The following is a 72089-nucleotide window of genomic DNA, read 5'->3' on the forward strand; positions in this document are numbered from 1 at the left end:
TGCCGACAAGGGCGCCGCCTCCTGGTGGTAAGTGATAGCAGGGCGCTTGTGGGTCACAACGCCACCCGGTGCCGGTTCTCGGAGCACCCGGATGGCTCTGTCCTTGAACTGTGCAAAGCCCAGATGGGGATCCTGTAAGGCCATTGCCCGCAACTGGGTTCGGTGGGTATTACAATACAGTCCCTCTATAAACTGTTCGGTCAACAGCCTGTCCTCGTTTCCCACTCCATCAGGGTCGGTCTGCTTAATGGCCCTCAGGGCCTCTTGTAGGTTTAGTGCATAGTCCCTTATACTCTCATGCGCTCGCTGCTTGCACCCGTAGAATCTAAGCTTAATCTCGGCTGAGGTGCGGGTATCAAAGGTGTCCTTCAGCCGGGTTAGTATCCCTGCGACAGTCTTCCTCCCAGGTGGCCAGGATTTTACTTCCCTTTTGGCTGCCCCGGTTAGTTGGGCCACCAGGATGCTCACTTTTTGCTCTTCTGTGAGGGGGTACACCTGGAAGAGGCTATCCAGCTTTTCTCTAAAGTCATGCAGGGTATGTGACTCCCCTGAGTACTGGGGTAGCCAAGCTGCTCCCGGGATATAGGGCATGGTGAAGGGCATAACTGCAGCAGCGGTAACGCTGGCGGGGGTTGAGGCAGTGAAGCTCTCCTCCGTATCCGACATCTTCCTCCCCCCTAGTGGACCGTGGCCTACCTTGCGATGATCCTGTTCCGTAGGCCACGGCTCCGCAGTGGATCGTCAGGGTTGAGGACCTTCCGTCGCGCTCCTGTGACGTCGGCGTCTGCTGGGCTCCTTCCAGGACCTTACGCAACGTCCGGACGTGAGGCGGGGCTTCAGTTCTCGCGCGCTTTCGGAGTCCACGCCCCTCTTCTTCCCGCGCGGCGTCCTCAAGATGGCGTCCAATGGCGGGAAAACTCCACGGATGGCGGGAAGAAGGCAGAAGATGGCGCCGGATGGCGGGAAACTTCACCGATGGCGGGAAGAAGGCTGAAGATGGCGCCGGATGGCGGGAATCTTCACCACAGGTAAGTTTGAAAAGTCTCTTTTTCAGGCACGCAGTACCCGGTGGTTGCGGGCACGAAATCCTGCCGACTACGCCAAAGTTGACGCGCCCCTGGGCCTGTGTCGCGCTGCGTTGCGCACGCGGGAGCTTACCCGGAGCCGGATCTCTTGAGGGTTGTAGTCTCGTGGCGGTGACCCGGTCCGTGCCCAGGGAGTCAAACTGAGCGGCGATGTAACAGCGGTAGATGTAGGACGACTACGCCACCCGTTGAATGCAGCTATGGAGCTGCCGCTGCAGGACAGTCCGCTGAGGCCGGTGGATGGATGGTGCAGCGTAGATGGTATAACCCCCAACGGGAGGGGTATGGCCTCAGGGCAGCAGATGTGGATGATGGGGGTAGCAGGAACCACTCAGAGACGGTGCGGTGTAATTCAGGGTCTTTACTGGTAACAACGATAGACCCTCCCGGAGTACTTGCTAGTGAACGGGGCCTGGTCAGTCCTTGAGCAGATGGGATCTCCCCTGGCCAGGCGGAGTTGTAGGCCTCCCAAACTGACTGTACTCTTCTGGCTACCTTGCTAGAAGCGGATATGAGTAGCCCACGTCCCTGAGTGTACCGTGTGGTGCTCACCCGTATGGCCGGTGACTCGGGGCCTTCTAATGGCTTCCGCTCCACGATGGCGGTGCTGGTCCCACGCGTGTGACCGTGCCTTCGGGTTTCTGGGCCTGAGGACCTGAAATCCCCTGCCGGTCGGCTTCTGCTGCTGGGTAAGAGTTAGTCCCCACAGCCTCGGACGCCGTGTCCGGTAAGAAAGCTTCTCAGTCAGGGCGAGCTCTGCAGCTGCCAGCCCCTGACTCGTAGTAGTATTGCTTCTGCTGTTTCTTGTCTCTACTCTCCTTGACTGACTAACCCTGCCTCAGCCCAGGGTTTATACAGGGGAAGTTCTTCCCCTCCCAAGACTGGGCAGGAGGTGTGGCATGCACAGGATCCCTGACCAAAGGACCTCCCACCTGCTCTCAGACATATCATTACATTACTGTGGAAAACCAGACCCCTGGGGTGCCACATATGCGCCAAAACGGTTACCACCTCACGCCTAGCCGCTACTACATACATGCGCTTGCATTCCAAGAAAACAAAGCAGACGCTAACTTCTATCATCATCATGCTCCTCACCTTGGCACTCCAGAGGAATCTGGTTCTCTGGTGGGCTCGTCCAATACTGCCCTAAAGCAGGCCGGGCTAAGAAAAGTGTGGGGGAACTTCCAAGGAGAAATAGGGGTGGCTGGGGTCCATTTATGGACACGTGACCGCCCCCAGGCAGCTGGGGACCGTGTGTGGACACCCGGCCGCCCCCTGGCGGCTGGGGATCGAGCGTTGACACCCGGCTGCCGAGCGGCTGGGGACTGAGTATGGATACCTCGCTGCCTAAGCAGCCATGAGGTAGTGGCCAGCTTCGGCCTCCTCCAAACTAAAAGGCCCATTTCAACTGCAAGCTAGCAGTATGGTATTGCAGCCTGGGGGTGGGTGGGTGGCAGGTTGCACACATACGCTTGCATTCCAAGAAAACAAAGCAGATGCTAACTTCTATCATCATCATGCTCCTCACCTTGGCACTTTCAACTCCCCTGATGTAGAAGCCAGGGCCCACCGGAGGAGTCTGGTTCTCTGGTGGGCTCGTCCAATGCTGCCCTAAAGCAGGTCGGGCTAAGAAAAGTGTGGGGGAACTTCCAAGGAGAAATAGGGGCGGCTCGGGACCGTTTATGGACACCCGGCCGCCCCCAGGTGGCTGGGGACCATGTGTGGACACCCGGCCACGGGGTGGCTGGGGACCATGTGTGGACACCCGGCCGCCCCCTGGGGGCTGGGGATCGAGCGTGGATACCCGGCCGCTGAGCGGCTGGGGACTGAGTATGGATACCTCGCTGCCAAAGCAGCCATGAGGTAGTGGCCAGCTTCGGCCTCCTCCAAACTAAAAGGACCATTTCAACTGCAAGCTAGCAGCATGGTATTGCAGCCTGGGGGTGGGTGGGTGGCAGGTTGCACTTTTTCGCTTGCATTCCAAGAAAACAAAGCAGATGCTAACTTCTATCATCATCATCATGCTCCTCACCTTGGCACTCTCAACTCCCCTGATGGAGAAGCCAGGGCCCACCGGAGGAGTCTGGTTCTCTGGTGGGCTCGTCCAATGCTGCCCTAAAGCAGGCCGGGCTAAGAAAATTGTAGGGGGAACTACCAAGGAGAAATAGGGGCAGCTTGGGACCGTTTATTAACACTCGGCCGCCCCCAGGCGGCTGTGGACCGTGTGTGGACACCCGGCCGCCCCCTGGCGGCTGAGGACTGAGCGTGGACACCCGGCCGCCTGGCAGCTAGGGACTGAGTATGGATACCTCGCTGCCAAATCAGCCATGAGGTAGTGGCCAGCTTCGGCCGCCTCCAAACTAAAAGGCCCCATTTCAAGTGCAAGCTAGCAGTATGGTATTGCAGCCTGGGTGTGGGTGGGTGGCAGGCTGCATACTTGTACTTGCATTGCAAGGAATGGGGGAGGTACAATTGAACACTGCCCTGGGACAAGGACTTGCACGGGGATAGTTGCAAGTCTGCATCTTCTGATCACTACTGATGGGCACACTTTTAGGCAGTGACCTGGGTGTCAGAGATGCTTCCAGGGGTCTTCCCCATGCTGTTCCCATGTCTTTTCAGCGCTGTATGCATGTGTCACACAGCACATTGCCAGATATGATTGTAAAATGTTAAAATGACATTTCCCGGTGAATGCATTTGTCACGGTTGAAAGCAATACAAAAGTGCAAAAACGCATAAAAAATGCTACTTGTGAACATAGCCCAAGGTGTGGAGGAGTATTTTTGTTTTTGGTTATTTATTTTACCTTATACACAAGTCTTTACCCTGGAAAGGAAGTTCCTTAACATATTTCACAGGAAAACAGTTTCAGTTTCGTTTTTGAATGTTTTATTGTGAGCCCGTGAAAGTGGCTTAATACCTCTGACCACGTTGTTGACAGCAGTGACCTGGGGGTCAGAAATGCTTCCTGAAGCGATGCCCATGCTGTCCCCATGTCTTTTGAGCACTGTCACAATCGTTTTGGGCACTTTTTAGGCTTTCTACAGACTGCCGGGGGTGCCGCCGCAAAAATGCTCGGGTCTCCCATAGACTAACATTGGGCTCGTTGCTCGGGTCGAGCATCCGAGTATCACGGTGAGCTCGGCCCGAGCTTCGAGCACCCGAGCATTTTAGTGCTTGCTCAACACTAATAATGACTGATCAATTCTGGCAGAGAAAGAAGTAGATTTCTCTGATAAGATTTCTTTCAAAGTTGCTTATTTTAATATGTACTTTAGATTTATGAAATAAAAATTAAAATGATGGTTACGCTTAAAATATTGTGAAATTGATATTTTTTTATCTGTATTTCTTAATACGGCTTTTAAAAGAAAATAAATTTCACAAATACACAATTATAATAGTAATGTATCCAAACAATGTGATTTTGTTGTTATATTTTATAAATCAAACTTTTTGACATATGCTAAACGCTGTCCATTAAAAATTATCTTAAAAGTAATTATAATTATTGGATTTTTATTAAAAGTCTGTTAGCTCAACATGTTATGTAGTATATTATTTTCATATAATAATAATAAAAATATCTCTGCTCTGCTTTGTAACTTTTTCAGATATAGGATTGGCTTTTGACAAATACTTACCAAAGGTGATGACACAGTCTTATCTCGTAAGCCATGAGCTTATCTTCAAATTCCAGAAAAGCCTACTTCAGTAATGGTGCAACAGTTTGAAGGTTGCAATAATCTTCCAAGGTCAATGTATAGAGGCACATTTCAAAGCTTCTGCTACACAAATAAGAGCACTTTATATAACCTACTTCAATCAGGGCAAGCTACTGAATAATCACAAAATGCTTCACAAGTGATTTTTAGCTGGACTTCACTGATCCAAAGGTGTGATAGAATGCAGCCAACCATGATAATTCTACTTGGAACAAGTTATTACCACTACAGATTGAAAACATGACAGTTGTCTGAAAGATGTCTAAAACGTTAAGGATTCCATATAATCTTAGGAGTAAAAAGTGCCTATCTGTTTTAGCTTTCCAGACATTTTATTTATTTGTATTAAACAGTTATGGACAAATGTGACATGAAATTGTTACTCCATTGCAAATAATAATAAAAATGACATAAAATTAATATTTTTATTACTATAGTTATTATTATCATCAATTGTTCTATACATTAAATGTGTGTTATATTGTCTTTTACCTCACATATATACAGTATAAATTAAAGTATCTTCATTTGTTGTGCAATAAGAGACATTACTTGTTTGTTTCCAAGATATCATGTGTATGATAATAGAATTAACCCTTCTGCTGCCCATCTACAAGGCAAAAATAGGTAAAGGCAAACTATTTTTATTTAAATTGTAAACCCTTCCTATATCTTGCTGTACATATATGACACTTCTGGGTTGTAGTTCCATAAATATAAGACATAAGGATATCATGAGCCCATGGCTGTGCCCACTATAGCTGCAACTTGTGTCAGCTGTACCATACAGCTGATGCCCTGCTGCATAAGCCTGTATTGGAGATCACTGTGATCGCAGCTGTTTAACTCCTTAGATACTGTAGTCAATACTAACCCTACTGAGACTAACTGATTTCACAAAGAGAAGATACTCTCAATAAACCAATCAGCACTCCTTTAATGTAAATGCTGCATCACTGTTACTGTACTCTAGCGCATCTGGTTATCCTCCTGACTGCTGCATGCTGCTTACCTAACTTTGTTACATCTCAGTTACTTACTCCTGGTTTCCTTACCACATTATTTTTCATATCTGGTACCATAGCTGTCTCTGCCAGTCTCCGTTTTGTGACTTTTTAACTACTTGACTTGTTGCCATTGTTCCCCATGTTATACTGTTTCCTGTATATTTACATAGAATTTTACTGTATTACCTATAACAACTGGCAGCAGGAGGTGAGAAATCACTGGGGTCCTGTCTGTTTGACTAATCTCCCACGTGGCTTGGTCTCCATTGACTATTAAAATATGTTTTCCTCTGAAACGCAGCAGCATATCAGAGTTAAACATCTATGGCTGAAATCATACCCGTGGATAGGGAAGCATGTATAAGTTAGCAAGTTCCCTTTAACAGTGTTTTTGTTTAATTTTTTTTGCTACTTTGTCCAATAAAGTCTATAGTGAAATATACACCATTCTATACACAATGCGTTTTAATTTAGAGGCATTTCAGTGGCATTTTTCAGAAATACTGCATAACCTTTTTTTTTTCATGTGTTTTTCCCATTGAAAAAATTCCTTCTGGGGGGTTATGCCGAAGCATAAAGTTATGTGCCCAAGGGTAGAACATGCAGTGGATTTCCCATCTGGTGGAAAATCAGTTGCGCATTAAAGTAGAAGTATTGTGTATAATATTTAAAAAAATCTTATCTGCACATTGCACAGAAAATCTACAATCAACTTGAAAACAGCAGCATTCTTAGGATGTTCCGACAGTGGATATTTAAATATGGTATGCTTTGCTATGAAAAGGTAAACTAGCTGTGTTTATAAATATCTGGTGACCATGGATTGAATTATTAAAAGAAGAATAAAAATTGCAGATTTGAACTAAAAATGGGAATACAAATTACATTGCTTTTCCCCCCTACAGCAGATAAGGCTAATAGGGAGGTTGAATTTTAAATGTATAAAATATTTATTTATATACTGTATCATTATACAGGGTGGGCCATTTCTATGGATACACCTAAATTAAATCGGAATGGTTGGTGATATCAACTTCCTGTTTGTGGCACATTAGTATATAGAAGGGGGAAAACTTTTCCACATGGGTGGTGACCATGGCGGCCATTTTGAAGTTGGCCATTTTGGATCCAACTTTATTTTTTTCAATGGGAAGAGGGTCATGTGGCACATCACATTTATTGAGAATTTCATAAGAAAGACAATGGTGTGCTTGGTTTTAGCGTAACTTTATTGTTTCATGAGTTTTGTACAAGTTTATGACCACTTATAAAATGTGTTCAAAGTGCTGCCCATTGTGTTGGATTGTCAATGCAACCCTCTTCTCCCACTCTTGACTGATAGCAACACCGCAGAAGCAATGCTAGCAAAGGCTTCCAGTATCCATTGTTTCAGATGCTGCACATCTTGTATCTTGATGGTATGGTGTGGTATATGGGGTACAAAGATAGTGGGGCCATTCTTAATCAATGGAAACCTCAATGCCACTGGATATCTGAAATTGCTACATGATGATGTGTTGCCCTCTTTATGCACTGAAGATGGCACGTTCCCTGAGTTTTTCCAACAAGATGGTGCACCACCACATTATGGGTGTCAGGTTCGAGTATTCCTACATGAACAGTTTCCTGGAAAGTGGATTGGTCATTGTGGGCCAGTTGAATGGCCACCAAGATCTCCCAATCTGACCACCTTAGACTTTTTTATCTTAGGGGTCATCTGAAGGCAATTGTCTATGCTGTGAAGATACGAGATGTGCAGCATCTGAAACAGCGGATACTGAAAGCCTGTGCTAGCATTTCTTCTGCGGTGTTGCTATCAGTGTGTCAAGAGTGGGAGAAGAGGGTTGCATTGACAATCCAACACAATGGGCAGCACAATGAACACATTTTATAAGTGGTCATAAACTTGTAAAAAACTCATGAAAGAATAAAGTTACGTTAAAACCAAGCACATCGTTGTTTTTCTTATGAAATTCTCAATAAGATTGATGTGTCACATGACCCTCTTCCCTTTGAAAAAAATAAAGTTGGATCCAAAATGGCCAACTTCAAAATCGCCGCCATGGTCACCACCCATCTGGAAAAGTTTTATCCCTCCCATATACTAATGTGCCACAAACAGGAAGTTGATATCACCAACCATTCCCATTTAATTTGAGTGTATCCATATAAATGACCTACCCTGTACATTGCAATTTCCATTTTTCTCTTCTGGATAGTATTTTTAAAAATAAAAAAATAACTTGAGACACCCTTCTGTCTATAGTTGATCTGTTAACTGACAGAATAATTTTTAGAACTAATTGGTTGCTCCAGTAATAATTTACAGAGAGCGTTTGAAAACTTTTCTTTTTCATTTAAGCTGTTTATATGTCAATAAAAGGACTGAGGAACTAATTAAAACATTTTTCCCCACTGTTTTGTTGAGAAATGTGTTTTTGAAATTGATATTTCCCAATATGCATATTTCCCCTTCCACCAAGGGAGCATTAGCAGAATTTCTTCTCTGGTAGCGGTTACTTTTTCCACTCTATGATGACACTCAAAGAAGGCAGTTAAAACAGGATTTTTTAATGTGATCTCATGAGACATGATGCATCTTACTTGACCATGCAAGAACTCCTCACTACCATTGCTTCCTGTGATTACAGAACTGGAAGAGGAGGAGCGCCATGGAAGCTCCAAAGCAGTGAAGATCACTGTGTGAGCAATTTTTTTCACATACAATGCTCTGTACCTACTACAGAAAGCAGAGAAAAAGGAAATTGATTGTATACTCTAATACTTTTTAGAAGGTTCAGAGCTTTGCATGAGATAAACACTGCTCGCACAATGTTATTCATGCTACTGCGCTACAGCTCTCCTCTCTTCCTGGCGCTGTAAAGACAGGAAGCAATTGTAGTAAGGAGTTCTTCGCATGGTCAAAAGGGACACTATGACCTCAATTCATCAAGATGGGTGTTTTTCTCAATGGTCTTAATGAGGGGGAGTGGTAAAGTCAGACAAACCTGATTTAACAATAGGTGCACGCCTCTTCATGAATCTGGACTGTCTCATGAATGACATGTGCCTTTGTGCACCACACTAGAAACCTAACTCCAATCAGATTTCTGCTGTAGGGAACTCCATAGCTTGTCATGAATTAGATGAGATTTGGTGTCACGCCCCTGTGCACCTAAATCCTGCCCCAGTTCCATACATTTTAGCTGAGCTGGGAGAGACTAGTGTGAAAATACAAACAGTTACAAGGTTTTGGTGAAACTCCAAGTTGTGACAAAATTTTGCGACGTTGCAAAGCTTTCGCACAGCTTTATTGGCTTAAAAGCTTTGATAAATCAGAGTTACTAGTTCTCACCAGATTATATGGAAAATACCTATTTTGACATTCTCTGTCCATACAGTGGAGAAAAAATAAAGTTTTAATCTGCTCTTCAGCCCATTTTTAGTGATATAAAATAAAAATAAAACAAATGTTGTTAAAGTACTTCTTTAAATACATCAAAGTACATTTAATAATAATAGTAAATATAGATGCTATGGAGATAATTTATTTTCTTTTAACCCCTTTACCACCTTGTTATGTCCAAGGTTGTCTCTCTGCACTTGATGTGGGCTCAGCGTGCCGCCTTTCACTGCACATAACAGCTGATCTGATCTGTTAACATGTGAAATGCCACTGTCAAGCTCTGACAGCAGCATTTAACTCGCGTGAGCCGCAAGCACGTCATAAGAGTCGCCCAACGGCGCCCCGTCACGTGATCTCAGGGTGCCGATCAGTTGCCATGACAGCCGGGGTCTACAGAAGACCCCCGTACCTGTCATTGTAAATATCTTTTGAATGCTGGCGCTGAAGCCCTGTTATGTCTAACACAGGCAATTGGACGATTGCAGGTTAAAGTCTACTAAGGAAACTATTGAAGCAAGTAAAAAATAGAAAAGAAAAGTAAAAAAAAAAAATAAACAATATTTCAAATTTTTTGCCCCATTCAAAATAAAACAATAAAAAAATTAAAAATATACATATTTGGTGTCCGATCTATCATAATATAAAGTAAATTAATCCTATCAGTAAACGGAGTAACAAGAAAAAGATCAAGATGCCAGAATTACAATTTTTTGGTCAAGGCAACATTGTAATAAAATGCAATAACAGGCAATCAAACATCGCATCTACCCCAAAATTATATGAATAAAAATTTCAGCTCAGCTCGCAAAAAATAAGCCCTCTCCCAGCCCCAGATTATGAAAATTGAAAATGCTATGGGTCTCGAAAAATGGCGAGATTTTTTTTTTTTTTACAAACTTTAGATTTTTTTTCACCACTTAAATAAAAAAGACACTATACATATTTATTATCTACATACTCATATTGACCTAGAGAACAATATTGGCAGGTCAGTTTTAGCATTTAGTGAACATGATAAATAAAAAATAAAAAAAAATGTGGAATTGCACTTTTTTTGCAATTTCTTCGCACTTGGAATTTGTTTCCCATTTTTCAGTACATTATATAGTAAAATCAATGCTGTCATTTAAAAGTACAACTCGTCCTGCAAAAAACAAGCCCTAGTTCGGCTACATTGATGGAAAAATAAAAAAAAGTATGCCTCTGGGAAGAAGGGGAACTAAAAACGAAAACGTAAAAACTGAAAATCGCAAGGTGGTGAAGGGGTTAAAGTCTTTATTGTTGATAAATGAAAAAATACACAAAGCAATATGAAAAAGTCCTAACAAATACTCACTCAATGGCTACATATAAGCATGATGATAATTTTAGAAAATAAAATATATGCAGATTTTTTTTATAATTTGCATAGAAGTAAAAATGAATTTGAGACAGGATTAACATCTTAAAACTTAGATAATATTAACAATTTGGTTTGGATTACATTGTAATTAGTCAAACCCGCAGATAAAGTTTATTAAACAGTTTGCACTTGGGGCTTTGTTTAGGTGTTTTACAGCTGCATGTACAAAGAGCTTTTGCTCAGCTCGCCACGTATTTCCATTGTGAGAAATTGTCTGTATGATTAGATTTTCTCCTAAGTGAAAATGAAAGTGGCAGTAAATCCTTAGATAACATTACCCGTCACAGAAAGAAGCCAAGATTTAATAGAATCAGAGGGCACAGTCAGCAAAGATGACATTTGGACTTAATGTAGAATGTAATCACTACTATCCATTCATAGACTGTCTGTCACTATGTTTGATAATATTCGATGCTGTGTTTTGCAAGTGCTACCCTGTTCTTTCCTCAAATCCTTTTTTAAATCCTAATTCAACCACCTGCAGCACTGACTCCGGGAAGAGCCTTATTTTGAAATGCTGAAGCGTGTTTTATTAGACAACATCTATATCTATTTCAGGTTTAATTTTCTACCCTTTGCTTGCTGGAAGTATTGATCTGTTTTGAAAATTCTGCTGTTTTGTGTGCCAAACCAATGTTTTCACATACATTAACCTCAATATATCTCTTTCTTTATTTGTGCCGTGCACCGTAAATTGAGTGTGGATATACTGCTCATTCTGCTCTATACTTATAAATCCTGGAAGAGATGGGAGGTGAATGTAGATGGAGACACTTTACTTTTACAATGTGAAGAAAAAACATTAGCTCAACCTTTCTGTTGCAAATAGTGAAGAATAGTGATGAGCAAGCACTAAAATGCTCGGGTACTCGTTGCTCGGGTCAAGCAAATTGGAATGCTCGAGTGCTCAGTCCGAGTAACGAGCCCAAAGTAAGTCTATGGGAAACTCGAGCATTTTTCCTGCCGCTCCCCCCGGCGGTCTGCATAGGGCCTAAAAATTGCCCAAATCGACTGGAACAGTGCTCAAATGACAAGGGAACCCTGGAAGCATTTCTGTCTCCCAGGTCACTGCTGTCAACAATGTTGTCAGAGATATTACGCCACTTTTACGGACTCACAATAATTAGTGTTGAGCGAGCACTAAATTGCTCGGGTGCTCAAAGCTCGGGCCGAGCTCATCTTGATACTCGGGTGCCCGACCCGAGCAACGAGCCCAATGTTAGTCTGTGGGAGACCCGAGCATTATTGCGGTGGCACCCCTGGCAGTCTGTAGAAAGCCTAAAAAGTGCCCAAAACGATAGTGACAGTGCTCAAATGACATGGGGACAGCATGGGGATCACCCCAGGAAGCATTTCTGACCCCCAGGTCCCTGCTGTCAACAACGTGGTCAGAGGTATTAAGCCACTTTTACGGGCTCACAATAAAACGTTCAAAAACAAAACTGAAACTGTTTTCCTGTGAAATATGAACATCCTTTCCAGGGTAAAGACTTTGTGTATAAGGTAAAATAAATAACCAAAAACAAAAATACTCCTCCACACCTTGGGCTATGTTCACAAGTAGCATTTTTTATGCGTTTTTGCACTTTTGTATTGTTTTCAACCGTGACAAATGCATTCACCGGGAAATGTAATTTTAACATTTTACAACCTTATCTGGCCATGTGCTGATTGACACATGCATACAGTGCTGAAAAGAAATGGGAACAGCATGGGGAAGACCACTGGAAGCATCTTTGACACCCAGGTCACTGCCTAAAAGTGTGCCCATCAGAAGTGATCCTTGCCGCATCAGAAGATGCAGACTTGCAACTATCCCAGGGCAGTGTTCAATTGTACCTCCCCCATTCCTTGCAATGCAAACGCAAGTATGCAGCCTGCCACCCACCCACCCTCAGGCTGCAATACCATACTGCTTGCTCGCACTTGAAATTGGGCCTTTTAGGCATGTGGAGGCGGAATCTGGCCACCACATCATGTTTGCGTCTGCGGCCTGGTATCCATACTCAGTCCCCAGCCGCCCGGCGGCCGGGTGTCCACACTTGGTCCCAAGCCGCCTGGGGGCGTCCGGGTGTCCATAAATGGTCCCCAGACGCCCCTATTTGTCCTGGTGCGCCTTATACACAAGCGCACATACCAAAACATTACCTGTGCCCTCCCCAGTGCATTTAGTGGGAAGGACAGCCTAACCACAAACAAGTGGACAAGTGAATTTGGCCAGGGATGGTCCATCTCACTGATGCCTGCACACTGGGTTAATATTGTGGAAGCCGGGACACAGTTGGACACTGGGATGCAACACGTTCTCCAGACATAGAGGATTGCGGGTCCTGGGTCAATCAGGCTTCAACACAAAGTTCAGTAGGTAGACAGCAGCAGTGGTCTGCCTCCTGCACAACGAGTAAATTATTCATGGTCATGAGGCCATCCATCTCCTTAGTTTTCTGTTCCTTTGAATGCAAGCGCATGTATGTAGTAGCGGCTAGGCCTGAGGTGGTCAGCGTTTTGGCACATATCCTACCTCCTCCGAGGATTGCTGGATGTTTTCCTGCTACTATCCCAGTTCTATGACTCCCGTTAAAACAAAGCTTCAGGTGATGAATGATGGATGAGGTGGTGGCAAAGGAGAAAGAGCATGAGGAACAGGGACCATTCACAGCAATATCTGGCCAGTCAACACACGTCTTGCAGGATATGTTTCTGTACCAACTGGAGCGGTTCGGGTACACAGTTATAGGGCATACAGTGAGTGCAATGCCTACCAAAAATTTGGAGGCACTCCAATGCCCCTTGGAAGTGACATGGAGGTCAGAGAGCCTGAACTAAACCGTTATTTCCATTTATAGCAACTGGGTCTCCTGTACACTTTTGGCCTAAGCAGTGAATGGAAGGCTTTCCAAAAATTATGAGTAACTGCAAAGCCACTTGAAACAGACGTGGATTACAGTGTACTAAAAACCTTCTACCCATTATTGGGGAGTGAGTCTTCCTTAGTGTTTGCCTATGCATTGAAAAGCGAAGGCTGACTAAAATTAGGAGGAAACGCAATGCCCGTTGGAAGAGTCGTGGAGTTCAGATTGGTTTAACAAGACAGTTTTAATGCCCCTTCGAAGAGACGTGGAGGTCACTGTGGAATAAAAAGACAATATCAATGCCCCCTGGAAGAGTGGTGGAGGTCGCAGTGGAATAAAAAGACAATATCAATGCCCCTTGGAAGAGACGTGGAGGTCACAGTAGCTTAACAAGCTGATTTTAAAGCCCCTTGAAAGAGACGTGGAGTTCAGAGTGGTTTAACAAGACGGTTTTAATGCCCCTTGGAAGAAACGTGGAGGTCCCAGGGGAATCCAAAGACAATATTAATGCCCCTTGGAAGAGTGGTGGAGGTTACAGTGGAATAAAAAGACAATATCAATGCCCTTGGAAAAGTGGTGGAGGTCCCAGTGGAATAAAAAGACAATATCAATGCCCCTTGGAAGAGTGGTGGAGGTCACAGTTAAATAAAAAGACAATATCATTGACCCTTGGAAGAGACGTGGAGGTCACAGTAGCTTAACAAGATGATTTTAATGCCCCCTGGAAGAGACGTGGAATTCAAAGTGGTTTAACAAGATGGTTTTAATGCCCCTTGGAAGAGACGTGGAGGTCACAGTAGCTTAACAAGACGGCTTTAATGCCCCCTGGAAGGCACGTGGAGTTCAGAGTGGTTTAACAAGACGGTTTTAATGCCCCTTGGAAGAGACGTGGAGGTCACAGTAGCTTAACAAGACGGTTTTAATGCCCCTTGGAAGGGACGTGGAGTTCAGAGTGGTTTAACAAGATGGTTTTAATGCCCCTTGGAAGAGACGTGGAGGTCATAGCAGCTTAACAAGACAATTTTAATGCCCCTTGGAAGAGACGTGGAGTTCAGAGTGGTTTAACAAGACAGTTTTAATGCCCCTTGGAAGAGACATGAAGGTCACAGTAGCTTAACAAGATGGTTTTAATACCCCTGGGAGGACACGTGGAGTTCAGAGTGGTTTAACAAGACGGTTTTAATGCCCCTTGGAAGAGATGTGGAGGTCCCAGTGGAATAAAAAGACAATATCAATGCCCCTTGGAAGAGTGGTTGAGGTTGCAGTGGAATAAAAAGACAATATCAATGCCCCTTGGAAGAGTGGTGGAGGTCGCAGTGGAATAAAAAGACAATATCAATGCACCTTGGAATAGTAGTGGAGGTTACAGTGGAATAAATAGACAATATCAATGACCCTTGGAAAAGACGTGGAGGTCACAGTAGCTTAACAAGATGATTTTAATGCCCCTTGGAAGAGACGTGGAGTTCAGAGTGGTTTATCAAGACGGTTTTAATGCCCCTTGGAAGAGACGTGGAGGTCACAGTAGCTTAACAAGACGATTCTAATGCCCCTTGGAAGAGACATGGAGTTCAGAGTGGTTTAACAAGACGGTTTTAATGTCCCTTTGAAGACTGGTGGAGGTCCCAATGGAATAAAAAGACAATATCAATGCCCCTTGGAAGAGTGGTGGAGGTTACAGTGGAATAAAAAGACAATATCAATGACGCTTGGAAGAGACATGGAGGTCACAGTAGCTTAACAAGATGATTTTAATGCCCCTTGGAAGTGACGTGGAGTTCAGAGTGATTTAACAAGATGGTTTTAATGCCCCTTGGAAGAGACGTGGAGTTCAGAGTGGTTTAACAAGACAGTTTTAATGCCCCTTGGAAGAGACGTGGAGGTCCCAGAGGAATAAAAAGACAATAATAATGCCCTTTGGAAGAGTGGTGGAGGTTACAGTGGAATAAAAAGACAATATCAATGCCCCTTGGAAGAGTGGTGGAGGTCGCAGTGTAATAAAAAGACAATATCAAAGACCCTTGGAAGAGACGTGAAGGTTACAGTAGCTTAACAAGACGATTTAAATGCCCTTACAAGAGCCATGCAGTACAGCATATTAAAAACATTATTCCCATTATTGGGGAGTGGGTCTCCCATAGTCTTTGCCTACGCCTTCCAAGCAAAAGCTGCCAAAAATTAGGATGGAGGAACTTGCAAAGCCCCTTAAAAGAGTCATGCAGTACAGCATATTAAAAACATTATTCCCATAATTGGGGAGTGTTACTCACATAGTCTTTTCCTATGCCTTTCAAGCAAAAACTGCCAAAAATTAGGACGGAGGAACTTGCAATGCCCATTACAAGAGCCATGCAGTACAGCATATTAAAAACATTATTCCCATTATTGGGTAGTGGGACTCCCATAGTGTTTGCCTATGCCTTCCAAGCAAAAGCGGCCAAAAATTAGGATGGAGGAACTTGCAATGCCCCTTACAAGAGCCATGCAGTACAGCATATTAAAAACATTATTCCCATTATTGGGGAGTGGGTCTTCCATAGTCTTTGACTATGCCTTCCAAGCAAAAGCTCCCAAAAATTAGGACGGAGGAACTTGCAATGCCCCTTACAAGAGCCATGCAGTACAGTATATTAAAAACATTATTCAAATTACTGGGGAGTTGGTCTCCCATAGTCTTTGCCTATGCCTTCCAAGCAAAAGCTGCCAAAAATTAGGACAGAGGAACTTGCAATGCCCCTTACAAGAGCCATGCAGTACAGCATAAAAACATTATTCCAATTATAGGGGAGTGGGTCTCCCATAGTCTTTACCTATGCCTTCCAAGCAAAAGCTGCCAAAAATTAGGACGGAGGAACTTGCAATGCTGGCAACACGGACCACGGTCACCCTGGTGGTATAGTGGTGGTGGAGGCTGAGGATAAGGAGAAGAGCAAAAAACAGCCAAAATGAGGAAGCATATACCCATGTATGGGTGTGAAGCAGTGCATGGGAATACACCTCCTGAAATAACACAGTGGATTTGACTTTATGTTACTCTGCTGTCATTTGGTGGTGATGAGAAGTCTGGCCCAATCCAGCCCTTGTTCATTTTGATAAGGGTCAGCTTGTCAGCATTGTCAGTTGACAGGTGAGTGCACTTATCGGTTATAATTCCCCCAGTGGCCTAAAAACACGCTCCGATAACACGCTAGCGGCAGGGCAGGCCAGGACCTCCAAGGCGTACAGAGCGAATACATTCCAAGTGTCCAGCTTGGATACCCAATTATTAAAAGGCTCAGAGGATTCACGGAGGAAGCTGGTACGGTCGGCAAGGTATTCCCTCACCATCTTTTGAAACTTTCCACTCCTTGTGAGAGTATCCCGCGGCTCAAGGCCTGTAAGTTGGGCGTGTCTCAGAAAACTGTCCCAGAACGTTGACAGTGTTCCCCTGCCTTTGATGGATTGGATTTGCGTCTCTCTCGCCTGTACACCTTGGTTGGTCAACGAACTGTGACCTCTGCCACTAGCGTGTTCAGACGGGAGTTTTTTTAACAGTTCTGCAGCAAGGGCCTTCTGGTACTGCCCCATTTTTGTAGACCTCTCCACCTCAGGAATAAGAGAGTGAAAGGTCTCCTTGTAGCGAGGGTTTAAAAGTGTCACCAACCAGTAATGACTGTCACCCAACATTTTGACAATGCGAGGGTCACGGTTAAGGCAGTGTAACATAAAGTCAGCCTTGCGTGCCAGACTGGTAACGGGCAAGACTTCCGTGTCCTCACCAAGATGACGACTGAACATGCTCTCCTCCTCCTCGTCCCCCCCTGTCCTCAGGCCACCCACGCTGAACCAACGGTATGACAGTTGTACAGGTACTACTGTCTATAGCGCATGATACCAGCAACTGTTCTTCCTCCTCCTCCTCATTTTCCTCATTGTCCCCCAATGCATGTTGGGATGAGATGAGGCTGGGCTGTGTGTAATCACCTGCTACGGCTTCTTGATCCATCTCATCATACTCTGGCTGCAGTGCCTCATCTTTAATTCTTTGCAGAGAGAGTTGCAAAAGACAAACAAGTGGGATGTTGACGCTAATGATGGCGTCATCGCTACTCACCATCTTGGTGGACTCCTCAAAGTTTGTCAGGATGGTACATATGTCAGACATCCAGGTCCGATCCTGAGGTCTTAAGTGTGGAGTCTGACCTGAATATCGACGGCCTTGTTGCAGCTGGTACTCCACAACTGCTCTCTTCTGCTCACAAATCCTTTGCAACATGTGGAGGGTAGAGTTCCAACGTGTGGGGACATCACACACCAGTCGGTGTGCCGGAAGCTGCAAACGCTGCTGCAACCCAGCAAGGGCGGCAAAAGCTGTAGCCGACTTCCGAATATGAGCTGACAGGCGGCGTCCTTTGACGAGCAGATCTGGCAACTCGGGGTACGATTTAAGAAACTGCTGAACCACGAGGTTAAGCACATGAGCCAGGCATGGTACGTGTGTGATCTCACCTCGCCTCAGAGCCGCCACCAGGTTTCAGCCATTGTCACACACGACCATGCCTGGATGTAGTTTCAGCTCTCTCAGCCATAGATCTGCCTGCTCTTTCACAGTTGTCCACAATTCACAAGCAGTGTGAGGTTTATCACCTAAGCTTATGAGTTTCAGCACAGCCTGATGCCGCTTGGCTGAAGCAATACTGCAGTGCTTACACCTTGTAACTGATGTGGTGATATCTGAGATGGAGGCTGAACATGAGGAGGAAGAGGAGGATGATGCACAGGAGCTGTACACTGTGGGGGCAACTCTGACTGACCTAGGGACCGCAATCCTCGGTGTGGGGAGGAAGTGTTCCATCCCAAGGTCCAACTTAGTCCCGGCTTCCATTAGGTTTACCCAGTGAGCCGTCAGGGAGATGTACCATCCCTGGGCACAAGCACTTGTCCACGTGTCCGTTATCAGGTGGACTGTCCCAGTAACTGCGTTGTTGAGGGTACGGCAGATGTTTTGGGACACACGCATGTGTAGTGCGGGGATGGCACACGGGGCAAAACAGTCTTGATTGGGACCGAGTACCAAGGGACGGCCACGGCCATAAGGTTGCGGAAGGATTCCATCTCCACCTGCCTAAAAGGCAGCATTTCCAACGCAAGCAGTCGTGAAATGTGCGAATTTAGGACTGTGGCCTGTGGGGCATTTGCAGAGAATATGCGCTTTTGTTCAAAGCTTTGGGACATGGACAATTGAACGCTGCGGTGGGACGTGGACGTGGACGTTGATGCTGTTTCTTGAGAAACTGCCATAACGAGTGAAGACTGAGAGGAGGGGGCATATTTGCATGCAGTATGGACAGGGGATTGCTTGCACGCACAACAGGGGGTTCTATTACATGCACAACAGCGGAAGAAGCAGTGGTGACACTCGCTGACACTGGTCGTGAACCCTGGGGTTTGCCCCACAAAATCGGTTGCTTTGCTGCCATGTGCCGGATCATGCTGGTGGAGGTCAGGCTAGTAGTTTTGTCACCCCTGCTGATGCTGGCCTGGCAGGTGGTACAAATGGCCATTTTGGGGTTATCAGCAGAGTCTTTAAAAAAATTCCAGACTCTGGAAGACCTACCGGTTGTACTGGCAACGTCCCTCGTGTTGGTGTTAGGGGGAACGGTTGCCCGCCTTCTGTGTGTGGCCACCACACTGCTTCTTCCTGACTGTTGTGGTACACTGCCTCCCTCCCCCTGTGTGCTGCTGGCCTCGCTCTGCGTGTCCTCTTGCCACGTGGGGTCAGTTACTAGATCATCCACCACCTTCTCCTCTTCTACTTCCGCACCACGGTCCTCCTCCTCACTTCGTGGCAATTCTGTCTCATCATCGTCCACCTCTTGTGACAAATTGCCAGCGTCGCCTTCCTGTGGCTGTGGCTGTTCAAATATTTGGCCATCGCTATATGGGATCTCCTTTTCCACCACTTCAAGCGGAGCAGGTGAGAAGCCCAAATCTGGAAAAGGACCAGTGAACAGCTCTTCAGAGTGTCCAACTGTGGGTTCAGTTGCTTTCTGACAACACTCGGCATGGTGGGAGGAAGGAGCATCAGGGTGAGGAGGAGTATGCGGTCGAGACTTATGGCTACAAACACTTGACTGTGTGGAAGACAGACCGGAGGTGGTGGTGCCCAGGTGAGTGGAAGTATCTGCTATCCAATTAATAACCTGTTCACACTGATCAGTTCGCAATAGTGGTGCTGTTGTGTGCTTCTCTCGTAATTTGGTCTAGAATTCGGAGAGAGAAGATGTGGCTGTTGGTTGTGGCACATTTTCACCTTGGCCACGGCCCCGTCCTCTGCACTCGCCATCACCAGAACGTCCATTTCCACGTCCCTTGCCACGCGCCTTGCCCATTGTAAATGAAGTAAAATAGCTTACACTAGCACTATCAATGGCAAAAGGGCAATAAAAAGGAGATTTGAACCGTGGAAGAAGAAAACCACAGTTCTATTTCTCTGGCCTACACCAGAATCTTTTAAACAGATATATTTGTGTCTGAACAGTCAGCGAGACACTAAAACTGTTTTTTTTCATGGAAAAAAGGGAAAAAAGTGGATAATACAGAGATTTGAACCGTGGAACTGCAAAACCACAGTTCTAGTTCTCTGGTCTACACCAGACTCTTTTAAACAGATATATTTGTGTCTGAACACTCACAGACACACTCAGTTTTTTTTTTGAGGGGGGAATACCAAAAGGTTAATAAGACGGGTATTTGTACAGTTTGACTGAGGGAAAAAAAAAAAGATGAAAAAAAAAGGATTTTTCCTGGTCCCTGAGACGTGGGGCTAAGTCTAGCAATTTGAAAAGCAGCACACAGGACTGTAATGCAGTGTTTGTTGGTGTAACCACTGCGTCTCCTATACAGCCTGCCTGCCTGCCTGATATCTGGGATGGATATTAGTCCTGAGAAGGACTGTTTGTTTGATTTTGCAGGCTTTAGAGACCCTACACTACCTATTTCGCATATTTCGCAATATAAATCTCTCCGTAGCTCAGCAGCACTCTCCCTACACCGTCTGATCCGGAGCGACTGTTTCCAAGATGGCGGCGCCCGGTTTTAAATACTCGAGGTGACGCTGTGCGGCCAGCCAATCGCTGTAATGCCCACAAACAACATGGCTGCGGCATTACAGGGACTGGCTGGCAATCCTGCATGTTCATTGGCTCTGTAAAGAGCGCCAAACGTGCAGGGCGGAGACACGAGCTCCCGCCCGAGTAGCCCGAAAATGCTCGGTGCTCGCCGAACATCCCGAGTAGTGAGATGGTCGGGCAAGTACCGAGCAGTGTCGAGCATGCTCACTCAACACTAACCATAAACATGCAAAAACTAAACCAAAATGGATTTTCCTGGGAAATATGTTAAAGAACATCCTTTCCAGGGTAATGAATTGTATATAAGGCAAAATAAATAACCAAAAACAAAAATGCCCTCCACACGTTGGGCTATGTTCACATGTAGTGCATTTTTGCACTTTTGCATTGCTTTCAACCAAGACAAATGCATTCACCGGGAAATGTCATTTTAACATTTTATAACCTTATCTGGCCATGTGGTGTGTGACACATCATCAGACACATCATGTTTCATTTATGATGGAGGGACTCTGAAAGTCACAAACCTATTTTTATGGGGCCATCAGGCGGCACTTACTATTCTTAAAGGGCCAGCAGTCAGCCCTCGCCAGCTATGCTTTGCTGTTCCCATTAATTATTAACGAGTGGGTATCCCATACTGTTATTGCGTATGCAGTGAAGCAAGGGCTGACAAAAATTTGGAGGAACTCCAATGCCCTTGCAAGAGATGTAGAGGTCAGAGAGCCTCCTTAAAACAATTTTCCCATTATTAGGAAGTGGGTCTCCCATAGTGTTTGCCTATGCAGTGAAGCAACATGTGGCAAAAATTTGGAGCAACTCCAATGGCCCTTGCAAGAGATGTAGATAATTGTTAATATGGTACATATGGTGGTGATATGAGGGTGGAGGATGAGGATGCAGAGAAGGAGGAGGACAAGAGCAAACAGACAAAATCAGGAAGCTTATACCCATGTCTGGGTGTGAAGACAGAGGTGCATGGGAATAGAGTTAGATCTCCCCAAAAAGACACTGTATTTGAGTATATGTTACGCTGCTATCATTCAATGGTGTTGAGAAGTCTGGCCCAATCCATTTTTATAAGAGTCAGCCTGTCAGCATTTTCAGTTGACAGGCGAAAGCGCCTATCGGTTATAATTCCACCGGCGGCACTAAAAACCCCAAACTATGCTCTCCTTGTAAGAGTACCCCCCGCCTCAGGGCCTGTGCGATGGGAGGGTCTGAGAAAGCTGTCCCAGAATTTTGACACTGTTCCCCTGCCTCTGCTGGATTGCATTTGTGGCTCTCTCGCATGTACTCCTTGGTTGTCCAACGAACTGTGACCTCTGCCGCCAGCATTTTCAGATGGGAATTTTTTCACTAATTCCGCAACAAGGGCCTTCTCGTACTGCCCCATTTTATTAGGTCTGGCCTGCAAAGGAATAAGAGACATAAAGTTCTCTCTGTAGCATGGGTCTAGAAGCGTCACCAACCAGTAATGACTGTCACCCAAAATTTGGACAACGTGAGGGTCACGGGAAAGGCAGGGTAACATAAACTCAGCCATGTGTGCCAGACTGCAAAGAGGCAAGACTTCTGTGTCCTCACCAAGAGGACAACTGACAATGCTCTCCTCTTCCTCTTCCTCTTCCTCCCTGTCCTCAGGCCATCCACGCTGATCAGATGGTATGGCAGTTGTGCAGTTAATACCATCTATGGTGCAGGAAACTAGCTCCTGTTCTTCCTCCTCCTCCTCCTCTTCCTCATTGTCACCCAATCCAGGTTCGGATGAGATGAGCAGGGCTCTGTGTAATCACCCTGTATGGTTGCTTGCTCCATCTCATCGTGCTCCGCCTGCAATGCATCCTTTTTAATTGAGAGCAGAGAGCATTTCAGTAGACAGAGAAGCGGGATGGTGAAGCTAATTATGGCGTCATCGCCGATCACCATCTTGGTGGACTCCTCAAAGTTTTGGAGGATGGTACAGATGTCTGACATCCATGTCCACTCCTGAGGTTTTATGTGTGGAGTCTGACTTGAATACCGATGGCCTTGTTGATGCAGGTAGTCAACAACTGCCCTTTTCTGCTCACAAATCCTTCCCAAAATCTGCAATGTAGAGTTCCAACATGTGGGGACATCATACACCAGTCGGAGAGACAGAAACTGCAAACACTGCTGAAGCACGGCAAGATCGGCGGAAGCCATAGCTGACTTTCTAAAATGGGCACACATGCGGCGTACTTTGACAAGCACATCTGACAGATCCGGGTAAGTTTTGAGAAACCGCTGAACCACGAGGTTAAGCACATGAGACCGTCATGGTATGTGTGTGAGCTCGCCTCGCCTCAGAGCTGCCACTAGGTTCCGGCCATTGTCACACATGACCATGCCTGGCTGTAGGTTCAGTGGCCTCAGCTACAGATCTGCCTGCTCTTTCAGAGCTGTCCACAGCTCTTCAGCATTGTGTGGTTTGTCACCTAAGCATGTTAACTTCAGCACAGCCTGTTGCCGCTAGGCCGAGTCAGTGCTGCAGTGCTTCCAGCTTGTGACTGATGTGGTCATTTCGGAGATGGATGCTGAAGAGGAGGAGGAGGAGGTGAAGGAGCTGTAGAATGTGGGGGAAACCCTGATTGAACCAGGGCCCGCAATCCTTGGTGTCGGGAGGACGTGTTCTGTCCCAAGGTCCGACTGGGTGTCGGTTGTTAGGTGGAATTTCCCAGTAATTGCATTATTGAGAGCACAGCTAATTTTGTGGGACATGTGCTCGTGTAATGCGGGGACGGCACATGGGGAAACATAGTGGTGACTGGGGACCGTGTACCGAGGGACGGCCGCCGCCATCAGGTTGCGAAAAAGTTCTATCTCCACGATCCTAAAAGGCAACATTTCGAGCACAAGCATTCGCAAAATGTGTGAATTTAGTAGTGTGTCCTGTGGGGTATAAGCTGCGTATTTGCACTTGCATTTCAAGGACTGGGGTAGGTACAACTTAACACTGCGCTGGAACAAGGATGTGGATGTGCTTGCTGATGGTGCTAGTTGAAAGTGTTCAATGACAGGTGCAGGTCGGGAGGCATCGTGGCATGCGCCAAGGACAGGGGATTGGTGTGCATGCACAACAGCGGAGCAAGCAGTGGTGTCAAACGCAGACACTGTTGCTGGACCCTGGAGTTCGGCCCACTTAGTCAGGTGCTTTGCTGTCATGTGCCTGATCACGCTGGTGGTGGTCAGGCTGCTAGTTTTGCCACCCCTGCTGATGCTTGCCTGGCAGGTGGTGCAAATGGCATTTTTGGGGTTATCGGCAGAGTCTTTGAAAAACAACCAGACTCAGGAAGACCTAACAGTTGTACTGGCAACTTCCGTCGTGTTGATGTTACAGGGAACGGTTGCCCGCCTTCTGTCTGCGGCCACCACACTGCTTCTTCCTGCCTGTTGTGGTGCTATGTCTCCCTCCCCCTGTGTGCTGCTGTCCTCGCTCAGTATGTCCCCCTGCCAGGTTGGGTCAGTTACTATATCATCAACCACCTCGTCTTCCACTTCCGCACCCTCGTCCTCCTCCTGACTTTCTGGCAATGGTGTCTCATCATCGTTCACCTCTTGCAAAACTTTCCCACCATTGCCTTCGTGTGACTGTGGCTGCTCAAATATTTGGGCATCGCTACATGCAATCTCCTCTTGCCCCGCTTCAAGTGGATGGGGCGAGAGGCCCGAATCCATAAATGGAAAAGTGAACATCTCTTCGGAGTGTCCAAGTGTACGATCAGTTGTCTCTGGGCACTCGGCATGGTGGGAGGAAGGAGGATCAGGGTGAGGAATATGCAGTCCAGATTCACAGCTACTGAAACTTGACCATGTGGAAAACAGGGTGGTGGTGGTGGTTGCTAAGTGACTGAAAGCATTATCTGCTATCCAACCAATAACCTTTTGACACTGCTCTGTGTTCAATAGTGGTGTCCCCTATTAATTGGGACAGGAAGGTCGAGCGAGAAGATGTGGGTGTGGCACAATTTCAGCTAGCCCACGGCTTCTGTCTCATCCTTTGCATGCACCATCATCACCATCACATCCACTTCCCCGTCCCTTGCCACGCGCCTTGCCCATTTTAAATGGAGGACAATATTTTCCACGTTCACTACAAATGGCTGGATTTGAACCACAGTGATATGTGATCCGTGTGACGGACAAACCACAGTTTTAAATAGCTGGCCTGTAGGTAACTATTTTTAACAGCGAACTGGTTTCAATAACTCTGCTCACACACTGCAACAAAATTTAAATGGAGGCCAGAAATGGCAGAATTTTCAGCGCTCTTACATGTGGTCCATGTGACGGACAAACCGGACAAACCACAGTTTTAAATAACTGGCTTGAAGGTAACTATTCTTAACAATGAACTGGTGTCAAAAACTTCACTATCACACTGCAACAAAATGGAGGCTAGAAATGTCAGAATTTTGAGTGCACTTATATGTGATCCGTGTGACGGACAAACCACAGTTTTAAAAAGCTGGCCTGTAGGTAACTATTTTTTACAGCAAACTGGTGTCAATAACTTTGCTAACACACAGCATCAAAATTTAAATGGAGGCAAGAAATGGCAGAATTTTAAGCGCGCTTATATGTGATCTGTGTGACGGACAAACCACAGTTTTAAATAGATGGATTTTTAGCACTGTAATATGGAAATCTGGCTGTATTCTGCAGTGCCAACAAGCAAATGACGTAGAAAAATGGTGTTCTCTAGATTGCTTTTTAAGCAAATAATCAGGATTAAGATCCAAAAAAAAATTATTCCTGGCCATTGATACCTGGGGCTATTTCTAGAAATATCTGTAAAAGCCCCAGCAGCAGACAGAACTGGAACTCTTTTTTATTATAAAAAGTACAAAAACACAGATACACAACACAAATACAAACATTATACAATAAGAAACAAAAACCAAAGCAAAACATAGCCCAAAATCGAGAAATTATGCAGAGCCCAACAAATTAATGCAAGACACAGAAATGTCCTACAAATTAACGCATGACACAGAAATGTCCTGTAGGAGACCCCCCAGCAAGGGAAAACCCTAACATACCCTTTTCCTGCCCTGAAGTACACTAGACCCCCAACACTCATCCCATTCATACCTGCACATTTACACCAAACCCCCTAAAAAGGAAAACTAAGAAACTGGCCCATCGCCCTAAATCAAAAGATAGGCCACCTGGCCAAAACTTAACCCACTCTATAATACACAAAACACATTTTTTTATTTTATTTATTTTTTTCCCCCACAACCATTTTATTAACACCCAAGGTTCCACGAAAGTCTGTGGCCTTAACACACCAAGGTCCTTTAATTCACACAAGAAAGGTCCTTTCCTTTCCGCATCCCGCAGGATGTCCATTTTACCAAAAATAAAACCCTCCCCCTCCCCCCTGAAATCCCCCACCCAACCTAAACTACCCCCCCCCACACGCACAATACACATACATAATTTATATACAATACACAACATAACAGTATAACACTACACAACATAACAATAACAATATAACAACGACTTACCATATACCTTCATGACATCATAACAACTTAACCATAAGACAACTAACCTTGAACTAAAAGATCAGACCCAAATTCAGTGCTTGCAAGCCCTATAGTCAGATTCTGTTACAGTAAAGCAAAAAACAACAATGTGAGGGTAACAGCCCACCACCGGGAACTGGAGACTACAGAGGCTCTCACACTAATCTACCACACCGCACGCTATCCCTCTCTAATAAAGAAAAAGAAAAAAAAAACTGTCCCTACCACCCTACCAATCTTTCCCTACCTGTCCCTACCTGTCCCTCACTGACCCTCACTACCAACCTAATACTAATTACCTGTCCCTAAAGACTGTCCCTAACTGTCCCTCCCTGTCCCTAAACATCTATCTGACCCTACAAATAAAGATAAAATGACTAAACTCACCCTATCACAAGCACACAGAACCTAACTCTCCCTAGGTCACATTAAATGAGAACCCCCTCCATAGAAGAAAGGCCTTCCCTGCACCCAGCCTCTCATACTCTAGCGAGCGCACTTTTGCCAGGTCACCCAGGATGTTCCTAATCACCTCTTCCCGGGGGAGGACTTTCTGCTGGGTGGATACTAAACACTGTGCGCTTCACGTGTAGTACCTAGTCACTAAACTAACTAAGAAAACAGTGCCCCGATCTCGGCCACCAAGGGACCTGAAAGCTCCATAGGCCCACTCTGCATAGGAAAGGCCTGCCAGCCTAGGCAAGCCAATGTAAGCCCCCACCCTACTGTAGACCTCTGTATTAAAGGGACACCGAAGCAGGAAGTGCTCTATTCTTTCAAGCATGCCGCCACACTCCTCGCGGGGACAGTCCCTGTCATCAGAGTTCCTGTACTTCAGGCTGTCCCTCACATACAGTCTCCCATGGAAGCAGCACCAAGTCAAGTCCCAAAACTTCAAGGGGATCCGCTTAGAGTTTAATAACCCGAGCCCCACCTCCTGATCCCGGCTTGGGCAATCCTTGAGCGCCAGGGGCTTCTGGAAGTGGTCAACAGAACCCTATTGTCAAGTAACCTCCTTGACAAGGTCCTGATCTCCCACACTCCCAGACCCCACCGGCGGATCATCTTCACAACCAGGGTAGCATAAGCCGGAAGATGCCCATGAGGCGTTCGAAGGTCCTTCACCCGCCCTCCTGTCTCCCATTCCTGGAAGAAAGGCCAAAGCCACCCCCTACAGGAGAATACCCATGGAGGAGCCCTCTCTAACCAGAGGTTGGTGATATTTGCCTTAAGAACGGTGTTTACTAGAAACACCACTGGGTTGACCATACCCAACCCTCCTAGTCTCCTCGTGCGGTACGTGACCTCCCTCTTGATTAGGTTCAGCCTATTCCCCCATAATAGTTGGAAGAACAGGCTGTAGACTCGAGTCCAAAGAGGCTCTGGCAAGATGCAGATGCTGCCCAGATATATTAATAAAGGGAGCAAATACCCCTTGGCCAGGTTAACCCTTTCCCTCAGGGTCAAGGACCAACCCTTCCACTGATCCACCTTCTGGGCGGCGATCTTACGTCTGCCCTCCCAGTTTTGCTGGGGATAGTCCCCCGGTCCGAAACTGATGCCTAAAATTTTTGCTGTGGCCTGAGGCCCTGGAAGGGTGTCCGGGAGATCAAAACTTGGATCTCCCCCTCCTAGCAAGAGACTCTCACACTTGTGCCGGTTGATCATGGACCCAGATGCCACCGAGTAGCGCTCAACCTCATACATGACCCAGTCTGCCTCCTCTCTTGAGGATACAAAGAGGGAAACATCAACGCCGTATGCCACTACCCTCAAGGTGGCCTCTGGCTCTGCCCGGTCCATCCCGACTCCCACCAACGGTCCGTGCTCCACTCTCCTTAAAAAGGGGTCGATCGCGAACACGTATAACTGTGGGCTCAGAGGACAGCCCTGGCAGACACCAGACTTCACCTCAAAATTGTGTCCGACCTAACCGTTCACGAGCGAAAAAGTCTCTGCCTCATTGTATAACACTCTCAACCAATCAACAAACCTCCCGGGCAGACCGTACCTCAGAAGGACGGACCAGAGGTACTCATGGTTAACCCGGTCAAAGGCCTTCGCCTGATCTAAGGACAGCAAGTACCCCTTCCAGTGACCTGCCCTGCTCTGCTCCACTACCTCCCAGACACCGAGCACAGGACAAAAAGTACTGCAGCCTGGAACAGAGCAGTGCTGGGCCCCTGAAAGGAGCCGGGGCGCAAACTTCACCAACCAATTAAAAAGCACCTTTGCCAGCACCTTTCGGTCCATATTGAGAAGCGCTATGGGACGCCAATTCTCAATACGGGATGAGTCTTTACCCTTCAACAGAATAATCAGGGCAGACTTCCTCATTGAACCGGGCAGAATGTCCGAGGAGAGACATTCATTAAAAACCTCAGTCATGAGGGGGACCAAAAAGTCCCTAAAAGACCTGTAAAAAAATGTTAAGCCATTCGGACCGGGCGATTTTTTGGGCCGGAGCCCATCAATGGCCCCTCTCACTTCCTCTTCCCTGATTGCTTCTGCCAAAACATGAAGAGAGGGGTCATCCGCTGGCTCAGGGATGGTTTCAGCCAGGAAAGCCGACATCTCATCCCGATCTGGATCCCTCCTTCCCAAGAGGTGCGAGTAGAAGGATCTGACCACCACCAGGATCCCTGATTTGGATCTGTCCTGTTACAACTCACTGACATCCTGCAGTTCCTGTAGGGGTCGGGTGAGCGGTACCTCCCGAAATCCCTCTCAAAAACTAAGGATGTGTGCCTATCATACTGGCACCCCTTGAGCAAGGCCTTCACCCTAGAGATTTCCTCACGGTCCCCTCCAGTCGAGACGAGCTGCTCGAGTTACCTCCCCAGCAACCGATACAGGCGGTACCTGTTCAGGCCCCTGAGGCTCGAGAGCTGACGGAAGAACCCCGCAACCCTTCTTTTGAAGATCTCCCACCACTCAGACTAACTGCTACAGAGACCTAAGAGAGGTACCTGGCTCTGAAGAAATTCCTCAAAGGATTGTCTTACATCCGCTTCTTCCAACAGGGACGAATTCAGCTTCCATAGGCCTCTCCCTATCCGGGGAGTCTCTGGAACATTCAAGGAAAAGAAAATGAAACAGTGATCTGAGAATTCCACCTCAACAGTGGACACTGCAGAAGAGACGGCTTCCTCCTTTAAATATAACCTATCTATCCTAGACCTACAAATACCCCTATAAAAGGTGAAACCCCCGTGACCTGGGGTGTGCCAGATGTGGACATCCACCAGGCGAGCTTCACTTGCTATGCTATTAAGGGTATTACTATCAAAAGCCAGCCTTCGGTCTCCGGGGCCTCCCCTATCACGGGATCTAGTTATAGTAATAAAGTCCCCACCGAAGACCACCTGCTGGCTCGTAAAAAGATAGGGCTTGATCTTCAGGAAGAAACATTTACGGTCCCACTTTGACTGTGGACCAAAGATATTAATGAGCCGGAGCTCCTGTCCCCTCATGAAGATGTCAAGGACCAAGCACCTCCCCATTTCTACCTCGAACACCCGTCTGCATTCCACTGAAGCGGCCTTAAAAAGGACCGCTACCCCGCTATACGGCTTGGCCGCAAGAGACCAGTATGAGGGCCCGCACCCCCACTCCCTCCTTGCTTTGTAAATGGCCCCCATGTCCGTTAGTCTGGTCTCCTGCAAAAATAAAATATCAGCCTCAACTCGGTTGAAAAAATCAAAGGCCATAAATCTGGCCGCATCTTCCTTTATACTGGCAACATTAATCAACGCCAGAGTCAACGGGGTAGGTTGCGCCATCATGGGTGATTGAGTTAGACCGCCTCCTTTTTGACCGCACCCCCCAATTTTTTTTTCTCACCTTCAGAGGAGGAGCCAGACTCTCCCCTCCTCTTCAGTGACACAGAGGTGTCCATAGCACCCAACACCTCCTTCCCAGTACTGGGTTCCTCACCCCTGGACCCCGGGGCAGTACCCCACCCAGAAGAAAGTGAGCCCCCCGGAGGACGGACCCCACCGCTCCCTGAAGGCACCCCAAATGTTACAGACGGTCCCTCACCCCCGACCTCCGACACTGCAGAGTCATCGAGGGCATGGAACCGGTTGGAGAGGGGGATCAGAGGGGAGCCAGTGAGCCCTTTCTTAGGCACCTTAGTGGTCATGGGGAAGCCTTAGATGTTTTCGCCATTTTTTGGCTCCTCCTCCTCCTCCGACTCTTACTGTCACCTGATTTTTTAGGCTGTTCCACCACCTCCTCAACCAGACTTTCATACTGGGAGGAGTCATCAGAAGCAGCCACCTCCTCCCTCTCCATCCTCCTGATCGCCTCGCTCACCGCCTCCTTCCCCAGGGCCTCAGGGGCTCCGGCTGCCGCTTCTGGGGAGGGGACAGACATCACCCCAGTCGCCGGAGGCTTATCTTGCCCCCTACCCCCACGGCGCCTCACCTGATGCCACTGGTGGGCAGATGTACTGGCTTCCCCTTCCCTTACTGGCCCCTCAGCCCCTCTCCCGCCCCCACCTCCAGATTCAGCAGAAGATGCACCACCAGGGACCCCCCCCACGGCTCTACCCTGCCTGACCAGAGATGGTGTTAGAAAAGGAGCGGGGGCAGTGGCTATACGAGTGACCTAGGTCACCACACAGGTGACACGTAATGTCACCATAGGCCGCGGCAAGATGACCTACCTCGCCATACAAGGCACATTTCTGCACCTTGCAGCCCGCGCTGAAGTGGCAGGGATCACCGCACCTGTGGCAGACCTTCGGTTGCCCCTAGTAGAAGATCAGGATCCTGTCCCTCCCCAGAAATGCTGAGGGGATGTGGGTGACAGTACCGCCTGAGACCTTCAACCTCATCATGAAGGTCCAGCCCCCTGACCAAATGCCAACCTCGTCCCTGTTCTTCTTTGGGACGTCCATGACCTCCCCATAGCGAGAAAGCCACGTCACGATGTCAATACCAGAGAGTGACTCATTATTGGTTAGAACGGTCACTCTCTTTACTCCGTTTTGATGAGACACCGCCTGCACGGCAAAGTCTCGCCAGCCGGGCTCCCCCTTCACCAGTTCAAAATTCGACCAGAAAAGCTATAGGACCTCCGGCCGAACAAAACTGATGTCGAAGATGGGGGTACCAAAAGGATGGATCAGGGCAAAGATGTCAGTCACTCTGAAGTTCATCTTCAGGAGGAGCTCCACGACCCTCGCTCTTGGCGGGCACGCTTCACTGCCCCTCCACCGAAGACGGACTACATTCCTCCTGGCCACCCCCTGCCCGGCTGTCGGAAGGGACCATACTGTCTCCCCCTCCCTTTTATCTTGGAAGGCGGCCAGGCCATGTCTATCCAGCCGGGTCCACCTCTCTTCCCTCTACCTCGATCGTCCATTCTCCCTTCTTGAGGGCCTCCAGGAAACGGCACCGCAAGTCACCATCCATGAGGTCCAGAGGTGAGGAAGCCCCCCGAGAAGACGCCGAGGCCCCGGCTACTACTCCCGCAAAACTCCAGAGACCAGAGCCGGGGGGGCAGATGGACCAGCCCTGTCCCCACTCCCCCCACTACCAACAGACATACCCTTCTTACCCCCTGCCACAGACACACCAACACTCGTATCCTTAACCACAGACACATCCATACCCACAGTCACCCCACTCCTACTCACGTGCACACTGAGGTCACAGTTTTTCTTTTTCTGCACACTTTTTACCTGCAGTGTTATCTCCGGCATTACTTGCTGCATTATTATTGCCGCCACCTTCTGGTAGCACCTTCCCTGCCGGGGGGTTTTGGGAGCCAGGTGCTGCTGCCATTTTTGCCGGTGCCCCTGCCCCAGACAAGCCCACGGGCACACAGGACCCCGACAGCACCACCTCTATAGTCTGCCGCAGCCATGGCACTAGTGCTCCCAGCAGCTGCCAGCGCTAAGCCCCGCCCCTTTTCAGATGGAGCCATGCCCACTTGTGCGGGTTTCGGCTGTTAGGCCACGCCCCTGCACCAGGCAGCACGGTGGGGGCCCAGAGGCCACTCCCACCGGTGCCGTGGATGACAGGGAGGCCATGCCCCCCACAGCACGGTGGTGGCCTCAGAGGCCGCTCCCACCAGTGCCGTGGATAGCAGGGAGGCCACGCCCCCCAAAGCCAGCCATGCTGGGACCCCCAATACAGACCCGGAACCGAGTCTTCTAACAGGTGCCCCTGGACCAGCGGCACCAGCTCTCAGGGGCACAGCACCCCCTATCATCACACCCTTGGCCACAAATAGCCTGGCCACCCCAGCTCCGGTGGCCGGCCCCAGGCTAAGCCACTCCCCCTCGGCACCCACCGGTGGTGGAGCCCCCGGCGCTGACCCATTACTGGGCCCCTGCGCAGGGGGCCCCGACCTCGCTGCGGATCCCGCCAGGGGAGCAGGCCCCACCTTTCCCTTATGAGCCGGCTCTGCCGGAGCCACAGGCCCCGCGCCCTTTACCTTACCAGGTGCCTGCATCCCTAAAAGTGATCCAGATTTAGCGGATCCATTTGTGAGGGACCCAGACACCCCAGCACACGAAGCTGGAGTTGCGACCCCGGCTGTCGGTGTGCCGCCAGCAGCGCAGGAGGCAGTGGCAGATGTACATGCCGCCCCCTGCACGCCAGCAGGTGCACCAGGTGCCAGGCCAGACCCCCCTCTTACAGGGGATCCAGCCCGAGCACCACCACAGACGACACCCACCGTTGGGCCGCCCTCCGCGCCATGCTCCACATCAGACACCTCTGATCCACTGCCTCCATTACCACAAACAGAGGCAGCGCTCTGCGTGCCATGGCCTATATTCTCCCCGCTCCCTCGCTGCGGACCCACAACAAAGTCCAAGCCGGGGTGGGTGGCGGGTGCCGCACAACGGGACAGGGGGGCCCCAGAGAGGGGGACATACACAAACTTGTGTGCAACTGATGTTTTTCTCTTTTTTTTTGCTTTTCTCTTCGTCCCCCTCCCAGGTGCCTCATCCTCGCAGATCTCATCCCCGAACGCAAGCTGACCAGAACGAAACGGGGACTCGATCTGCTGGATCTGCTGCATGATAAGGCAGCCCCCCTCATTGCTACTATTCCGATCCTCCTCATCCTCCGCCTTGCTCCTGCTGCCCTCTGAGTGGCCAGAATCAGACGGGAGAGCCATCTGCTCAGGGGCTATCCCGCTATACGATGCCTGGAGATCACTTACTAGGCCTCCAGGCTGTGGGTAGCGCGCAGCCTCCTCCACACATACCTCTTCCTCCCCCACCGCCTGGCCGGGGCCCTGCGACCCCTCCAGAGCCCCACCAGTCATGGCTCTGAACCGTTCATCGTTCTCCAGCTTTTCCTTAAAGGGTCCACTGGCCGCCAAGATGGTGCTTCTGCGGTCCTCCAGCTCTTGAATGGCCCGTTTGATCTTCTGGACCGCGGCGGATAGCTCAGGCTTCTTGCTGCCAGAAGCCCTCTCAGACCTCTCCTGAGCTACCCTCTACTCCCCCCAGAGGGAACTTAGCTTCTTTGAGGCGTCCTCATACTTGCAAAGGTGTGCATGGATACGGGAGGCAATGGTGACGGTTGCCTCCCTCGCCACCTTGGTACCCCAATCAAGGGGCACTGCTGCAGCACCTCTGCTCGTACTCGACCTACCTCTGGAGGGAGGAGCTGCCGCGGTCGTAGCCTCGGGGGTCCTCCGGGTCCTCATACCGGAACCCTTGCTGCCTTGGCCAGATCTTGCAGCCTTAGCCGGCTTGGTGTTCCGCCCACCCCCCGCCGGCTTAGACCGGGAGGTGGGAGCTGGGGTCCCAGCCCCGGAGGGCCAGTCCCACCACGAGCCTTCTTCCCTGGGAAGGGGGCAGACAAAAAGTCCCAGGTGAAAAATTACCTCCCTTCCCAGGAGCTCTCTCCACACACAGCACACAGTCCTAGCAGCACACTGCAGGCTCCGCCTCCTCCTCTTCCTGTCTGGAGCTGTAGCAGGCAGCACTGGAATGGACCCTCTTGCTATATGCACTGCAGTCTGCCACATTCACTGCCTGCCTGCTGTAGTGCCGGCGTCCCTGCCCTCTGCTAGGCAGGGACGCTGCTCCCCTCACCGCTCTGCTCCGTGCCCGGCATCCTCCCCCCGCTCTGCTGTCAGCGCGCGCTCCGTCCCGGCGTCCTCCTCCTGCTCTGCTCTCAGCGCGCGCTCCTTCCCGGCCCCTGTGCTTAGGGCGCGCGCGTGCGCGCGCTCCCCTCCTCTTAAAGGGGCCGCGCGCGCCGCCCTAAAGAGTCCCCGGCCAATGGCCGGAGGACTTCATCATATATAAGGCACCTCCTCCAAAATGGAGGTGCCCGAGCAATGTTGTTTGCACCTGTGTCTCACCTGTGCTTCAGCCCTCAGGTCCCATTGCCAGTTACCTGCCAGTTTCCTGCCAGTTACCTGCCAGTTACCTGCCTGATTCCTGCCTGAATACTTGTTACCTGTCTGCCAGTCTGAGGTCCGACGGTCTGCCTTACTACTCCTGTCAGTCTGTCTAAAGGACCAGCCTGCCCGCTCACCTGGGAGCGCATATCAGCTACCTGCCTGCTTGCCTGAGGTCCGACGGTCTGCCTTACTACTCCGGTCAGTCTGTCTATGGACCAGCTTGCCCGCTCACCTGGGAGCGCTTCTCCGTTATCTGCCTGCTTGCCAGCCCGGAGGCTCCGTTGTCACGTGCTGTGACCACCAGCTATCTCAGAGACTCTTGCCCGCTCACCTGGGAGCGCATCTCCGTTACCTGCCTGCTTGCCAGCCCGGAGGTCCCGTTGTCACGTGCGGTGACCACCAGCTATTCCAGAGACTCTTGCCCGCTCACCTGGGAGCGCTTCTCCGTTACCTACCTGCCTGCCAGCCCGGAGGTTCCGCCGTCACGTGCCGTGACCACCTGCTATTCCAGAGACTCTCGCTTGCTCACCTGGGAGCACACATCTACCATCTGCCTGCTAGCCTACCCGGAGGCTCTGCCATCACAGGTCGTACCTACCCCTTACCCAGAGACTGCCCTGATCACTTGCCGTAACTCCCTGTCCGTTCACCCAGAGACTGCCACCCGCTCCCTTACAAGGGCCGCTCCCTTGTATAGTAGCTCAGAGGTTCCGCCTCCCGGACCCGTTACACCTGCCTAGCACTGATATCTATGCAGCTGGATTAGTCCTCAGAAGAACTGTTAGTTGAGATGGATATGTCTATAATATATTGTGGTATACCTACACTAGCTAAGAAACAAGCAAATCTCTCCCTAGCTCAGCAAAACCTCTCCCTACACTGCCTGATTCCGGAGTAGACTGTGACGAGCATGGTGACGCCAGGTCTGATGTAGACCTGATGACGCTATGCGGCCAGCCAATCACTGTAATGCCACAACCAACATGGCTGCGGCATTACAGTGTGTGGCAGACAATCCCTGCATGTTCATTGGCTCTCTAAAGAGCGCCAAACATGCAGGGAGGGGACCCGAGCTCCTGCCGAGCAACCCCGGAAATACTCGATGAGCTCTGAGCATCTCGAGCAGTGAGATGCTCTGGCGAGTACCAAGCAGTAGCGAGCATGCTCGCTCATCACTAGTAAGGAAGCATGAGGCCATGCCACTGCCCTGTGTTTGTAGCTGCAAGTTCAAGAAAAAAAGAGGTACAGCTTCCAAATCCAATTGCAGTTAAAATCATTATTTTGTTAAAGTATTTTATTTTTGCAATGTGCATATCTTTTTAATGGATTAACATTAAAATCACAATTTTATCTGCAATTGGATCTGGAATCTGGACTCCTTTTTTACATTGAACTTTATTTTTACACTGTAAGCTCAAGTGCAGTATCTGCCTTATTGTATGCAGTTTTCTTATGTAACTAAGGAGCCCTTGATTGCCTTCAGTTTAACTCTGCTATGTCTTTATCACAAAAAAATTAAGACCTTGCCAGATAAAAGTTTTACTTAAGTTGGTACAACTACACTGTGTTCCAAATTATTATGCAAATAATATTTTCTCAGATTTTCCCAAATTACCTATATGAATTGCAGTCATTGTAATTTTCCAGTCAAATAACTATTAGAGTACAATTGAAAGGTTTTTGTACAAACTGCCTATGATAACAGTATATTTTAAAAAAAATAAAAAACTCAAACTGCACTAAAAATGCATGTTCCAAATTATTATGCACAGCAGAATTTTCAACCTTTTCATTTTAATAAAGAACAAAAAAATAGTCATTTTTGAAATTATAAGCATTAGCAGGTTATTACAAACTGAAATCAAACAGTTTTCAACTCAAAACGTTATTCTAGGTGATGTTACATTTGCACATAGGACCCCTTGTTTGAAAGGAGCTTCTGAACTCTCTCGTCCATTGAATTTGTCAGGTTTTGGATGGTTTCTGCTTTAATTGTTTTGCATGAGGACAGAATACCCTCCCAGAGCTGTTGCTTAGATGTGAACTGCCTCCCGCCATCATAGATACTCCTTTTGATGATGCTCCAGAGGTTGTCAATGGGGTTGAGGTCAGGGGAGTATGGGTGCCACATCATAAGTTTGTCCCCTTTTATGCCCATAGCAGCCAGAGATGCAGATGTGTTATGTGCAGCATGAGACGGGGCATTAACAGCTGACTCCCAAACCATCAATCACGGTCCGCCATGTCACGGGCATGCTCAGTGCGGTGAATCCTTGACTTAGGCTGTAGCAGCCCTGTTTCCCTCTGCAACCTGCGCTTCATGTTGCTAGGAACAAAGACTCAAGAGACAACTTGTACATCTTGTGCAACAGCTAGGTGTTGGGACTGATGATGATGCTAAGCAGCATAATCCCCAGCTGGAACAGAATGGGAGGCTACCGAATCCACTGATGGTTCTGAACCCATTTCGCATCCAGCAAATGCTTGATGCCTCACACTCATGGCACAGCATAGATTAGTTTCTTTTACATCATTTTATTGTGCTAAATACAGGTTTGTATCTATTAGATGTTTTACAGTACAGTAATACCTTGACAAACAGTGCATCTATTTAGATGCAGGGAAAATATATATCTTTGTTCCGTGTTAGCCAGTAGATAGAAAAATATCTAAATATTTTTGCATCTATTTATGAATTTTCAGAGATACAAGCTGTCGCTTTGTCGATTGATTGTTTTATGGTTATTTTTTAATTTATGCTTCTGCTATTTTTTCTGTGGCAGTACGCTATTTCACATGTGCAGCAAGGTACAGTATACTGTCCTATTATGTGCACACTCTGACTCTTTGGAATGTTGGCTTTAGAGTTAAATATTTGCTATTTTTATAAGTGGCCCTTTGCTTACTTTCTAAATGTATTTAAAAAAAAATTAAAAAATGTGCAGTACAATAGTTTATTCTACATTTAATAGTTTTTCATACTGTACATTACAGTATTTGTTATTAAGAAATTTATTTTTTCTTATTTAAAAACACCTAACAAAAAAAATGGTGTGGTTTTTAGGGAGCTGGAATCGATTCATAGCATTTAAATTCATTTTAATGGGGAAATTTAATTTGATATACAAGCAAATTGAGTTAAGAGCTCGGTCACAGAATGAATTAAACTCTTAAGTCAAGGTATTACTGTAGATTCAAAGATGCTAGAATATATAGGTTCAGATAATAGCTCATTAAATTGAAATAGCTTACTTAAAACAGCATATAAAATGAATAAAACTCCAAATTGCTCATTATGTTGTTTCTCAAGAACAGAAGAATTTTTATTTTTATTGTTTACTGCTCTTTGCCTACTTTACTGGTCACTTCTGTAGTCTATTAACAGGTGTCTGGTCTCCTAGAAAAGGAGCACCACTTTCACAAGCTCCATCTATTGAGCGTGTAAGGAGTTCTCTGAAGCTGGTTCAATTGCTGAAGCACACTCTTAGTTACCGTTCAGGACAGCTGTAGATCCCCTGCACTCCTCTAATGCTGAAGTTGAAAAGCTGCCTCTGCAGGCATTATTGGAGAGTGCAATCCAGAAGTGCAATGATGCTGCTGGTCTGAACTTTCAATCAATCAGGAGCCCACTGTCCCCAAGCAAGGAGGAAGCTGGTAGGCTGGGGAGCAAAACGCTCCTCAAAGCAAATGATGACACAATCCCTTTAAGTGACAAAGTGATAGACATAAAAAACTACAATGTATCAAAACATATGAAATATAGATGATCAAATCTTTTGAAATTCAAATTTCCCTCTTTGGATACATTTTTAAAATCTCTTTGATTTGCAGGGAAACGATTCACTGCGAAACACCATAATAAAAATTCTCCAATTCACCAGAAATGATGTGTGTAACACTTTGAGGTCTCGTAGGACTGTATCCAACTCCCATCAAGCTCTTAAACATAAACACAGTTGAATTTAAAATGGTGTTGTTCAAACTTATGCTTTTTATTTTTAGCATATTTTTTTAAATAAATGCTTTACTTTACATCGTACCGATTAGTCCACTTAGGGAACTTGAACCTGCGATAATCTGATTGCTGAAACTATACACAGAAATACCACAGTATGCAGCATATACAGTTGAAACCAGAAGTTTACATACACTGTATAAAAAGACACATATGCATGTTTTTCTCAATATCTGACATGAAATCAGAATAAACCTTTCCCATTTTACATCAATTAGGATTACCATTATTTTTAATATTTGCCAAATACCAGAATAATGAGAGATAGAAAATGTTTTAAGGCATTTTTATTACTTACTGCAAAGTCAAAAGTTTGCATACATTTCATTAATATTTGGTACCATTGCCCTTAAACTGAATGACTTGGGTCAAACATTTGGGATATCCTTCCATAAGCTTCTTACAATAGTTGATCAGAATTTGGGACCATTCCTCCTGACAAAAGTGGTGTAACTGATCCAGGTTTGTAGGCCGCCTTGCTCACATCTGCCTTTTCAGCTTAGCCCATAAATTTTCAATAGGATTGAGATCAGGTCTTTGTGATGGCCATTTCAAAACATTGACTTTGTTATCCTTAAGCCACTTTGTTACTATTTTGGCAGTATGCTTCGGGCCATTGTCCATTTGGAAGACCCATTTCTGCCCAAGCTTTAACTTCCTAGCTGATGTCTTGAGATGTTGCTTCAGTATTGCCACATAATCTTCTTTTCTCATAATGCCATCTATTTTGTGAAGTGCACCAGACTCTCCTGTAGCAAAACAACCCCACAACATGATGCAGCCACCCCCATGTTTCACAGTTGGGATGGTATTCTTAGGCTTTCAAGCTTTTCCCTTTTTCCTCCAAATGTAATAATGATGGTCATTATGCCCAAAAAGTTAAATTTTAGTTTCATCAGACCACAGGATATGTCTCCAAAAATTAAGATCTTTGTTCCTATGTGCATTTGCAAACATTAATCTGTCTTTTTTATCTTTCTTTTGGAGTAATGGCTTCTTCCTAGCAGAGTGGCCTTTCAGCCCATGTTGATACAGTTCTCATTTCACTGTGAATATTGACACTTCCGCTATCATCTTCACAAGGTCTTTTGCCTTTGTCTTTTGGGTTGATATGCACATGTCGGACCAAAGCACGTTCATCTCTAGGACACAGAACCCGTCTCCTTCCTGAGCAGTATGATGGCTGGACATTCTCATCTTGTTTGTACTTGCAAATAATTTTTTGTAAAGATGAACCAGGCACCTTCAGGTATCTTGAAATTGTACCCAAGGATAAGCCAGACTTGTGCAAATCCACAATTCTTTTCCTGATATGTTGGCTGATTTCTTTAGACTTTCCCATGATGCTACACAAAGAAGCAGTGTGTCTCAGGTGTGCATTAAAATACATCCACAGTGTCTCTAATTAACTCAGATGTTGCCAGAAAAACTAAAAAATATCATAAGCTTCCAAACACATGACACCATCATATTGGCAGTCCAAAACTGTTTAAAGGCATAGTAATCTTAGTGTATGTAAACTTTTGACTTTGCAGTAAGTAATAAAAATGCCTTAAAACATTCACTCTCTCTCATTATCCTGGCATTTAGCAAATATTAAACATTATGGTAATCCTAATTGACCTAAAATGGGAAAGGTTTATCCTAATTTCATGTCAGATATTGAGAAAAACATGCATATGTGTCTTTTTATATAGTGTATGTAAACGTCTGGTTTCAACTGTAGTAAAAATCAGTCTCCTTTGAAATTCAGCTACAGCTACAGGCTGTGTTTCAAAGGAGCCCCATGATGACAGGCATTGAGGACTTCAACAGACCACCAGCTGTCATAGCAACCCATAGAATGATGTACCCCCATGCCAGTGTGCTTTTAATGCTGTGGTCTGAATTTGACAGCGGCATTTATTATTATTATTATTTATTATTATTAAAGCACCATTTATTCCATGGCGCTTTACATGTGAAAGGGGGTATACAATTACAATAATCTTGAACAAAATGTGACGGCGACTGGTACAGGATGAGCAAGGAACCTGCCCGCGAGGGCTCACAGTCTACAAGGGATGGGTGAGGATACAGTAGGTGAGGGTAGAGCTGGTCGTGCAGCGGTATGGTAGAGTAGTGGTTACTGCAGGTTGTACACTTGTCGGAAGAGGTGGGTCTTCAGGTTCCTTTTAAAGGTTTCCACAGTAGGCGAGAATATGATATGTTGGGGTAGAGAGTTCCAGAGTAGGGAGGATGCACGGGAGAAATCTTGTATGCGATTGTGGGAGGAGGAGATAAAAGGGGAGTAGAGAAGGCGATCTTGTGAAGATCGGAGGTTGCGTGCAGGTATGTATCGGGAGACTAGGTCATAGATATATGGAGGAGACAGGTTGTGGATGGCTTTATATGCCATGGTAAGGGTTTTGAACTGGAGTCTTTTGGCAATGGGGAGCCAATGAAAGGATTCACAAGAAGGAGAGGCAGGGGGAATAGCTGGATGACAGGTGGATTAGTCGGGCAGCATAGTTTAGGATAGATTGGAGGGGTGTGAGAGTGTTGGAAGGAAGGCCTCAGAGCTGGAGCTTGCAGTAGTCAAGGCGGGAGATAATGAGGGCGTGCACTAGTATTTTTGCAGAGTCGTGGTTGAGGAATGTGCGGACCCGGGAGATATTTTTGAGTTGGAGTCAGCAGGAAGTGGAAGGGTTTGGATATGTGGTTTGAAGGAGAGATCAGAGTCCAGGGTTACCCCAAGTCAGCGAGCTTGCGAGACTGGGTAGAGTGAACAGCCATTGACATTGATAGATAGGGCAGTTGTGGGGGTTGAATGAGATGGTGGAAAGATGATGAATTCTGTTTTATCCATGTTAAGTTTTAGAAATCTAGCAGAGAAGAAGGATGAAATAGCGCACAGACATTGTGGGATTTTGGTTAGTAGAGAGGAGATATCGGGTCCAGAGAGGTGTGTGTCATCAGCATAGAGGTTATACTGAAAGCCGTGAGACTCTATGAGCTTTCCTAGGCCGAAGGTGTAGATGGAGAAGAGCAGGTGTCCTAGAACTGAACCTTGGGGGACACCGACAGATAGGGGGCGAGATGAGAAGGTGGTATGTGAGTGGGAGACACTGAATGTCCTGTCTGTTAGGTATGAAGAGATCCAAGATAGGGCTAAGTCCATGATGCCAAGAGATGAGAGAGTCTGTAGTAAGAGGGAATGGTCCACTGTGTCAAAGGCAGATAACAGGTCCAGGAGGAGGAAACAGAATAGTGTCACTTGGATTTGGCGGTTAGTTGCTAGGGACAGGTTGAAAAGGTGGGTTAGGATTGGGATGAGGATAGTGGTAAGGTTGGGGATGAACTGCCACGGGATTGGGTCAAGTTCAAAGGTGGTGAGGTGTGATTTAAAAAGTAAAGAGGAAAGTTGATCTTCCGTAATGGTGGAGAAGCTGGTTTTAGAGGAGGAGGATTGAGTCGGTGTGAGGAGGGGCTGGGGGGACTTTAGACAGAAGCGTCGTCTGATGGTGTCAATCTTCTGCTTGAAGAATGAAGCAAAGTCTTCAGCTGATATGAGAGGAGAGGGAGTAGGCACTGGGGGATGGAGGAGAGAACTGAAGGTGTTGAATAGCTGTTCAGGGTTGTGAGACAGGGAGGATATGAGAGATGAGAGGTATGTTTGTTTTGCTGCAATGAGTGTGGACTTGAAGGTAGTGAGGGACTGTTTGAATGCGATGAAGTGCTCATTGGAGTGAGACCTTTTCCATCTACACTTGGCAACCCTGGAGGCCGGCCGTAGTTCTTTGGTTTGGCGGGTGTGCCAGGGTTGTCTATTGATTGTGCAAGCTTTAGTCCTCCGTCACATACAATATCGGTTCTAACGAGTTCACATACAATGTGACTGTCAGACGCAGGCTAGAAAAATACCTATAATATCTAATGTTTGCAATTTCAGTGCTCTAAAAGTGATCAGTGACCTTCATAGGGATGTAATAAAAGAGACTACACATAATCAGGTGCAAAAAAAACCCCATTTACTTAACATAAAACTAATAACTCTGAAATACAAACATTTCAAAACTCCGGCCAAATAGTCCCCAGTTCGACTCTGTCAAAAAACTCTACAAAGAAAATTTATGGAAACAAACTTAATTTTAAGGTACCTTAAGCACTATTAAACACATATTCAATCAGAATTAGATCCCGAAGTTTCCCCAGAAAAATTACACTTGCAGAGCAAAGAGCAAGAATTACACATCAGTTTTGCATGTGTCAGGCTGATTGCATTATGGCATTTGTGACATTCATAATTAGAAAGCCTTCTGATTCCGCTTTCCGTGGTGCAGGTGGTGCATCTCCTTCTTTTGGGAGGTGGTGCAGGTGGTGAATTTTCACTATCATCTTCTGGGCGGAATCTTTTGAGCTGAACTTGAAGGCGAGAGGGGATACCGATTGCTTTCATACTTCTCCTGCGTAGCTCTCCAAGCACTAGTTCATGGGCCAATTTTTTCAGATAGAATCGTCTACGGAGTGGTTCAAGCTTGTTTTCAAGGTAAATGACTTGTGAATTTATACCACCAAAATTCAACATAGCAAAAAATATGACCATTGGCCAGCGTTTGGTGTTTCTGCTGACGTTGAAAGTTGAGCACATCTGATCAGCTGTATCAACACCCCCTTTGGTTGCATTATAAAACGTAATTATCTCAGTTTTTTTTTGTGCCTCAGTCCCAGGATCGATGGCATCATCATCATGAAGTGTTGATAGAAGAAGTACAATTTTTTTTGCTTGTGGTACATAGGAAACCAAAACCTTTCCATTATGGAATGCAAACATACTGCTGTAATGTTGTCTCCCTTTCACACTTACAAACTGTGTAGGCAATTTTTTTTTATTTTTTCTTACAGTTCCGACATATGAAAGCTTCTGCATTTTCAGATAATCAATCAGATCACAATTTGAAAACCAATTGTCAGCTGTTATATTGCGACCCGATCCAAATAAGGGCTCAGCCAGTCTTTTTACAACATCACTGGGTTTGTTTCTGACACAGTAAGGACCTTCTGGTTGTTTTCCTGCATAAACTTCCAGGTTGTAAGTGTAGGTCTTACTGGCATCAACAAGGGCACACATTTTTATTCCATATTTGTTAGGCTTTGATGGAATATATTGACGAAAGGCACATTTACCACGAAAACCAGGGAGCATTTCGTCAATACTGAGATTCTCCCCAGGGCAATAGCTTTTTTTACAGTTTTCAACAAATTTTTGGAGTATATCACGAATTGGAGCAAGTCGGTCATGTGTTTTACGTTCTGTTCGGGTAGTTCTGTCGTCAAACCGAAGGCAATGAATTAGAAGCTTGAATCTGTTTATGGACATAACAAGGAAAAATTTTTTCAACTCCATCCACATCTTTACTCCAAAGTTCCTCCAAACTTTGTCTATTTGCCCTATAAGCTCCTGCAAGGTATAATAATCCAAAAAAAGCACGCAGTTCTATTTCATCTGTGGCCTTGATGGTTCTGTTGCAGATGAACTTGTCCTTTATAATGTCTATATATTGGTTGGCATATGTGACAATAGAGTCCAGAATGTCATCTGTGAATAAACTATTCCAGCATTCAACGGCAGTTTTTGCATTACTTGCAGTTCCTATAACTGCAGGAAGGTGAGTAATAATGTTTTGAGGTTCCCTACGTTTTTTCTGGAGTGGCTTCTTGTTCCATTGTTTTTTTCTATCTTTTCCCATATAATAAGATTCTACATCTTCATCCTCATCACTGTCACCATCTTGCTCTGTTTCAGAATCCACTTCACATACCTCATCATGAGAATCAATCTCACTTTCCTCTCCTAAATCCTCATTCGGTGTGGGGTCTGCATCATCTAACAGCATGTTTGCTACTTCCTCAACATCAAGGTTTTTTGATAAATTGTACATTTTCCTCTCCATTTCAGCAGATAATCTGAAGCAAGAGAAGGAATATGTGTTAGGGAACTACTGTATATGCCTGAGCAGCACACTTTCTTTTTTAATCTGCCTTATTTCTATGAAATGTCCTCACACTTTGTGCTATACATTCATAAAACAAGCTAAATAAACAATTGTGATGAATAAAAACATAAAAAACCAACCTTATTGAGTGTGACGTGTTCACATACAATGAGAGTGAGAGATAAGCGCAGTTATATCTGTCCTCCTGAAGCTCTGCAATCCAACTGTGGTATGAGGTTTCACAGAGCTGCTAGAGACAGGAGAGTACCTGGAGGGAGGGGATTTCCTCACAATCTGGTGTGGAAGGAGAAATGAAAGTAAAAGAGATGTGCCTGTCAGGCCTATTGTATGTGACGGAGGGTTAGTATGTATGAGGGGGGCAACCGAATTGAGAGCTGCAGCTGTTGTGGTGTTGTATAAAGCAGCAGCAACATCTGCATCATGTGAGGAACTAGTGTTTGTAAGAGGGAGAAGGGATTCAGAGAGTGAGTGCAGGTCAAGGCGTTTAAGATTTCTGCGAGGGTATGCAAGTTTGTGAAGTGGGGATTGTGGCCCTTGAGAGGAGAGGGTAGAGAATGTAAGTAGGTTGTGGTCAGAAAGGGTGAGAGGTGAGTTAGAGAGGTTAGATAAGGAACAGAGGCGGGTGAAGATGAGGTTCAGTATGTGGCCATCTTTGTGAGTGGCTGCGGAAGACCATTGAGTAAGGCTGAAGGAGTAAGTGAGGGAAAGAAGCTAAGAGGCAGCTGAGAGGGAAGTGTCAATGTGGATGTTGAAGTCGCCCATGATGTTAGTGGGGATGTCAGGGGAAAGAAAATGAAGTAGCCACATGATGAAATAGTCTAAGAAAGTGGTGGTTGGTCCTGAGGGCGGTAAATGACGGCCAGTTGTAGGTTGGAGGGGGAGTAGATGCGCACACAGTGCTCCTCAAAAGAGGGGAGAGTAATGGAGGGTGGCAGTGGGATTTAGGTGAAGGAGCAGTTATCTGACAGGAGAAAACCTACCCCTCCCCCATGCTTGCCAATAGGGCGGAGTGTGTGTGAAAGTGCAGCTGGAGAGGCTGTGTCAGAGGGGGTGAGCAAGGTTTTGGTGATGCTAAGGAAGGAAAGTTTGTTAGTGATGAAAAGATCATGGATGTAGGAAAGTTTGTTGCAGACAGAATGAGCGCTCCATAGAACTCCTGTTATTGGGACTGGGGAAGCGGGGACTGGGTGGATGTGTATGAAATTAGAAAGGTTGTGAGAGTTTGTGATAGATCGTGGATAGGAGGTGGAGTTGACTGTGGGGATGAGGTGAGGAGGGCCAGGATTTGGGGAGATATCACTAGCAGTGAGGAGGAGCAGAGAAAATGTTAGAAGTTGGGAGTAGGAGCGAGCATGAGGTGGCTGTCTGTGTTTGGAGACAGAGGATTGAATGTTGAGGAATAGTTCTAAGAAGAAGATGAGATGAATGGGGAGGATGGAGGGAGAGATGACCAGCTCCATACTAGGTGTAGGGATTAAGGGGGTTAGCAGAAAGTGGAGGGCTATGGGGGAGAAAGTGAAAACAAACACAAGCATTGTTTACAGTGTCCAAATATCCAGTTACCTTCAGTTCTAGTGATGAGCGAAAGTGCTCGTCACTGCTCGGTACTCGCCCAAGCATCACCCTGCTTGACAAGCTCGGCAAGTATTTCTGGGTTGCCCGGGCGGGAACTCTGGTCCCTGCCCTGCATGTGTGGTGCTCTTCAGAGAGCCAATGAAAATGCAGGAATTGCTTGCCACGCACTGTAATGCCGTAGCCATGTTAGCTGTGGGCATTACAGTGATTGGCTGGCCGCACAGCGTCATCAGGTCTATATAAGACCTGGCGCCGCTATGCTCGTCACAGTCTACCTCAGAATCAGGCAGAGTAGGTAGAGCTGCTGCTGAGTCAGGGAGAGATTTGCTTGTTTAGAGTTAGTATAAGTATTCCACAATATATGTCTATATATCCATCTGAACTAACAGTCTTTCTGATGACTAATCCAGGTGCATATTTTCAGTGGTGAAGGTGATAGCAGGAGTTAGGCAGGCAGGCAATGTATGTGTCAGACTGCAGTGCATATAGTGCAAGAGGGTCCATTGCACGTTCCTGCTGCTTCTGTTCTTACAGATATTTGTAGACATAGCCCCATATATCAGGGGCCAGGGCCAATTTTTTTTAATCTTAATCCTGGTTATTTGCTTAAAAAGCAATCCAGAGTACACCATTTGCTTGTTAGCACTGCAGAATACAGCCATATATGTTCCATACTTCAGCTATAAAAATCCAGAAATTTAAACTGAACCTGGAAAATATTGGCCTCCTGTCAGACATATCACCTATAAGAGTGTTCCAAAATCAGCCATTTCTGCCTTCCATTTCATTACAGTGTGTCGGTCAAGCTATTCACACTAGGTCTCTGTAAAGAATAATATTAGTAAATTGAAGGCCTGCTATTTAAAAATGTGGTTCTCTGTCAGACATATCCCATATAACAGTGTTCCAAAATCAGCCATTACTGCCTTCCATTTCGTTGCAGTGTGTTGGTCAAGCTAGACTGTTCCAAAATCAGACATTTCTTCCATTTCTATTTTGTTGCAGTGTGTTGGTCAAGCTATTCACACTAGCTCTCTCATATAACAGTTTTCCAAAATCATCCATTTATGCCTCCCGCCCTGCACATGTCGTTGCACACTCTCAACTAACTAGCACCATCAGCAAGCAAATCCATGTCCTTGTCCCAGCGCAGCATTCAGTTATTCCTACCCCAGTCCTTGGAACGCAAGCGCAAATAAGCAGCCAATACCACACAGGCCACACTACTAAATTCACAAATTTCGCGAATGCTTGCGCTCGAAATGTTGCCTTTTAGGCTTGTGGAGACGGAAGCTTTCCACAACCTGATGGCGGTGGCCATCCATCAGTACTCAGTCTGGACCCTGGGTCAATTAGGGTTGCCCCCACAGTCTACAGCTCCTGCACCTCCTCCTCCTCAGCCTCCATCTCTGAAATGAGCACATCAGTCAGAAGCTGAAAGCACTGCAGCACTGCCTCGGCCAAGCGGCAACAGGCTGTGCTGAAGCTAATATGCTTATCGCTGAAGAGTTGTGCACAGCTCTGAAAGAGCAGGCAGATCTATGTGCACACAGCTGAACCTACAGCCAGGCACAGTCATGTGTGACATTGGCCGGAACCTTGTGGCGGCTCTGTAGCGAGGCGAGCTCACACGTACCCTGACTGGCCCATGTGCTTTACCTCGTGGTTAAGCAGTTTCTCAAATCCTACCCAGATCGCATCTGCTTGTCAAAGTACAAGGCATGTGTGCCCATTTTAGAAAGTTAGCTACAGCTTCCGCCACCCTTGCCGTGTTTTAGCAGTGTTTGCAGCTTCCGGCTCACCGACTGGTGTGCGATTTCCCCACGTGTTGGAACTCTACACTGCAGATGTTGGGAAGGATTTGTGAGCAGAAGAGGGCAGTTGTTGACTACCAGCATTAACACGGCCGACGGTATTCAGGTCAGACTCCACACATAAAACCTCAGGAGCGGACATGGATGTCAGACATCTGTACCATATTCCAAAACTTTGAGGAGTCCACCAAGATGGTGAGCGGCGATGATGCTATAATTAGCATCACCATCCCGCTTCTCTGTCTTCTGAAACTCTTTCTGCTCACAGCTAAATAGGATGTATTGCAGGTGGCGCACGATGAGATGGAGCAAGGAACCATACAGGGTGATTCCACACAGCTCAGCCTCATCTCATCCCAACGTGGATTGTGTGACAATGAGATAGAGGAGGAGGAAGAACAGGAGCTAGTTTCCTGCGCTACAGACGGTACTACCTGCACAACTGCCATACCGTCTGTTCAGCGTGGATGGCCTGAGGACATGGAGGAAGAGGAAGAGGAGAAGGAGGAGAATGAGGAGGAAATCATGGTCAGTCGTCCTCTTGGTGAGGACACGGAAGTCTTGCCTCTTTGTAGTCTGGCACACATGGCTGAGTTTATGTTATGCTGCCTTTTCCGTGACCCTCGCGTCGTTCAAATTTTGGGTGACAGTCATTACTGGTTAGTAACACTTCTAGACCCATGCTACAAGGAGAACGTTCTGTCTCTAATTCTCTTGCCGGTCAGGCCTAATAAAATGGGGCAGTACCAGAATGACCTTGTTCCGGAATTATTTAAAAAATTCCCATCTGAAAACGCTGGTGGCAGAGGTCACAGTTCGTTGGACAACCAAGGAGTACAGGCGAAAGAGCCACAAATGCAATCCAGCAGAGGCAGGGGAACCCTGTCAAAGTTCTGGGACAGTTTTCTCAGACCCTCCCATCGCACAGGTCCTGAGGCACGGGGTACTCTCCTAAGGAGAGAAAAGTTTCAAAAAATGCTGAGGGAGTACCTTGCTGACCATACCAATGTCCTCGGTGAATCCTCTGTGCCTTATAATTATTGGGTATCCAAGCTGGACACATGGCATGATCTGGCTCTCTACACCTTGGAGGTCCTAGCCTGCCCTGATGCTAGCGTTTTGTCACAGCGGGTTTTTAGTGCCGCTGGTAGAATTAAAACCGATAGGCGCATCTGCCTGTCAACTGAAAATGCTGACAGGCTGACTCTTATAAAAATGAACAAGTACTGGATTGGGCCAGACTTCTCAACACCACCGAATGATAGCAGCATAGCATAAACTCAAATAAAGTGCCTTTTTTTGGGAGGTCTAACTCTATTCGCATGAACCTCTGTCTTCACACCCAGACATGGGTATAAGCTTCCTTATTTTGTCTATTTGCTCTTGTCCTCCTCCTTCTCATCCTCATCCTCCACCACCATATCATCACAATATCTAACATATCACCATATCTACGTCTCTTGCAAGGGACATTGGAGTTCCTCCAACTTTTTGGCAGCAGTTTCATTCACTGCATATGCAAACAGTATGGGAGACACACTTCCTAAAAATGGGAACATTGTTTTCAGGAGGCCCTCCGACCTCTACATCTCTTGCAAGGGACATTGGAGTTCCTCCAAATTTTTGGCAGCGGTTGCATTCACTGCATATGCAAACAGTATGGGAGACCCACTTCCTAATAATGAAAACATTGTTTTTAGGAGGCCCTCCGACCTCTACGTCTCTTGCAAGGGGCATTAGAGTTCCTCCAAATTTTTGGCAGCTGTTGCATTCACTACATAGGCAAACAGTATGGGAGACCCACTCCTTTCTAATGGGAACATGTCGTTACTGTGGCCCAGCTCTATGTGTCTTTAACCCCTTTACAACCCAAGGTGGTTTGCACGTTAATGACCAGGCCAATTTTTACAATTCAATTTCTGACCACTGTCACTTTATGAGATTATTACTCTGGAACGCTTCAACGGATCCCCCTGATTCTGAGATTGTTTTTTCGTGACATATTGTACTTCATGATTGCGGTAAAATTTCTTCGATATCACTTGCGTTTATTTGTGAAAAAAACAAAAATTTGGCAACATTTTCAAAATTTTTATTTTTATGCCCTTAAACCAGAGAGATATGTCACACAAAATAGTTAATAAATAACATTTCCCACATGTCTACTATACATAAGCACAATTTTGGAACCAAAATTTTTTTTCGTTAGGGATTAAAAGTAGACCAGCGATTTCTCATTTTACAACAAAATTTACAAAACCATTTTTTTAGGTACCACATCACATTTGAAGTCACTTTGAGGGGTCTTTATGACATAAAATACCCAAAAGTGACACCATTCTAAAAACTGCACTACTCAAGGTGCTCAAAACCACATTTAAGAAGTTTATTAACCCTCCAGGGGCTTCACAAGAATTTTTGGAATGAGGAATAAAAAAATGAATATTTAACTTTTTTCACAAAAATATTACTTTAGATCCATTTTTTTTATTTTTGCAGGGGTAAAAGGAAAAAATAGACCCCAAAATTTGTTGTGCACTTTCCCCTGGGCACACAGATACCCCATATGTGGGGAAAAAACACTGTTTGGGTGCTCAGCAGGGTTCGGAAGAGAAGGAGCGCCATTTGACTATTTGAATGTAAAATTTGCTTGAATAATTAGCGGACGCCATGTTGCATTTGGAGAGCCCCTGATGTGCCTAAACAGTGGAAACCCCCCACAAGTGACACCATTTTGGAAACTATACCCCTCAGGGAACTAATCTAGATGTGTGGTGAACACCTTGAACACCCAGGTGCGTCACAGAAGTTTTTAACATTGAGCAGTAAAAATAAAATTTTCACATTTTTCCCACAAAAATGTTTTTCAGCACCCAATTTTGCATTTTCATAAGGGTAACAGGAGAAATTGCACCATGCAATTTGTTGTGCAATTTCTCCTGTGGGGGAAAACCACTGCTTGGGCATACAGCAGGGTTCGGAAGGGAAGGAGCACCATTTGACTTTTTGAATGTAAAATTTGCTTGAATAATTAGCGGATGTGCCCCTGATGTGCCTAAACAGTGGAAAACCTCCATAAGTGACACCATTTTGGAAACTAGACCCCTCATGGAACTTATTTAGATGTGTGGTGAGCACCCTGAACCCCCAAGTCTTTACAGAAGTTTATAACATGGAGCCGTGAAAATTAAAAAAATCAAACTTTTTCCACAAAAATGTTTTAGCCCCAATTTTTTTATTTTCACAAGGGTAAGAGGAGAAAATGGACCCCAAAAACTTTTGTGCAATTTCTCCTGAGTACGACAATACCCCATATGTGGGGAAAATACTGTGTTTGGGTGCACGGCAGAGTTCAGAAGGGAAGGAGCACTGTGTGACTTTTTGAACGCAAAATTGGCTGGAATCGAGAGCGGACGCCATGTCGCGTTTGGAGAGCCCCTGATGTGCCTAAATAGTGGAAACCCCCCACAAGTGACCTCATTTTGGAAACTACACCCCTCAAGGATTTTAGTTTGCATCAGGTGCTCGGGTATGCACCATGTATCACGTGTGCTCGAGTGACATGCTTGAGACCCCGCCCGCATGTTTCACGGTTATTAGACACCCAAAAAAAACATGCGGCGATCACACGTGCATGGCAGGCAATTGCTGCAAGGTTTTTTTGGCCACGAAGCATATGGGGCGGAGACTCGAGCACCCGCGATACTCAATGCATACCCGAGCACCCGATGCAAACTCAAGTAGCGAGCACTTGTGCTCAACACTAGTTGCCATATCGTCATCTTTTTTTTTTTTGACTTTTGAAAAAAATCCCAACCCTAACCCTAGCCCAACCCTAACCCTAGCCCAACCCTAGCCCAACCCTAACCCCAACCCTACCACAACCCTAACCCAAGAATTTATTTTTTACGCCATTCCTTGTGCAGTATAAGTGATTAGACGACTTTATTCTTCGGGTCGGTGCGATTACAGCGATACCAGAATCATATTGGGTTTTTATGATTGACAGCTGTCACACACTAAAAGACGCATTTTTTTGTAAAATCTAGTTTTTACATCGCCATATTTTGAGAGCTATAATTTTTCCATATTTTGGCCGACAGAGTCATGTGATGGCTTGTTTCTTTGCGGGATGAGTTGACATTTTTATTGGTACCATTTTCAGGCACGTGACATTTTTTGATCGCTTTCTATTCCGATTTTTTGGAGGCAGAATAAACAAAAACCAACAATTCAGGAATTGTTTTTTTTTATATTTTTTTATTCTGTTCCGCGTGTGGTAAAATTGATAAGGCAGTGTTGTTCTTTGGGACAGTACGTTTACAGCGGGACCACATTTATATCGTTTTTCTGTGTTTTGGCACTTTTTCATAATAAAAGCAATTTTATAGAAAAAATTATTTTTTTGCATCGCTTTATTCTGAGAGCTGTAACCTTTTTATTTTTTGGCTGATGGAGCTGTATGGCAGCTTGTTTTTTGCAGGACGAGATGACGTTTTCAGCGGTACCATTTTCTTTTATGTTCGTCTTTTTGATCGCGTGTTATTCCATTTTTTGTTTGGCCGTATGATGATAAAGAATTGTTTTTTGCTTCGTTTTTTATTTATTTTTTTTACCATGTTCACTGAAGAGGTTAACTAGTTGGACAGTTTTATAGGTCAGGTCGTTCTGGATGCAGCGATACCAAATATGTGCACTTTTATTGTTTTTTTGTTCATAATAACATTTATTGATGGGTACATTATATTTTTATTTTTGCTTGATTATTTATTTTTTTTTAATATTTTTACAATTTTTTTTATTTTTTTTCACTTTCTGACATTTTTTTTACTTTTATACTTTGTCCCACTATGGGACTTTCACTTTTTTTTATTCTGATCGTCTGTATAGCACAGGAATGGAGCACCATGCCTGTGCTATACAGACGGTCACCGCTGCACAGGAAGAAGATCGTTTGGTCATGCACCAAACTATCTTACTGCTGTCTGGTGACCTGGATGTTGTCATGACGACATCGGGTCGTCATGGTAACATCCGGGAAGCTGCGGCAGACAGCGCTGTAGGCCGGAAGAGGAGGTGAGCATTGCGATCACCTCCCCTTGCCACCGCCACTTCAATTGCAGCATTGCAGAGGTTAATGTGCCGGGAGCGATGTGGGACTGCTCCCTGCACATAGCACTAGGTGTCAGCTGTGACAATCAGCTGACACCCGGTGGCAATCACGCTCGCACAGGGGTAGTAATGCGTCTTGGGCTTTAAAGGGCTTTAAAGGGGTTAAATTGTTATTGGAGTATTTCCTAGATTTTGGCAGCCATTGGACTCACTGCATACCCTATAACTGTATAGCAGACCCGCTCCTTTCTAATGGGAGCATGTCATTACTGTGGCCCAGCTCTATCTGTCTTTAAATTGATATTGGGGTTCTACCCAAATTTTGGCAGCCCTTGTAGTCACTGCATGGGCATTACCACTATAAGAGGCCCACTCCTTTATAATGGGAAGATTTTTTTTACTGAAACCCTCCTCTATGTCTCTTCAAAGGAGTATTGGGGTGAGTCCACATTTTTGGCAGCCCTTGCAGTCACTGCATACGCAATAACAGTATAGGATACCCACTCTTTAATAATGGGAACAGCAAACATATCCGACTGCTGGCCCTTTAAGAAGAGTAATGGCCACCTGATGGCCCTATAAAAATAGTGTTTGTGACTTTCATATTCCCTCCTTCATAAATGAAACAGCATGTGTCTGATGATGTCTCACACACCACATGGCCAAATAAGGTAAAATGTTAAAATGACATTTCCTGGTGAATGCATTTTTCACAGTTGAAAGCAATGCAAAAGTGCAAAAACGTATCAAAAACGTTACGTGTGAACTTATCTCAAGGTGTGGAGGAGCATTTTTGTTTTTGGTTATTTATTTTGCCTTATATACAAGTCATTACCCTGGAAAGGATGTTCCTTAACATTTCTCCCAGGAAAATCCATTTTGGTTTTGTTTTTGTATGTTTTATTGTGAGTCCGTGAAAGTGGCTTAATACCTCTGACAACATTGTTGAGAGCAGTGACTTTGGAGTCAGACATGCTTCCAGGGGTCTTCCCCATGCTGTTCCCATGTCATTTGAGCACTGTTCCCATCTATTTTGGCAATTTTTAGGCCCTCTGCAGACCGCCGGGGGGGCCGTCTGAAAAATGCTCGCGTTTCCCATGGGCTTACATTGGGCTCGTTACTCAGACCGAGCACTCGAGCATTCCAATTTGCTCGACCAGAGCAACGAGTACCCAAGCATTTTAGTGCTCGCTCATCGCTATTCAGTTCCCTTTAGGTTCAATTCAGGTATAATTCATATTTCTCACACTTAAGCAATACACTTAAGGCAATGCACTGCAGACTACCATCTATAGCAAACTCCTTGCTCACAATATAATTGCTGGTGTGAACCAGAGGGGAGTGGTCTGTGCTCATCTTGATCAGTTGCTTAAGGCTGAGCCAGATGCTGGATATTCAGGGAAAAATTAAAAAAAGTAAACAAGGTCATAAATAACAGTTGGGTTAGGGGTTGTTAGTTGAAAAACATACCATTTGTATGTAGGAGCAGGGGTAGTGAGAAGTCAGTTAACAGATTAACAGTCGAAAACATAAATCCGCTCAACCTACATCTGTTAGAGGCAGGTCCTGGCTGTGCATTACAGCCCTTATCTGCTGGGTAAGGGGCAAGCTCACCCTGCGAGCCTGCTGAATACACCCACTACTGACTTGTGCCATACATCTACAGCAGATGTCGGTAAGTGGTCAATACCTTAGAATACTGACAGACAGTTTTTTAAGATTAAAAAAATGGTATAACAATTTTCCATCTTAGTAATTTTTGATCAGGCAGACCATTTTGTGCAGAGGCCATGGTCCCACTATCAGTATTTGGTCAGTATTCAGTCAGTATTTTTTATTAGGAGTGGGAACCAAAACAAGGAGTGGGTGATAAATGCAGAATTGGTGCACTTGCTTCTGTTATACCTTTTCTCTGATTGTTCCTCATCTGGCTTTGGCTCCAACTCCTGAGAAAAAATACTGACAAAATACTGATAAAGGAGCCGTGGCCTAATACAGTTGCCCAAAGCTTGTGATCTGCTTTGTAAGTATTATTGCTCTGACAGCTGGTGCCAGTAACGATAGTAGTGTGTCTGCTGCTAGTAGCTCCCACATTATTAGCCATTGAAATAATACTTTACACTACTCCATACATTGCAATTGTCACTTTATCTTTGCCATACATTTTGAACAACCCTATGATTGACTTTTCAACCCCAATTATTAAACCCTTGCCAAAAAGTGTGTAATAAGGAATGCTAGGTAGGTAGACACACATACAGAAAGCAAAATGTGGCAGCAGGCAGTAGCATAGGTGTCACATGTATGGTTGTTAAATTGGACTAGTAAATCTAGTGTGCAGTAACAACTATAAACAGTTAAATGTCTACTTTTTTATATATATTTTATCTATTTAACAACATTAAACCCCCTTTCGAAACCTGATGTAATAAGAAATGCTCGGCTGTGTAAGGTAGCGCTATTCATCATGTTGAGGGGCACTCACTTCACAGGGTCAATTAAAGCTCACATGCAACGTTTTCTGGTAATCTAAAGTCCAGCAGTTTATTAAACATCATAACATAGTCCATCTCAGTGGCTCACAGGCATGTGACACATGTAATATCCTAGAGCCTTTTCAGTGGCAGCTATGCCCGCTTGGCTTCAGATACAGCCTTCAGCAAGGTAACAACATCAATGTCCATTTCAAGCACCGATTTTACCTTTGTCGGGTCTAGCGGCTTCCATCAGCTCTGTTCTGCCAAAGCTGTGGCTTAAGGCTCATCAGGTGTGGCCTCCAGGCCTCATGCCTTCCAGGGCTAATGGTGTCCCAGACACAGGGATCAGGTCTCTTGCCTCCCACTGTTTCAATACTACCAGGATATATATATCCTCTGTGCGCACAGGACCTGTGATGATGTCACAGTCATGTGATCAGTCACCTGAAGGGGAGGTACGTGGTCAGCCAGAGCACACCCCCTCAGACATTTTGGCTATGCAGCAAGTCGCTGCATTACATATCTTACCCCTCTTGTTCAAGCCCATGGTATTGAACACATGATCTACACAATCACGTTATAACCCACGGTTCACACAGAGACCATGTACTTGACGTTTGTGCTGCTCAGCCCCTGGAACATTAGTCATCAACCTTAGCTCATTCCTTAGGGACCTACCATTCTTCATTGTCACTAACTTCGTCAAGTCACATTTCCAAGTCGTAACCTTGTCAGACCTCCCCTGCTCCCAGTGTTCAATACAGCAGTGCGACTCACTTGCCTTTGTATCTAAGGTCAGGTCCGACTCCGTACTGTCTCATACTCTATTGGGTCGTTTGCATGGGCCTCTCAGAGTTGAGATACTGGAGGACTCACTACCTCTAAACCCACGTTCACTATCCTCAGGACATCTTGAAAGGTCTCTAACTTCTGCTCTAGCTATTCTCTTTTTTAGAGGGCCCTTTCTCTGTCTGGTCTCACAATTTATAGACGGCTGCCATCTTCTACTGCTCAGGCGATGCTGTCTTTCCATTCGCAGTCTGACGAGATTCAACTGTTCTACCTCTCGCAGGTAGGTCACTCGGTACTCGATATATGCAAGATTTTCTTCCATTCCTACAGCAGAGAATGACAACATGCCGTCTTCATCCGGTATCCAGTCCTGATGATCACGTGGACTGCTTACTTTTATCACACCAGAATTCTTTACCATCATTTGCATGGCTTGGCCTTTACTCCCAAAGAGCCTTCTTACCTGAGCATGAGGCACCCTGATGACATCTTTCCGCAGATTTTGAGCTTTTCTCATAAGCTCAAGTCTAATGGCTTGTTCCGTGTTCAACCGGACAATCCGCTTCGTGCGAACACATCGCCAGTGCATGTTACTTAGGAAAGCCACCCTCTTCACTGTGACTTTGATTGTGGACAGGACCACCAGCTGTTTCGCTTCTGAGGTCGAGTACACCTTACAGGCTCCCATGGCCTTCTTAAACTCTTCATGCACGGACTCGCTGGTGCATTCTTCTCTTAAATCTTCGGGTACATCTATGAGGCACTTGTACTGAGAAGTTTCTGTTTCACCAGTGGTCTCCAAACGATCATCTGGCTCAGGTTTCAGGGACAACTGACTTACAGCTTCATCACCCTGTATGCTTCCCCTGAGCTGACTCACAGCTATGAACTCAAGAATTCTCTCAGACCTCTCTGTCTCCAATGCGCCCACTCGGCTCTCGACAGCCAGTATCTCAAGCTTCAAATGGGCCTTTAGCGTCTCCTTGAGCTCCTTGATCTCAGCTCTTACATCCACCGAATCATCCAAGCTCGCATTATTCGAGGAGATATTCGCTTCATACCTCCCTTCTCCAGTGGCAAACTCCTGACCCTGGTCTATGGCTTTTCTGAGAGACTCCTCCATCTTTTCCAGCTCAGCTTCCATCCTGCCAATTCTATCCTTAAGGCACGTCTCTGCCATCTGGAGATCATCACCGACCAGCTTCAGCTCCTTCACCTGAGCTTCCAGTCCTAGGATCTTTCTGCAGAGATCATCATTTTCTTCACGGGTGTCCTGCAGAGTGGTCTCAATCACTTGGCGCATATGCTCTGCATCAGCCTTATCATCCTCTAGTTTTTTCTTAACCTTAAGGAGATCCTCATAGTCTCTCTTGGTTTGTTGCAGTTTCCTATTGAATTTTTCACACATTTTTTCTGCCTCACGGTCCTGACCAGATACTTCATCTTTTAATGCCCCTTTCAGGGCGGATAACTCCTGGTCTCGCTGGTACAGAGAGTCCTCCAGCCTCTCCTTCTACTGCATTAGAGGCTTTACTTGGTCCTGGAATTGTTGCAGCTCCCTCATGTGTTCACCATACTCCTTCTTGGATTCACACAGCTCCCGGTTGAACTGTTCGCGCAGTTGTTCTAGGTCTTGATCACGTCCAGAAACTTCATCCTTCAGCGCCCCTTTTAAGGCAGATAGCTCCCTATCCCTCTGGTGTAGACCCTCATCCACCCTTTGCTTCTCCTGCATCAGCTGCTTCACCTGCTCCTGAAATCTCTGTACTTCCTTTCTTGAGACTTCAGCTTCCTCCGCATCCACAGAGCCTTTCTTCAATTGGTTCAGCTCTGACTGTACCAGGGAGAAATGATTTTTCATCTCGTACAGTTCATCTTCAAACTCCACTTTGTCAAGCTTCAATTGAGAAACCTCCTCTTTGGTTTTGCTGAGGTCCTCTTTATTTTTCTGGAACATTTCCTTCCATTTGTTGATTTCCTCGCTGCTTTCCTCCATTTCTCGCTGCAAGTTCCTCACAACCTGGTTTATTTTCTGCCGTTCAGACTCCAGGCTCAGCTGGTCCTGGGACACATTCTACATATTTTTCCTTAGTTGCTGCACGTCACTCTGATACTGCTGCCTGACAGGCTCCAGCTCTTGGTCAAGATTGGCCACCTCCTCTTCCATCCTGGACTCCTCTGTTTCTAAAGGAGGATCCACACTTGGAATAAAGGCACACAGCATTGCATTTTCTTTATTTACACTTTCAGCAAAGGCTACAGGAGCAACTTTTTTGTGGCCATGCTCCTTCGACGACGAGAATGGGACTTTCTCACCTCGTTTAACTCCTCCTGAACTCTCTCTCTACGCAGTGTCACCGTCAGCTGTGGGGTCTGTGTCACTCCCCATGGTGTTGTGGACCACCAAGTCACCTCCCACTTTGATGTCAACCCCTTCTACTTGAGCTACCCAGTTATCAACGGTCGAATTGTCCTTTTTAGGTGGTACCAACCCACAACCAGTAACCAATTTTGGTTTTCTATGCTCCACCCTCTTTTGAGACTCCGCCCCCTTTTGGGCAACCACACCTGTAGGGGGTACTTTAAAAAAAAAAAAAAAAAACTGAAATAGACTTAGGACCCAGTTCACAACATATCTTACTACCTCCCTGGGCACTCTGGGATAGTACCGGCGCCACAGGAGAACTCAAGGAATGGCCCGCTGCTGCCATTCTGTAAAGGTCCAACAGCTCCTGCCCTTCCTGTACCACGTCCTGTTGTCGTTTCTCAAATACCTGCTGTTGTTTCTCAAATGCCTGCTGCGAGTCCTGTTGTTGTTTCTCAAATACATGCTGCTGCGATTTTTACAGGCACCTTAATCATTCAACAGCTACAGTCTCATTTGCTGCTCCCTTCACAGCCTTCTTTATCAGCTCCTGCATTTCTACAGGACACTCCATTTTGCTGCAGAACGTCTGCAGCCGGTCATCTAACCACTTCTCCATTCCATCCATGATACTGCTCCATTCATAGCCATCGTGGTACGCTGTTTACACCACTCTCCCCGGAAAAGTTTATGTGGCCCCCCCCCAAGCCACAGCAAACCAGGTTTGAGTGCGACGACAATTTTCGTAACCCCGCCGAGTTACAGCAAGATGCTTTAATCTTCATGGCCCCGCCGAGCCACAGTAAACCAGGTTTGAGTGCGACGACAATTTTCATAACCCTGCCGAGTTACAGCCAGATGCTTTAATCTTTGTGGCCCCGCCGAGCCACAGCCAGATGCTTGCATCCATGTTCGTCATCCTGTGCCATTACCCCTTGCAACCATGCTGCAGTTGCCCGCATTCTCCACCAATTGTAAGGTAGCGATATTCATCATGTTGAGTGGCACTCACTTCACAGGGTCAATTAAAGCACATATGCAATGTTTTCAGGTAATCTAAAGTCCAGCAGTTTATTAAACATCATAAACTGCCTATAACATAGTCCATCTCAGTGGCTCGCAGGCATCTTACACATGTAATATCCTAGAGCCTTTTCAGAGGCAGCTATGCCCGCTTGGCTTCAGATACAGCCTTCAGCAAGGTAACAACATCAATGTCCATTTCAAGCACCGATTTTACCTTTGCCGGGTCTAGCAGCTTCCATCAGCTCTGTTCTGCCAAAGCTGTGGCTTAAGGCTCACTAGGTGTGGACTCCAGGCCTCATGCCTCCAGGGCTAATGGTGTCCCAGACACAGGGATCAGGTCTCTTGCCTCCCACTGTTTCAAAACCACCAGGATATATATATCCTCCGTGCGCACAGGACCTGTGATGATGCCACAGTCATGTGATCAGTCACATGAAGTCAGCCAGAGCACACTCCCTCAGACACTTTGGCAATGCAGCAAGTCACTGCATTACAGCTGGTACACCTCCAACAGGGAGCTATAATGTGCAAAGCAAGCAAATTGACTGCAACATGTACATTTTGTGAGTTGAAATTAAATATCTGGATTTTAAGAAATGTTCTTTGTATTTTAAAACAATTATTCCTGGCCCCCTCTTTCATAAAAAGGAATGCACAACATATGCAAAACCTCAATATAGTGCTTGTGACAAGCATGCAAGACAAATGATAGCTACAACATATACAGTAATTGATCTATCACTCTAAAGCTGCCACTGCAGCTGGTACCTCTCTTACCTGTTTCCTCCTATTAAATATTTCACTGTATTATTCGCAGATTACTATACTAATTTCTTCAGTTCTGCAGTTGTACAATACATTATTTTCTGGATTATTTTTCCAATGGTTTTGGTTTTCTTTTCCTATTTCTTTGACTGTGCTGTGAGCTCTAACATCTTGTCACTATCCTAAATCACTCTAAAATGGCTGCTGCATTACATGTCTCAGCTTTTATACTAGCTATGATAGTATTTCCTGATTGTCTGTGCTATACCATGTGATGTGATAGCTGCAAGGCATGGGGACATCCACATTGTTGTTTCTGGGGTCTTATGAGCTTTTGTGGCTTATTCAATCTTTTGCAATGTTTAAAATGAAAGAACATTATTTTGGCAATTCAAGCAAATCCATTTGCAAATTGATCAAATGTAATACATTTTGACAGATATTAATTTGCATCAAATTGATTTGCTCATCTCTATTAAAAATACTAATTTAATGGGCTTTGTCATGTTAAGAGTTAAATTTATATGCCATGATCTCTTTTTTGTGCGTTTGTTTAAGAATGGCAACATCTGTACTTATGGTTATAATATTAGTTGACCCATTAGTAACCCCTTTAGATATGTGAACATATTATTATGTCCTAATCACGGTCACTTAACCCCATTAGGGAATAACAGTATAGCTGTGTGCCCACGATGCGTTTTTTAAGCGTTTCCGCAGTGGCGATTCCACCGCGGAAATGATTAAGAAACACTTGGTAGAAGGTCTGCAATGTTCCCCAATGATAATCCACATTGCGGAAAAATCTGCAGAACTACCACTAATTTTGCGTAATCGCTGCATTTTTGCCGCCATTGACTTGCATTGAATCGCATGATATCAGCATCACTACATGTGCACATGTGGATATTAAGCGATTCAATGTGCGGATCGTACCCGGGTCTGGAGAAGAGAAGACTCTCCTCCAGACCCGGGTACCATAGTATCTGTAAAAAAAATTTGAAAATAAAAAATAAACATTATACTTACCTTCCGATGGCCCCCGGTTTTCTTGGTGATGTGTCCTGGCTCCCCGGCAGCTTGCGATGGTCTAAAAGGACCTTCGATTACGTCATTTAGTCATGTGACAGGTCACGTGACCGCTGACATCTGCGGTCACGTGACCTTTCACATGACTAAATTACATCATGGAAGGTCCTTTTAGACCACCGCGAGCCGCCGGGGAGTCAGGACACATCGCTAAGGAGACAGGGGCCATCGGAAGGTGAGTATAATGTTTATGTAGCGTCGTTCCTCTCACCTCCCTGCTCTGTCCTCGGCGCCCTCTTCCCGCGCTACTGGCAGCGCTCGCCGCTTCCCGGGCACTGTGCTTAGGGCGCGCGCGCGCTCCCTCTCTCTTAAGGGGGCCGCGCGCGCCATCCTATGGAGTCCCCGGCCAATTGCCGGTGGAGCTCCCATATATAAGGCACCTCCTCCAAAATGGAGGTGCCCGAGCAAAGTTGTTGCAAAGCCTTTCACCTCTGCTTCAGCCCTCAGGTCCCGTTGCCAGTCTGTTTTCCAGCTCTGTCTACCTGCTTGCATTCCCTGCGGTCCGACAGTCTGTCTACCAGCATCCGCCAGTCTGTCTATGGACCAGTCCGCCTGCGGATCAGGAAGCACCTGCCTGATACCTGCCTGATACCTGCCTGATACCTGCCTGAGACCACCTGTCAGCCAGCCGAGACACTCTTACCCGCTCACCTGGGAGCGCTCACCTGCTACCCGCCAGCTAGCCTACCTGGAGGCTCTGCCGTCACTTGCCGTGACCACCTGCCAGCCAGCCGAGAGACTCTTACCCGCTCACCTGGGAGCGCTCACCTGCTACCCGCCTGCTAGCCTACCTGGAGGCTTTGCCGTCACTTGCCCTGACCACCTGCCTGTCTAGAGACTCTTACCCTGCTGTCACTTGCCGTGACCACCCGCCTGTCAAGAGACTTTCCCCGTCACTTGCCGTGACCACCTGCCCTTCTACCCAGAGACTGTTCCTGTCACTTGCCGTGTCTACCTGCCCGCCTTCCCTGGGAGTCACCCGCTTCCTTACAAGGACTGCCCCTTTGTATAGTAGCTCAGAGGTTCCACCTCCCAGACCCATTACAGTTTGCTCGGGCCATGGAACCCGGTGGCACCCAAGCTCCCTCGCTCTCGGACCTATGTCATGAACTTTCCCGTCAGAGGTCCCAACAGGACTCCATCTTGGGCCACCTGCAGAGTGTTCACTGCTGCCTGGACACACTGACTGCCTCGTCGGGAGTTGCTTCCACTCGCACAACTACTACCCCAGCAGCGCCGCTGCCAATCAATACCACGGCATCCCTTCCCGGTCCCCGCCTTTCCGCCCGCCTCGTTTTGGTGGAGATCCTGGTCAGGCACGTGGCTTCATTAACCAGTGCACCCTGCACTTCGAACTTTTGGCACACCAGTTTTCCATCGACCGAGCCAAAGTGGCCTTCATCATGTCCCATCTCACTGGGGAAGCGCTGGCTTGGCTAAATCCTCTATGGGAGAGAGGAGACCCCCTGGTGTCCAACCTGCCAGCCTTTCTCACGGCCTTCCGGAAAGTCTTCGACGAACCAGGACGAAAGACCTCATCTGCCTCATCTCTGCTACGCCTCCGTCAAGGGAGTCTCACCGTGGGCCAATATGCCATACGGTTCCGTACCCTTGCTTCTGAGCTTGCCTGGGATAATGACGCCCTGGTGTCCGTCTTCTGGGAAGGTCTATCCGGCCGGATTAAGGATGAACTTGCCGGTCGGGACATTCCTACCACTCTCGAAGATTTAATAACACTTGCCACCCGGATTGACATCCGGTTCCAGGAGCGTACCAAAGAGGTCACCCGTGAGAGGAGGTTTCCTCGCCTTGCTCCTACCTTCCAGAATCCCGTCACTTCCTCTGTTACTCCCCAGGCGCACTCACCTGAGCCTATGCAGGTCGACCAGACCAAGATGGTCAAAACCCGTCAAGAGTCATGCCGTGCCGAGGGGAGCTGTTCTACTGTGGCAGTAAGGAGCACCGGATCCGTTCCTGCCCGGAGAGGTCGGGAAACGCCTGTGTCTAGGATCGCTCAGAGAGGTCATCCTAGACCAGAATAAACCCTCTCCATCTCTGATGCTGTCAGTCTCTATCATCTGCGGGGAGAACCGTTACTTTGAACTAGCTCAACTTGATTCTGGTGCTGCCGGAAATCTTATTTCTCAGTCCCTGGTAGAGAAATACCGCATTCCCACCAAACCTCTGGCCGAACCCTTATCTGTCGCCTCCGTAGATGGGGGTCTCTTACCGCATCCCATCCAACTTATCACCGAACCCATAACTCTGCAGGTGGGAATGCTGCACTCTGAGAGCATCTTCTTTCATGTTCTACCTGGACTCTCTCATGCCCTTTTGCTTGGCCTACCTTGGCTCCAGAGACATGCACCCATGCTTGATTGGCAGACCGGAGAAGTCCTTCGCTGGGGACAGGACTGCCATAAGACTTGTTTAGTTCCCGTTCGTCCTGCCAGTCCTTCTCCTCCCCCAGTCAATCTACCCGGCCTGCCGGTACCCTATTGGTCTTACGCTGATGTCTTTAATAAAAAGGAAGCAGAGACATTACCTCCTCATAGACCTTACGATTGCCCTCTCGACTTGGTACCTGGCGCTACTCCGCCCCGAGGGCGTATCTACCCTGTGTCCGCTGCTGAGACACGGTCCATATCTGAATATATCGAGGACAACCTGGCCCGGGGATTTATCCGGAAATCTACCTCCCGGGCGGGAGCAGGCTTCTTCTTCTTTAAAAGAAGGATGGCTCACTTCGTCCCTGCATAGACTATAGAGGCCTTAACCAGATCACGGTGAAGAATAAATACCCCCTTCCGCTCATTCCTGAATTATTTGACCGTCTGAGGGGTGCTAGAATCTTCACCAAGCTGGATCTCCGTGGGGCCTATAACCTGGTTCATATCCGTCAAGGGGATGAATGGAAGACGGCATTCAACACCCGGGACGGCCACTATGAAAACCTCGTAATGCCCTTCGGTCTCTGTAATGCTCCCGCCGTCTTTCAAGAGTTGGTCAATGATATCTTCCGTGACCTTCTCTACTCCTGCGTGGTGGTATACCTGGACGACATCTTGGTCTTCTCTCCGGATCTCCCCACACACCGGAGGGACGTTCGTCAGGTCTTGCTCAGGCTCAGGCAAAACCACCTCTACGCAAAATTTGAGAAGTGCCTCTTTGAGCAGCCCTCGCTTCCATTTCTGGGCTACATCATCTCTCAGACCGGTCTACGAATGGATCCTGAGAAACTTTCTGCCATCCAGAAGTGGCCCCGACCGGAGGGGTTGAAGGCTATCCAGCGGTTCCTGGGCTTCGCCAACTACTACCACCTCTTCATTCCGCACTTCTCTTCCCGGACTGCCCCTATCTCTGCGCTCACCCGTAAGGGCGCTAAGCCGAAAGAATGGCCGCCCGAGGAAGAGGAGGCCTTTCTGTCTTTGAAACAAGCTTTATCCTCCGTTCCTTTGCTGCACCGTCCAGACAGCAACAAACATTTCTTCTTAGAAGTAGATGCTTCCTCCTCCGGAGCTGGAGCGGTGCTCACCCAAAATTCGTCATCCGAAAGAATGGTAACCTGCGGCTTCTTCTCCAAACTCTTCTCCTCATCTGAGCGCAATTATTCTATAGGAGACGGAGAATTTTTAGCCATTAAGTTGGCACTGGAGGAGTGGCGTTACCTGCTCGAGGGGGCTCTTCACCTGGTAATAATCTACACGGATCACAAAAACTTGGCTTATCTCCAGAGAGCCCAAAGACTTAACCCGCGCCAAGCCCGGTGGTCCTTGTTCTTCGCCCGCTTTGATTTCATTCTTCATTTTCGCCCGCAGACAAAAATATCAAAGCTGATGCCTTGTCCCGATCCTTTTTGTTCTCTGATCTAGAGGAGGGGCCAAAGCACATCATCGACCCCGCCAAGGTAATGCTGGTGGCTCCCGTGGATCTATATCGTCTTCCACCCGGTTAGACGTTTGTAACAGTACCTGATCGTGAGAAAGTCCTACACTGGGGACATTCATCTAAGCTAGCTGGCCATGCTGGCCAGAAAAAGACCCTCCTGCTTATTACCCGGCATTACTGGTGGCTTACCCTGCACAAGGACGTAATAGACTTTGTCTCAGCCTGTGCGTCCTGCGCCCGCAAAAAGGTTCCTATACATCTGCCAGCCGGCCGCCTACTGCCTCTTCCCATACTTGCTGCCCCGTGGCTGCATATAGCCATGGACTTTATAACGGATCTCCCTGTCTCTGCTGGTTGTATGGTCAATTGGGTGGTCGCTGACCGCTTCTCTAAGATGGCTCACTTCGTTCCCCTGCCAGGTCTTCCGTCTGCATCTGAATTGGCTAAAGACTTTATCCATCATATTTTCCGTCTCCATGGTCTCCCTCTCCACATTGTATCCGACCGAGGAGTTCAGTTCACCTCTCGCTTCTGGAGAGCCATATGTAAACTGCTGGGGGTCACCTTGGACTTCTCCTCTGCTTATCACCCACAGTTCAATGGTCAAGTAGAGCAGATCAACCCAATTTTAACCAGTTACCTCCGGCACTTTGTTAATGCCCACCATTCTGACTGGGTGGATCTTTTACCGTGGGCCGAATTTTCCTATAATAATCACGAGAACGAGTCTTCCTCCAAATCCCCATTTTTTATTGTCTACGGTCAACATCCTCGGATCCCGTTTCCCGTCTCCGCCTCGGTGGATAATTTGGCCGCGCAATCTCTTGCTAGCGAATTCTCCTCCATTTGGGAGAATACCAGATCCACACTTCTTCAGTCCTCCGAGCGGATGAAGAAACAGGCTGACAAAAGACGTCTGGATCCGCCCCAATTCCGTCCTGGAGATAAAGTCTGGCTCTCGTCCAAGTATGTCTGGCTCAAGATTCCTTCCTACAAGTTAGGGCCTCGGTTCATCGGCCCACTGGAAGTTATCAAACAAATCAACCCGGTGGCCTATAAATTGAAACTCCCGGCCAACTTGCGGATCCCTAACTCCTTCCATGTATCTCTCCTCAAACCTGTGGTACTTAACTCCTTTTCCAAGTCTACAGGTACGTCTCCTGCTCCGGTTTCCGCTGAAGACGAGTTTGAGGTAGAGAGCATTCTGGCCACCAAAAGGGTAAGAGGAAAGACCTTTTTTCTAGTGGATTGGAAGGGGTTTGGTCCTGAGGAGAGAATGTGGGAGCCCCGGGAGAACATCCATGCCCTGCTCACCCTTGATAAATTTCTCTCTGACCTAAAAAAGGGGGGGCCTAAAGGGGGGGTACTGTAGCGTCGGCGTCCCTGCCTCCTGCTAGGCAGAGATGCCGTTCCTCTCACCTCCCTGCTCCGTCCTCGGCACCCTCTTCCTGCGCTACTGGCAGCGCGCACGCGCTCCCTCTCTCTTAAGGGGGCCGCGCGCGCCGTCCTAAGGAGTCCCCGGCCAATTGCCGGTGGAGCTCCCATATATAAGGCAACTCCTCCAAAAACGGAGGTGCTCGAGCAAAGTTGCTGCAAAGCCTTTCACCTCTGCTTCAGCCCTCAGGTCCCGTTGCCAGTCTGTTTTCCAGCTCTGTCTACCTGCTTGCATTCCCTGCGGTCCGACAGTCTGTCTACCAGCATCCGCCAGTCTGTCTATGGACCAGGAAGCACCTGCCTGGTACCTGCCTGATACCTGCCTGAGACCACCTGCCAGCCAGCCAAGAGACTCTTACCCGCTCACCTGGGAGCGCTCACCTGCTACCCGCCAGCTAGCCTACCTGGAGGCTCTGCCGTCACTTGCCGTGACCACCTGCCAGCCAGCCGAGAGACTCTTACCCGCTCACCTGGGAGCGCTCACCTGCTACCCGCCTGCTAGCCTACCTGTAGGCTTTGCCGTCACTTGCCGTGACCACCTGCCTGTCTAGAGACTCTTATCCTGCTGTCACTTGCCGTGACCACCCGCCTGTCAAGAGACTTTCCCCGTCACTTTCCGTGACCACCTGCCCTTCTACCCAGAGACTGTTCCTGTCACTTGACGTGTCTACCTGCCTGCCTACCCTGGGAGTCGCCCGCTTCCTTACAAGGACTGCCCCTTTGTATAGTAGCTTTGAGGTTCCACCTCCCAGACCTGTTACAGTTTATTTTTTACCATTCTTTTTAACTATTAACTTGATCACACTATATAAATCCATGCCGGTTGCATGGATTTATATAGTGTGACCAAGTTGTCAAGCACTTTTCCAAGTGATGCTAAAATCGCTTGGAAAAGTGCTTGACAATGCACATGCGAAATCACATGTGAAAAACGCGGGACATACGCTTGTCCCTTGCAGAAAAACGCATGTAAAATCCGCATGCGTTTTTTCTGCCAGGGAGATGCAGAAACACTCAGGAAAAAATCCGGAGCATTTCTGCATCGTGGGCACATAGCCTCTCTTCTAATAATATTGCAACCACAAAAGTTTGTCTGGGAAACAATGGGTAAAAAAGTAACATTTTTTTTATCCAGCATTGGTAAATAAAGGTTATTTCTCTTCTGCTCAGAAAAAGTTATACAGTGCCATAGTTACAAAGAAGGGAAGATAAAAGGATAAAAGTAAGATAATACTGCATTAGATGTAATAACAATGGCTGCATTCAAACTGCGCATTACTGTGCCACACATTTTTTAATATGTAAATTGTCTCTTCGGAGAGGAAGAGGACTGGAACTTTAGTTTCTCCTATTGGAAGTAGTAATTCTAAAAGTCAATATCGACTCTTTACCGAGCCTTGTCACATGACTTAAGATAAAAGCCAAGCCAGAAACTCAATTTGCAGACACGTGTTTCGGGGTGTTGCCCCTCTTGAGTGCAAAGCATGAGATCTGATTTGGCTGTATAAGAGGCCTCTGACTGGAGTCTATGGGGTAGCATTGTGGAGAGTAACATGCCTGACATGCAGGGTAAGGCTTGTGAAAGGGTCAATAATGACTTTTAGGTTTGCTACTTTCAATTTGGGGCAGTGGAGTTCATGTCATCTACCTCTCAGAAGAGACAATTTACATATTTAATTCCCCAGAGGAGCATTGCACGTACTATAAGTCTACTTACCTTGGCTTGTCAGGAATGTCACTCTCCACAAGGAGAAACGTTATCACATAGACACATTTTTTAAGACATACCACATATTCTTTAAGCATCTGGCACATGACCAAAGACTGTATGCAAATCAAAAATATATCATCCATAATATTTTTCTATACAGGCTTTTATTAATTTTATGGCAATACATACAAAAACTGTGCTGTATTTTTTAGCTCTTCTCACCAGGAAGAATGTATAATAGAGTCAGACAGAGTACCTAGGAGTCATTATTGTAGACCTTTAGTGACGTCTTTGCATCACAGTGTGTTTCTAGCATTTATCCATGAAGAATAAGGGCTAGAAAACAGCTAGTCTCGTCATGTCGAGAGACTAAATGCCCCAGTGAAGAGAACTGATTTTTTTTACAGATACTAAAGATTTGCTGCCTGATAACGTAGTTCCAAAGATTGCTGCTATTGTGAACTGTAGCTTATCACTAGTAACCGGATTGTCAAATATGTTTAGATGAAATCTGGATTATCACTGAGATAACACTAGAGAAGAGCCAAAATATTCTGCATATTAGTGAATCTAATAAGTGGAGAACCTCTTTAAACTGATATTATTATTTGCGTTATAATTATTCTATATAATCAATGAACAACAATACAAATATAGCTGCACATTAGTTCCTGTTGTAAGTAACCCGCTATAGTTCTGGCTGGCATTATGCACAATTCAACAAAGTTTTTTATATTTTTTATTTTTTTCCACATTACTTTAGTCTTAAAATAAATGTATGAGTGAAGGGAACTTTTGGGATTCAGCTTTGTTCTTTGTATTCTGCCACATGTCACAGCTGTGTCCTTTGTTTCTTGGGACTGTAGAAAGATTCAGCATAACGATATGCTCATTTTAGTCCTGAGATAAACCTGTCTGGCAATTGAACTTGTTTCCATATTGGCACATACATATGATTTACACATACTTTCTATACACCCCTCGAGTTAATATATTTTTTCTGTGTCATGCTGCTTGTAATTTTGAATAACAGCTTTCACCTGCTGAGAAATACAGTTACCAGTAAGTATTACACTTTATTCATGGCCCATTTGTTATCATGGAAACAGCATCCCTACCAAACTTTTTTCTCTAGATGTTCAGAATGTTCCTAAGATTACTCAAAGCAAAGGTTGAGACTCAGACAAAGCAAAATCAAACAATCTATGACTTTGTAAAGCATCCCTATGAAGAGGTCATATTTACTATTTACTGTATTAAATTGATATGTTTTGTTATATTTTGCCTATTTTCTTTTATTTGCGAAAATTGCCTAACCAATTTCCTGGGGTTCAAATTGCCTTAGATTATATATGCCAGTAAATTACATTGTCAGTATTATATGAAAGTTTGAATACATATTGCGGATGAACTGCTCTGAATATAACAACAGTACACAGCTTTTGATTCTTATGTAAATGTCTAAATTCCCTGAAAAAGTTTTGGTTTGAATTTACTTTAAAATATCAATATTTCTATTTTTCTTCCAATACATTGTGGAATTAAAATGAACCCCTTAAAGATTTAGAATGTTGTTGTTTTTACACTATTGTTTTTTACTCCCCTTATTCCATGAGCCATAACTTTTTTATTTTTACGTTGACCCAGATATATGATTGATTGATTTTTGTGGGACAAGTTGTAGTTTTGAATAACACCATACATATACCATACCATGTACTGGACAATGGAAAAAAAATTCCTAGAGATGTAAAATGATAAAAGAAATGCAATACTGCCATTTCATTTTTAGCTTTATTCTTATGGCCTTCATTGTGTGGTAACAAATGAACTGATGAGCTGGCAGCAAGGTCCTCCGAGTCAGTACTATTACAGTAATACCTAACTGATAAGGATTTTTAAATTATTTTGGTGGTGAAAAAAAATTCTGAAACTTGTGAAAAAAATGGTTTGTTTCATCATATTATGAGTAGAGATCAGCAAACCTCTCAAGGTTCGATTCGTTTCAGATCGGCAAACTTCCTGATGTTCTTCGAATAATTTGTCGAACAGTTCGGCAAACATATCTGAATCCAATTGGATTCAATAGTAGGCAAAAGCAAACGCATACAAAACACCTTCAAAGGGGCCTAAAAGCTGCCAAAGGAGGTCAAATTAGGGCCAGACACCAGGGAAAATGTCATCAGTTGACCCACAGCACAAATTTTATAATGGCACAACAGCAGTCAGCCATGGGCCATGCATAAGGTATAAGGGTCTGGGCCAGCATTTACAATTTAAATTAAGACGAGGTGGGAGAGGGATCGGTGTAGGCCTGCTGTGCTGGGAGCCTTAATACCACAATCCATAGCTCAAGCTGATTTTCTGCTCAGCCACACTCAGGTGGCACAAACATCAGTTTCAGAGAGTACTATTGGTACAAAAACGTAAGAATAGTAACATAGGTAGTTGACTGAAAGTAAGTGGAGCCCTGCTGGTCTGGGAGCCCTACTGCTACAGGCAACACACATGAAGGAGACCCAATCAGGAGTCACCACATTTCCCAAAAATAGGGGCAGACACCACCAAAGTGGCATCAATTTCAGCAGAGTAGAAATAGTATAATGGGGACCGACACCTCTTCCACTACAGCCAACCCACCAGATAGAGACCCAACCAGGAGTCTCCACATTTCAAAAAATTAGGGGCAGACACCACCAAAGTGGCATCAATTTCACTAGAGTAGAAATAGTACAATGTGGACCGACACCTCTTCCACTACAGCCAACCCACCAGATGGAGACCCAACCAGGAGTCTCCACATTAAAAAAATAGGGGCTGGCACCACCAAAGTGGCATCAATTTCACCAGAGTAGAAATAATATAATGGGGATCGACTCATCTTCTGCTACAGCTAATCCAGCAGATGGAGACTCAATCTGGAGTCTCCACATTTAAAAAAATTAGAGGCAGACACCACTAAAGTGGCATCAATTTCACTAAAGTAGAAATAGTATAATAGGGACAGACACTTCTTCCACTACAGCCAACCCACCAGATGGAGACCGAACCAGGAGTCTCCACATTTCAAAAAAGTATTGTTAACATCAGCAGCAGCAACAGCAGGCACAAAATCCATGACCAAGATATCTGAAACTGCAATTACGCAAGATCAATGCTGCACAATAAAAACTACACCATCGCCTAGTCTGCACAGTCTGCGATTGGGGTGAAAAATTCCTTGGAGATCCATGACTTGTTCATCTTGATGAAAGTTAGACTGTCTACACTTTCAGGGGAAATCCGGATGCGCTTATACGTCAGGACACCACCAGCAGTGCTGAAGACACTTTCTTAGAGAACGCTGGCTGGGGTGCATGATAAAACCTCCAAGACGTGACAGGCGAGCTCAGGCCACTCTTCCATTTTTAAAGACCAAAATGTAAAAGGGTCCAAATTCTTCCTGATGGTATTGATATTGAGCTCTAGATACTCCTGCACCATCCTCTCCAGTCATTCACC

General features: G+C 46.3%; 1 pseudogene; it reads right to left on the reverse strand.

The window, feature by feature from the left end:
* Positions 1 to 33900: 33900 nt before the first annotated feature.
* On the reverse strand, positions 33901 to 58477 carry LOC141267069 (cingulin-like; annotated as a pseudogene).
* Between the last annotated feature and the right edge of the window lie 13612 nt (positions 58478 to 72089).

Source organism: Phyllobates terribilis, unplaced genomic scaffold (assembly GCF_046119375.1).
Source record: "Phyllobates terribilis strain yellow unplaced genomic scaffold, ASM4611937v1 Scaffold_1__5_contigs__length_1240528914, whole genome shotgun sequence".
Taxonomy (NCBI): Eukaryota; Metazoa; Chordata; class Amphibia; order Anura; family Dendrobatidae; genus Phyllobates; species Phyllobates terribilis.